Source organism: Ovis canadensis, chromosome 10, assembly GCF_042477335.2.
Source record: "Ovis canadensis isolate MfBH-ARS-UI-01 breed Bighorn chromosome 10, ARS-UI_OviCan_v2, whole genome shotgun sequence".
Taxonomy (NCBI): Eukaryota; Metazoa; Chordata; class Mammalia; order Artiodactyla; family Bovidae; genus Ovis; species Ovis canadensis.
Window position 1 is genome coordinate 68110977 of NC_091254.1, and position 72089 is coordinate 68183065.

Here is a 72089-nt window from a genome sequence, read left to right on the forward strand (position 1 = left end):
CCATGAACTGTGGCCCGCCAGGCTCCTCTGTCCGTGGGATTCTCCAGACAAGAATACTGGAGTGGGTTGCCACTTACTGTTCCAGGGGATCTTCCCAACCCAGGGATGGAATCTGCGTCTCAGACACCTCCTGCCTTGGCAGGTGGGTTCTTTACCACTGAGCCACCTGGCAAGTCCAGCTGCAACGTGCAGCATGATTTACCACCGCTATTGAATTGTGTCTTCAGATCCTCATAGTAACTGCCTGAGCAACGAAGGGAGGGGATTATGTTCTGTTTTTTTTAAGGCTTGCCAGAATCACAGACTCATACATTTCCTTTGTTTTCTGTGTCCTGGTTGAGTTGTTCTCTCACTGTCTTTCATATGGCTTCTCTAAACTAGACTTCATCACACCCTTAATTCTGTTTCTAAAATACATCCATCTCCTAGACTCAACCATTTGGTGTCCCATGCAAATAGCTGCCCTATTTTTTTTACTACAGTCTTAGAACCTCTCTGGGCCTACTTAGTGCTGAAATATCTTTTAGCCTTCCACTCGCCTGGTGTGACTATCCTCAGATTCCCACTTAGGTTCTGGCCCAAGGAGCCTTGAACCTGATTCATTCAGAGGGGCTTTAAAACAACCTGCTCTTCTGCAGGCTGAAGTATGTGTCTTACTACCTTGCCATGAAAGGCAGCTGGCTATTGCCTAGGTGGTATGCAAGGACTTATGGGAAATGATGGGCCTCCTGTAGTCAATGTCATCCTAGTCTTGAGATTTAAGTCATTTGGCAAAACACAAGGCTTCAGAGTACAAGATCTCCTGGAAGAGCCAGGTGACAGGACTCACAGAGATGTCCCAGGAGACACATTTTCCTAAAGAAAAAAACCATATTCTCCCTTTTTCTTTAGCAGCACCTTCCAGAATATTTCCTAAGCATCATTTTTTTTTTAAACCAAAGAATATGTTGGGAGAATTATTTCTCTGGAAGAACTAAAAGTTGTCCAGAGGATGGGAACAAATGAAAACATGAAAAGAGTAATTTGGTTAGTGATAACAGGCCTGATGACAAACTTTGTAAACTCTGACTTCCGGGTGTGAGAATTTACACTGTGTTTTCATTGGTCTTGTGATGCTCTGGCTGGGCCCTAGGCCCTGGAGTTGAAATGAAAGAAGGCAAATGCCTGCTCAGAAATCCCTCCTTGCATTACACCCAAGCAGGGAGTGCAAACAGTTTCTCCCTTCCCAACATGGTCTGTCCCATCTCTCTTCAGATACCACCTTGTACCGACTTGCCCAGGAGGAACCCTCTCAAGGGACCATGAATGTGCTAGCCCATATACTACACAGCATCATAATGACAGCAAAACTGTAAATTCAGGAATTTAATGAAGACTTGTAAAGATTTTCCTATAGCTTTGGAGAAATTGTAGGTGACTATGTCTAAATTGCTTCCCTGGTGGCTCAGAGAGTAAAGCGTTTGCCTGCAATGCAGGAGACCCAGGTTCAATTCCTGGGTCAGGAAGATCCCCTGGAGAAGGAAATGGCAACCCACTCCAGTACCCTTGCCTGGAAAATCCCACGGATGGAGAAGCCTGGTAAGCTACACTCCATGGGGTAGCAAAGAGTCGGACACAACTGAGCGACTTCACTTCACTTTCATATCTAAATTATGATAAATAATTATGGATTGAATTAACATACCTGTTTCTCCTATACTAAAACTAGTGGGGGAAAAAAGACACCTTGGAATGTTATATCCAGGGGCTCCCCATTGAACAGAATCCCAAGAACAGACACCATAGCAATATGACAAATTCTTCATGCAGGTTGAAGCAGAAAAATACTGGTAAACCAAGATAATTCAAGAAACAGTATGGCAACAGGAAGAAGAGGGGAAGTTGGTGGGTTGGGTTGACTATAGAACTGGAGATAAGAGAGTTAGTTCTATATGCTCTGAAGTTGCTTCCAAGATAGATACTGTATTCCCGAACATGAAGGTTGGCTGTAGCATTGGCTCCTGGCCTTTTTCTATATCAGGATAGAGTTGTAAATAAGCTTACTCTTTTCTCGACACCATCAATTCCAGTCAGAAAACTTTACTAATAAGATCATAGGATGCTCCGAAATCTCCATATTCCTCTAGGCACAGGGCTATGAGCAATCCACTGAGTAATCCAATATTCCTACTGTAAGTCAAATATCGCCTTTCTGTTTCTGATCTGTTCAGGGGGCAGAATAAAGCTGTCCAGAAAATTTTAAAACAGATCACAGCACATATACACTTTATAAGATGAGAAATGTTCTAGAACCTCCCTTGTTGACCTACTTGGGTCTCCCTGCCTTTGTTGATTTCACACAGGCATGATTTATTTCAACTACAACCAAAGGTGCAAAACATTGCTTTAATTTTTATCTTTTAATCAAATGCTAAAGGATTTTACATCCATCATGTAGAAAGCAACTGGCATATCATGATGGTTTAGATTTAGAGAAGAGAAAATTATGAATTTAGTTTTTTATATATTTTATTATAAAGAATTTAGTTTTTATAGAGTATATCTGTGTTCACTTTGCAAAGGCCTCAACTTATGAATGGATGGATAGGTGGATGGATGGATGAACAGAGAATATGTGAATACATTCAAACATAGTAACATTTAATTCCTCCAAAGCTATAGGGAATTTTTAATTGTAAAGCTTTACTAAGTTTTCTAGTTTTACTTTCTCACTGTCATTCTGGATACTGGAAAAATGTATATTTATTGGCATAGTATATTATAAAACCCATTATCACTGATGACCCATTTTGTTATAAACAATTATGTATAAGTATACTCAGTCCATAAAAATTACACTTACTTGGAGAGAAAAAGGGGAAGAAAAGTGTTATCTTTCTACTTGAAACCTAGTACATACCACAAGGATGATTCTAAATAAGCTAAACAATTTGTCCCTAAAAAATTACAGAGTATTTTTTTAGGAAGACATCGTTTTTTTCCCCAGAAATCAGAAGCAGCAGGATAATAATAGCAGCAAATTTCAAAATTTAGGTTGCAGTATTAATTCATTACCTAATTAACTAAGACCATAATCAAGAGTACATAGAGATAATAAAAAAGGAAGGAGGAGAAGGAAGAGGAAGAAACCCTGTTACAAGCTACAGCGTGGATGAACCTTGAGGACCTTATGTGAAACGAAGTCAGCCAGTAAACAAATGATAAACACTGCATAATTTCACTTATATTAACTATCTAGAGTCAAATCCATAGAAACTAAATGTGGAATGGTGCTTACCAGACACTAGAGAATAGAGAGAAAAGGAGAACTATGGTTTAATTGGTATAGAGTTTCTAGCAAATTGAAGTTTTTGGAGATCTATTTCATAATAGTGTGAAAATACATAATACCACTAAACTATTTAAAAGAGGTTAAAATGGTAAATTCTATGGTATCTTTTATATTGAAGTATAGTTAATTCACAATATTGTGTTTTTTGAGTATATAGCAAAGTGATTCATTATACAATAATACATATATATATGCATTTTTTTCAGATTCTTTTCCATTATCGGTTATGATAAGATATTAAGTGTAAAGCCCTGTGCTATACAGTAAGTCCTTGATGTTTACTTATTTTATTATTTTTTTAATATTTTGGCTATACCTCAGAGCATGTGGCATCTTAGTTCCCTGATCAGGGATCTAACCCATGCCCCCTGCAGTGGGAGCGTGGATTCCACTGACCACTAAACCGCCAGGGATGTCCCTTATTCACTTATTTTATATATAGTAGAGTGTATATGCTAATTCCTAACTCATAATTTGCTTTATATTTTCTTACCACAATAAAGATATGCCATCAAGCCCACACTCAAGGCCTACCTTCTAAAAGAAGTGTAAAGAGTTTGTCGACACATTTTTAAAACATGAAAACATGTTTTATTTTTTGTCTTCAAGAACATTTCAGATATATGCATATAAATTCAAGTACACCAATCTACCTTAAAACTGACTGTCAAAAAATTGAGTTCAAAATTAATTTTATAGCTTCTCTTTAAAACCAAGCTTGATTTCAAAGTAATTAAGTTAATTTAAAGAGCATCTTTCTCTGGGTAGCAAAAGTAATATTTAAGTGTTAATGATTTTTAAATGCTTCCATTGAAGTTAAAAAAGAAGAGAATTAACATGGAACTCTTTTTTAACCCAATAAATGCATTTTTAATTGATTTAATCTTATTTTAAGCCTTCAGGGAAAATATTTTATATATTTCAGGAAAGTGCATTCACTCAATTTAATTGGATTTGTCAAAAATAACATGAAAGAAGAATAGAAACAAAATCAGACTAAGTTGGAATGGGTGGGAAAATAGATTTAATGGTGGGAGAAGTCAGTTGTAATAATTTACCTGGCACTGGAGGTCGATGCACAATGTGTACATAAGACAAGGGGTCACGAAAGTCATGAAACCTGTATTTGGAACAGATCAAGGCAGTAGGTTAGGCAGAGTGACAGGAGCTCTGATCTGAAGGACGATCTTCAGGCTGACTGTGTGGTCCTCGATCCAGCTGACTGAATTCTCATCACATTCCTCCACATCCAACCACGCTCTCTTTTCTTTCATTCATTCAGTCAGCAGGGTTTTATTAAGAACTTAGTTTGTATCAGGCATTTTGTTAGACTCTGTGGATACAATGGTAAACCAAATAGACTCAACCCTTCAAGTAACTTACAGTTATATGGACAGGGCAAAAAAAAAGTAATCATGTATACAGTGCTGTGAAAAATGAGGTATAGGATAACTAGGTACACAGTAACAAAGAATTTATGCATAGAGAAGTGGGAAAGACTTTTCCAGAGAAACTGAGCAGTTCAGCCCTAGTGTTTGCAGAGGGAGATGTGAAGGTTGTTTAAGCTTCTTGTCTTTTCATCCCTAGTGCACAGTCCATGGGATTTTCCAGGCAAGAATAGTGGAGTGGGTAGCCATTCCCTTCTCCAGGGGATCTTCCCAACCCAGGACTTGAACCTGGGTCTCCCCCACTGTAGGCAGGTTCTTTACTATCTAAGCCATCAGGGAAACCCTAAGCATTATCTAAAAATCTGAGTTTCTCTATATCTTTAACTTCTAAACAATGGAGTGCTCTGAAGTTCAATTCTCAGACCTCTTTCCTTTTTCATCTACACTCACTTTCTTAGTGATCTCATTCATTCTTGAGATCCAGTTCACTTCAGTTCAGTCGCTCAGTTGTGTCAGAGTCTTTGCGACCCCATGAACCACAGCACACCATCACCATCTCCTGGAGTTCACTCGAGTAGGTGATGCCAACTAGCCATTTCATCCTGTGTCGTCCCCTTCTCTTCCTGCCCCCGATCCTTCCCAGCATCAGGGTCTTTTCCAATGAGTCAGCTCTTCGCATGAGGTGGCCAAAGTACTGGAGTTTCAGCTTCAGCATCAGTTGTTCCAATGAACGCCCAGGACTGATCTCCTTTAGAATGGACTGGTTGGATCTCCTTGCAGTCCAAGGGACTCTCAAGAATCTTCTCCAACACCACAGTTCAAAAGTATCAATTCTTCAGTGCTCAGCTTTCTTCACAGTCCAACTCTCACATCCATACATGACCACTGGAAAAACCATAGCCTTGACTAGACGGACCTTTGTTGGCAAAGTAATATTTCTGCTTTTTAATATGCTATCTAGGTTGGTCATAACTTTCCTGCCAAGGAGTAAGCGTCTTTTAATTTCATAGCTGCAATCACCATTTGCAGTGATTTTGGAGTCCCCAAAAATAAAGTCTGACACTGTTTCCACTCTTTCTCTGTCTATTTCCCATGAAGTGATGGGACCGGATGCCATGATCTTCGTTTTCTGAATGTTGAGCTTTAAGCCAACTTTTTCACTCTCCTCTTTCACTTTCATCAAGAGGCTTTTTAGTTCCTCTTCACTTTCTGCCATAAGGGTGGTGTCATCTGCATATCTGAGGTTATTGGTGTTTCTCCTGGCAATCTTGATTCCAGCTTGTGCTGCTTCCAGCCCAGCATTTCTCATGATGTTCTCTGCATATAAGTTAAATAAGCAGGGTGACAATGTACAGCCTTGACGTACTCCTTTTCCTATTTGGAAACAGTCTGTTGTTCCATGTCCAGTTCTAACTGTTGCTTCCTGACCTGCATATAGGTTTCTCAAGAGGCAGGTCAGGTGGTCTAGTATTCCCATCTCTTTCAGAATTTTCCACAGTTTCTTGAGATTAATATTATCCAAATGTTGGTATCTCCTAAATTATTCCTCTTTTCTGACTCCAGATTTGTATATCGAGTTGTGTTATCTTAATATATCCCAAATTGAGATACTTACATGTTATTCCTCCCTCAATCCATTCTCTTTTTCAATCTTATAGGTCTCAGTAAAAAATTCCATTCTTCAGGATGCTCTGGTCAAAGCTTTTGGAATTATCCTCTCTCACACACTCAGTACATTAGTAAATACTGTCAGATCTACCATCACTATTTATGCAGATCTGATCACTTCTCACCACTTCCACTGTTACCACCTGGGTTCTATCATATCTTACCTGGGTGACTCCCATTGCCTCTGAACTGGCCTTGTCCTCTAACACCCATCCAAAGATAGCGGCCAAAGGATCCTGCGAAAACATCATCCCCTCCTCTGTTCAGAACATCCAGGCTTCCATATCTCACTCAGAGGACAAGATCCTTACCATGACCTACAATTTCCTACAAAATCTCACCTACTTCTTCTCTGACTTCTCTCTTACAGACACCTGGTCATCTCCAACCCACTAGACAGTTCCTGCCTTAGAGCCTTTTCACTGTCTTTTCTACAGCCTTGAATTTTTTTGCCCAGATACTGACTTGGCTTATTTTCCTACCTCCTTCAAGTCTATGTTGAAGTCCAGTTCCTTGGTAAGGCCTTTCTTTTTGATCATTCGTAAATTAATTTTATCCCCACCGCTAATGACACTTGCCCACCCACTTCTCTGCTTCCCTCTATCCTGTAGGACTTAATTATCTAATATTATGTTCAGATCTGTGGGCTTTCCAGGTGGCACTAGTGGTAAAGGAACTGCCTGCCAATTCAGGAGATGTAAGAGACACAGATCCAATTCCTGGATCAGGAAGACCCCCTGTGGGAGGGTTTGGCAAACCTCCTCTAGTATTCTTGCCTAGAGAATCCCATGGATAGAAGATCCTGGCAGGCTATGGTCCTTAGGGTCACAAAGAGTCAGATACAACTGAAGACACAGCATGCACTCATGCACAGATGTATATCCATATCAATCCATATCAATTTCTCTTCTCTCTTCCTCACAAGAGTGTTTTACCAGAGCAGGGATTTTTGTCTTTTTGACTGTATCCCTAATGGAAAGGACAGTGCCTGGCACCTAAATGTATATATAATTAATGCTTGTGGGCGAGTGACCTTTTCTGCTTTCCTTCTCATGTCCTAGTCAATTTCCTTCTCTTCAAGTCTAGTCCTCTGTTCTGACCCTGCCTGTCTTGCCCAGAACCTTGCTCTCCCAAGAATCTCTCCTATCCTGTGATCCTGTGACCCTGACTCTGCTCAAGTTTTCCCTGTCTTAGTATAAACAAGCAAGGACATAAAAATCTCTTTCTCCCCATTACCCTTTTAAGCAATCATTCTCTTTCCTTTCTGTTCAGTCACTGTGAAACCACCCAACAGATATTTTTAAGGAAGAAAGAAATCTATAGTCCGTGCCCCTACTTCCTGCTCAATTATTGTTCTCTTACCGTCTGGCTCCTGACATCATCATAGTACCAAAATTGCTCTCTAAGGGTCACCATGACGTGCCAAACCCAGTAGCCTTTTGCATGGTTCCTAATTTTGTTTCACCCTGGAGAACTGGATGTTCAGTTATCCTGAGTGTTCTGAACATCTGAAAAAATAAATTTTGAAAATAATTCATTCTAGTTCGCTTTCATTTGTAAGCCGAAGTATGCCACTGAAATCCTTGAAGAGATCATCCTTCCTTGGCTTCCGTGAAGCATCTTTGTTCTCCTCTCAGCTCTCTGACCTTCTCTTCTTGTATCTTCTGGATCCCTCCTGTTTTCTTTCTCCTAAATACAGGTGTTGCCCAAGCATCTGTTCTTGGCCTTTGTCATTTCTTTGTATCCTCTTTCTTGATAATCAGATATTCAAAGATTCTATTTCAAATCCTCCTAAATCAGTTTAATGAGAATAACTGACCCGTGATGTCTGATTATCCTTGATTTCTAATAAAATTGCTCATCTTCAACCTCCACACCTAATCACCCTGGTGTACCTTCAGTAAGTACTCCCGTGGCGGATTCATGTCAATGTATGGCAAAACCAATACAGTACTGTAAAGCAAAATAAAGTAAAAATTAAAATTAAAAAATAAAAACAAGTAAATAAACAAACAAACAAACAAAAAGAATTCTATTAAATGAGTTTAGCAACAACTCTCTACCGGTGATGTTGTTTTTAGTAATTTTCCAGCCACTGAACCCCCTCCTTCTGCTTCTTGGCTATAAAGCCTCACTTATTCTTGCTAGAAATTGAACCCAGTTCTATGCTGAGGTTTCTTTTCCTGTATTGTCAGTCAGTTCAGTTGCTCAGTTGTGTCCGACTCTTTGCGACCCCATGGACTGCAGCACTCCTGGCCTCTCTGTCCATCGCCAACTCCCGGAGTTTACTCAAACTCATGTCCATTGAGTCGGTGAAGCCATCAAATCATCTCATCCTCTGTCATCCCCTTCTGCTCCCACCTTCAATCTTTCCCAGCATCAGGGTCTTTCCAAATGAGTCAGTTCTTTATACCAGGTGGCCAGCTTCAACGTCAGTCCTTCCAATGAATATTCAGGACTGATTTCCTTCAGGATTGACCAGTTGGATCTCCTTGCAGTCCAAGGGACTCTCAAGAGTCTTCTCCAACACCACAGTTCAAAAGCATCAATTCTTTGGCTCTAAGCTTTCTTTATATTCCAACTCTCATATCCATACATGACTACTGGAAAAACCGTAGCTTTGACTAGACAGACCTTTGTTGGCAAAGTAATGTCTGCTTTTTAATACGCTGTCTAGGTTGGTCATAACTTTTCTTCCAAGGAGCAAGTGTGTTTTAATTTCATGGCTGCAGTCACCATCTGCAGTGATTTTGGAGCCCCCCAAAATAAAGTCTGACACTGTTTCCATTGCTTCTCCATCTATTTGCCATGAAAGGATGGGACTAGATACCATGATCTTAGTTTTCTGAATGTTGAGTTTTAAGCCAATTTTTTCACTCTCCTGCTTCACTTTCATCAAGAGACTCTTTAGTTCTTCTTTGCCTTCTGCCCTAAGGGTGATGTCATCTGCATATCTGAATATTGTATATCCTGTTGTAACAGTTCCCTAATAAAATCTGCTCTTACTGCTTTAAACTACTGTCAGACATTGGTTCTCCTTAACAGTTTACACCTTTTGGGATGAGCATCCATGCTGCTTATAATCATCCAAGTTTATTGTTCAGTCACTAAGTCATGCCTGACTTTTTTCAACCTCTTGGACTGCAGCACACCAGGCTTCCCTGTCCTTCACTGTCTCCTGGAATTAGCCCAAACTCTTGTTCATTGAGTCAGTTATGCTATCTAATCATCTCATCTTCTATTGCCTCTTTCTCCTCTTGCCCTCAATCTTTCCAAGAATCAGGGTCATTTCCAATACTAGTGTATGAAGTTCTAAATGATAAATCTCTAAGTGGAATGAACTGTAATTCACTTTCCTTTTGGAAACAAAAATATGCCTCACAAGTCCATTGGGAGACTGTCACAAAATGATTTGAATACTTTAAGTCTGGGGGCCAGTGGTTTGTGTGATAAGAATACAAAGCCTCTGAACTGAGCATGAATTCATCAAAACTTCTGAGCTATTCAATGCCATCCCCTATTAAAAAGAATATCTGAGGATTCTGAGTAGAGTTTGGCTATTACTGAATTTGACTTCATGAGGTGAAAGAACAAGAAGGAAAGGCTAGAAGTTGAGTGAAGAAATGCACTAAATTTATCCATGGGACTTGCATGATGAACTTTACAGCAGGAAGAAAATGAATGGTCTCAATATAGAGGCTCTGTAGCTCCTTTTACGTCTGGTGCCAGAAAAGCTGCTGTCTTCACATTTTCTACTTCTTTTCTTCAGCATAATGTGAGGGAAAGGGTCAGGGGACACACTTGTGGCCTCTAATGGCCAGATAATGGACCACAATAAAAGTTATGTGTCCCCAGCTGAAGGTGAAGACATATAATGGTTGACAAGATCCATTATCTAACTATTAGAACCTAGAGCAAAAGGAGACAATTATTAAATCAAAGGAAAAAATCCATTTCACTTATTCAAGAAAAAAATATTTTTTCTTACATGTTGTACATTTTTCTGCAAATACCATTCTTATCTCCAAATAATAACACCAATAGTAACCGCAGCTAACGTTTATTGAGCATTTACAGTATGCTTATTGACATGGTAAAGAGCATAATACGTGGAATCAGACTCCCCAGTTTCAAACTCTTGCTTTCAGAATTACTTGTAAGAAGTTAACCCTTCCATGTCTCAGTTTCCTGATATGTAAAATGATGATAACATTAGAACATGTGCCATATGATCACCAAATGTGACTTTTATTATATGTCCAATAAATGCTAAGTATTATATTATTAATGTTGCTGACATGACATTATCATTGTTGACATGAATATATAGGAGTTATGTTGTTTAGATCTCTTAATTAGTTATATTTTATAAATAAATATCAAGGATAAAGTGAGATATTTCATCTAAAAATTTGTAAATAGGTTTTAAAAGTTTCATTGGCCTTGTAAAAGAAACTGAAAAATATTTTGTTTACGTGCATTTTGATGGGTGAGGGGATTCACGGCTTCACCATGTTTTCAGAAAATCTCTTGACCCTCAAAATTTTAAGAATCTGTAGTAAACTAAATTTCATTTATTATTTCACCTACCAATTGACATAGGGTGATTATAAAACAAATGTATTTTTAAAGTTATATCTTCTCTTTTGAATTATCTTTTTAAAAATTATAGGAAATCAAATAATAAAAAGCAACAACTAATATATATTCTGTGTGCTGAGGGTCAAAATAGGCACATATAGGCCACAAAACAATTATCTATTTTCTGTCTTGTTTTTGAGACACCATTCAGTTACAAAGGTGGAAAACTAAGGTTTAAGTGTCTTGGTAATTGTTCCTAGCAATCAATAAATACATCTTTAGCTATTTTATTTGGCCTTTGGGGACCCCTGAAATTTGAGTTGAGATTTCCATGAACATAACAGGATCATGATATCAATATTCCCTTTTTAATGCACTGGGAAAAGGATCTACTCCCACCTGCTTTGTCCCCGCTTTGGATATAGCTGTGCAAGTCAGTTCCTGTTCAACTCATATGGGAATGTTGGAGACACTAAACCACTTACAGTAGATTTGTGACCCAGGAAAATTTTTAAATTATTGTCATTAACATTTTAAAATGTATATTTCATTTTCATTGAGAAAAATTAAATATATATATATATATATATATATATATATATATATATATAGCAATGGCTAAGAGCACATACTTTAAGATGGACTCTAAGGGTTCAAATTCCTCTTACAAGCTATGCCGTGCAAATCACTAACTGTGCAACCATGGACAAATTAATTTACCTATCTCTGTATCAGTTTTCTTATCTGTAAAATGGGAAAGCACACAGTTTTCACCTCATAAGATTGTTGTATGAGGACTAAACTTGTGTGGAGCACTGGTAACGGTCCCTAGACTGTAAGGGCTGTTGTGCTTGTGCTCAGTTGCCAAGTCATGTCTGACTCTTTGCCACCCCATGGACTCTAGTGTGTTGGGTTACCCTGTAACCTGTACCCTGTACAGGAATCCCAGGCAAGAATCGTGGAGTGGGTGGCCATTTCCTTCTCCAGGAGATCATCTTGATCTAGGGAAGATCAAGATTTTTGTCTCCTGCACTGGCAGGCAGATTCCTTACCACTGAGCCACCAGGGAGGCCCATAAGGACTATAAATTATTATTTATTATTATAAATCATTATTGCGTAATCTACTTCTTAAGGATCAGGAAGAAAATAGGGGGGCTAATCCAATTTTAACCTATTGAATCACCTTTAAATTTAGACACTCCATTAACTGTCTGAGATTCCCCCTCCCCCTTTTTTTTAAACATATAGGAGGAGATAATGGAGTCCACAATGGTGTGTGAAATCAAGAATATAATAGTGCTTTGCAAGTCATTGGGCCTTGGACATATGTCAAGTTCAAATGTATTGATTCAAATTCATCTGCAAAATTTGTTGTCTTTTGAAAGCATTTTATATCAATTAAAGGTAAACTAGAGAAGCAAAATGCTTAACACAGAACCTAGAAGAATTTTTAAACCTTATTTACACATACTTATGTATGGCATAAGGAGAATGCAGCAAAGTTTTCTGAGAGATCTTGTAGTTAATCCTAGTTAAGACTTTCTCATAATTCAAGTTTTCTTAGGTTTGTGGGTGTGTGGGTTTTTTTGTTTGTTTGTTTTGTTTTGTTTTGTTTTTTGGCATTTCAGTGATCCGGAATTCTGGTTCAAGGAAAGAACTGACCCCATTACTGACTCCCTCACATTTAGACAAGCTGAGGGGAGGTTATAGAATATTCATGGACTTTTTTTGCTTCACAGCAATTTTTTTCAAAGTTCTGGGCTCTTTTTGCTGGTTTTAAACATTTTTGGGCTGAATTTTTACTGTTTTAATTTTGAAGCAACTTTTTAATAGTTAAGATAATTCTGACATTGGTTTGATATACCTTATATTTTATTCTTGCTTGCCAGGAATTGAAGATTTACAAAATTAATGTGTATGAGCACGTGTTTACTTAAGCCTTTTTTGTCATTTGTCATAATGAGCTGGAAATGCTTTCATAATTTCACTACATGCATGCATGGTAAGTCGTTTCGGTCAGGTCTGACTCTGCGAACCTCTGGACCATGGCCCACCAGACTCTCCTGTTCATGGGATTCTCCAGGAAAAAATACTGGAGTGGGTTGCTGTGCCCTCCTCCAGGGGAACTTCTCAACTCAGGGATAAAACCCACTTCTCTCACATCTCATTCATTGGCCAGTGTATTCTTTACCTCTAGTGCCACCTGGGAAGTCCCAACCTCACCTCATAACCTTACTCTATTCAGGATCTCTAGGGTCACTAAAAACAAACAAAAAAAATCCTTGTTTACACCCCCACTTTGGTTGTTAGGTAAAGGAATCTAGAAGCTGCCTTTTGTTTTCATACCTCTACCTATTATCACTTACTAGTGTAACAAACCACCATAATACTTAGTAGCTTAAAATAAGTCTATTACTTTTCACTCTTCTATGGCTTGACTGGGTGAGTCCTCTGTGGATGTCACCTGGGCGTATGCACATGGTTACCATCAGCTGACCCGTCAATGGGGGCTGATCTCAGGTGAGATGCTGGCTAGTTGGGCCTCTCTCTCCATGGGACCTCTCACCCTTGGACTCTCCACAAGGTAGTCCCTGGGAAAGGTCCCAAGAAAGCGAAATGGAAACTACAAAAGCCTTGATTCCTGGACTTACATGATGTCATTTCCACTTCATTCTACTGGTCCAAGGGTGTCCCAAAGAAAGTCTGCCCTGATGTAAGAGTTGGTAAAATAAATTCTACCTCTTTATGGGAGAAACTTCAAGGAATTTATGGCCATTTTTCATCTACCAGAATGTCTAGGGGTTTTGCTTTTGTTTTTAGCCAAGTGTTTCTATGTTAGAGTGTTGACAGAAACTTTTGTCAGTGAACTTTGATCAGTGGCACTAGAGAAAGCCAGTAAGAGAGCTAAAGAAGGTCCAAATCACAGACAATACCCCATTCATTCTTATATAGGGTTATTCCATGTTGTTTAATAACAACATAGATCAATTAGGCAGCTATTCTAATATGTACTGGTACTGTGCTAAGATAGAGAATCACAAGATTCTTGATCCTCATCCTGAATTGAATCAGACCTTTTGAGAAAATAAGCCTGTCATGTCTTCTGGAGCTTATAGAAAATCAACATCAACAGTGATGAATAATATTAAATACCCACTGTGTGCAAAAATAATGCTATGTCTGAGGATTCTCAAATAGTATAAGGCATGATTTCTGCTTTCAAGCTTACAATTTAGCTCAACAAAATAGCCATAGCCTCAGAAAAGTAACAAGTTTCAATTAACACATATTTATTGACTGTCTCCTAAATACCTAGGTTCTATATTAGGCACTACAAATACAAAAATGTGTTTGACTGGAACTCTGGCCACAAGATTTAGAGTGTAGATAAAGGGGAAGTAGAATGTAAACAAGTAAAAAATTAAATAAGCAAGTAAAACACTAATAAGTGCTCTGATAGAACACTTAGAAAAATTAATACGTGCTCTGATAAGGCTCTAAACAAGACATACAGAATGTGTATATTTTCCTGGAGATAGAAGATCAGGACTTCTGAAGGAGAGAAGAGATTAAAGCTTTTGAGAAATAGACCAATGGTCCTTAGGCTGACCAGTAAGGGCCATAAGGTCTAGGAGAATGAAGTAGGAAAAAGAAAGGATGGTGATCATGGTAAACCCTAGACCTTCAGTCCCTTCAGTGTGATTGAAAATCAGGATTGTGGATGAGAAAGAGGAAGGCAGCAAGGACAAAAGGAAAAAAAGATGTGATAAGCAATGGCCAAGGACTCAATCGTGGAAGAACTTTAATGTTGTCCCACAAAGTCTGGATTCTCTCCTGTGGGTAACTGGAATCTGCTGAAGAATTTTAATCCTGAACAGAATTCTTAAGAAATCCTGTTAAGGATGACAAGATCAATTCAGTATTTTACAAGGACTACTCTGGCCTCCAAAAGATAAACTAGCTAAGGTAGGGTAGAGACAGAAAAGGTAGCTAGATTATTGCACTGATCTAAACATGCTATAAGGATGTTATAAGGATGAAAGTTATAAACATGTTATAAGGATGAAAGTAGTGGCAGAAAGAATAGTGAAAAAGAGGCTGTCCATACCTTCAGCAGACATGTATTCTACGGGCATCTACTAGGTACTGAAGGGTATGCCAAGTGCCGGGAATATTGTGACAGAGAACTGACCTTGAAACTATACCAAAAGGCCACTCAGAGACAGATGTGAAAAATCTTCAAGAGATTCGAATAAAAAGACCTAATTCATAACTGGATGTAGGAGTGACCAGAAGGGAAGATCCCAGAAATCCTAGGATGTGGTACTTTGACAAATAACTATTGAACAAATAGTAAGTAACAAATTAAATAGTAAGTACTAGCAAATCAAGAAAGAAGCACATTCTTTTATAGGTAAGCAAAAACTAAAGTTGAAAAATGAAGATCCAAAGGAGAGTTTCAGAAGCATCAGCTTCAGTTGTATTTGCGTATTGTCCTCAGTTTTCAAAGATGCCACTTTGAACAAGACTGTAGATCTGCATGGTACACGTGTGGCATTAGGTCTGAGAATTATTCCACCATTTTTCATCTTGTCTGTCCTTTGCAAAGTCAGCCTTATCTTCCTATGTGTGGTTTAATTGAACTTGACCCTGAGATTTGATGATTCTAATTCCCTGTGGCTCAATAATTGGGCCCCATGTGTGGTATGGGCAGGTTGCACTGGGCCTCCCACAGCTGCTGCTTATGTGAATGGATTAAATTAGAATGTCCAAGCACACTGCTTGCTCCTGATTTGATCCTGACTGTAAAGATACACTTTCAGCTAACTTCTATGTTTGAAGCCAACAATAGGAAAGCAATCAATAATGGTAGCTCTTTCCCTCTCTGTTTACATGTTTATATCATCAACTAAAAACTATTATACCCTTAGGAGGACCCATTATTATAGTCTGGATATCTATTTCATCTATTTTTAGCCTAAATAACTAATTCCTGGAACAGTGATAAACCCATTACATATGATTAATACTCAATGTTTGACATTAATCTGACTCCTAGCTTTTCATTAAGTCAATCAAGGAACCTTTATAGAGTTCATATCCTGTACTCAGCAGTATAGGACTTGAGTAAACAGCTTTGAGCAGGATAAGACATCATCATACCCCACCACTAAAAGAAGAAATAGAGGGAAATAAATACTCGATACTAATCATTCATTCCCTCATTCATTCATTGAGTACCTGTTCTATTTCAACTTTAGGAATACAAAAATAAGTAATATGACCCTCTGCATGTTTACAGTTGGGCAGTCATCAAAGCAATTATGAGTGCTATGTTTGTTATTTCACCTAGATTAGCTTCTTTAAATCTCCCAGGACCTCTTCATATAGGTGTTATCACCCCTACCACAGAGGAGGAGCTAGAGGCTTACAAGATTTGTGAAAGGCCACAGAGAATCTAGGACCGAGTTAGTATTAGGTATGTATAAGCCCAAAGCTTTCAGGCTTTCCTTAAAACATAGGATCTTAGCATAATGGGTTAACTTGTAAGAAAATCACACCTCCACCAATATGAATGATAATTAAAACATGATGACTTTCTCTTAATATTGCCCCTCCTTTCTTGACCACCTCTCACACTTCCTTTACAGCTAAACTCCTTGAGAAGACAGCTCATATCATCAAGTTATTTACCTCTCGTGTGTTTCAGCCATACTAGTGTCCTGATGTTTGAAGTACCCCCACAGCAGACATATACACAACCATATCAGCCCTGAGCCGATACAAAAACTCTCTTACTTAAAAAGTGATTTAGCAGTTGTCAGTGAAATACACTCTAGTTCTTATTTGATATAACAGTAAGTATGGTAAAGAGATTGTGTTTCAGCGTTGGACTTCTCTGAGTTTAAATCTCAGGAGAGCTTGGGTCTGTTGCTATCTCTAACCTATGCCAGTTACTTAGGGTTTAGTTTATTCATGTATAAGGCAGGAATGATATTATTTAACCTGAGGGTTATTGTAAGCTAAAAATCTGTTTTTATTATGACAGCAAAATATACTTTTGAAGCACACAATAAACTTAATTATTTATCATCATCTACTGATTTGGTAAAGGTGGTAATCTCTTTCCTCTTTAAATTTTTCCTCCCTAGGGTTGATCCAGGAGATTTCTTTGTACACATTTGCCCCTTTGCTGTTCCCCTCCTTCTTTTGCTTGTACTTGAAGTTCTAAAGTATCCCAGGGTTCTGTTCCAGGCTCAGTTCTCCTCTTATTCTAAATATTTACCAGGAGACAGCTCTATTCTTCCTGTGGTGAATGTTACCTCCAGTTTGTGAATCTGTCTTTTCCTCCAGGACCCATATATCTAAATGCCTCCTGGCATCTCCAAGACAACATACTCTGAGCAACTCAAACTCAGAAGGCCCTAAAGTGAATTTAAAATCACTTCTCTCCCAAAGTAGAGTTACCATATGATCCAGCAATCCCACTCCTGGGCATATATCTGGAGAAAACTGTAATTCAAAAAGATATATGCTCCCCCAGCGTTCACAGCAGCACTATTTACAACAGCCACAACGGAAGCAACCTAAATTTCCCTTGACAAATGAATGAATAAAAAAGATGTGGTAAATACACACACACACACACACAACACAACACAGAAGGGAATATTACTCAACTATTAAAAAAGAATGAAATAACACAATTTGCAGCAACATTGATGGACCTAGAGACTACCATATTAAGTGAAGTGTCAAATTATCACATGATATCACTTATATGTAGAATCTAAAATATGATGCAAATGAATTCATTTAAAAATCAGAAACAGACTCACAGACACAGAAAACAAATTTGTGGTTACCCAAGTGGAAAAGGGCAGGAGGGATAAATTAGGAGTTTGGGATTAGCAGATACAAACTATGATATATAAAATAAATAAGGACTTACTGTATAGCACAGGGAAGTATACTCAATATCTCTTAATAACTTATAATAGAAAAGGATTTTTTAAAAAAGAAGTAATTCCTCTCTTTCCTCCTCAGAATTATTCTCTCCTGTATTCCTTACCATCACTAAGAGGCTTCATCCCTTATCTGGTTACTGAAACCAGAAATCTGGGTATCATCTTAGATTACCAGCCCCAAGTCCAGCTGATAATCAAGTACTATTGTAATTTCTCCTAACATCTGTCTTCTGTTCCTCACTGTTCATACTGGTATTGCCCTGACTCAGATCCACATTGCTTTTCCCATCTCCTAAACTTTCAACTGGTTTTCCCATTTCCAGGGAAACAATTCCTCATACAATTCATTCTACTTTATAATGCCAGAAAAACCTTTCTGAATTGTCCATGGTACACTTTTTTTGTTTGAAATATATATGTTATGATACTACAACCAAGTGAGGGACACGTGGCAAAGCAAAACAGGGATATGAAAGAAGAGCCATATAAATTCAGACAGAATTAGCCAATATAATGCCCAAATGTGCACCAAGAGTTACAATTTCCTGCCTCCCACCCATGTTCATGCCTTTCATAATCCCTGGGACTGTGAAGTTGATGGATTTGAGTTTGAGCAGGCTCCAGGAGTTAGTAATGGACAGGGAGGCCTGGCGTGCTCCAGTCTACAGGGTCACAAAGAGTCAGACATATTGAGCAAGTGAACTGAAGTGAACTCCTATAATTTAGCCACGTTATATGATACAATTGATTTTAAGAAAAAGATATTTAGATCTGACCTAATCACAAGAGCCCTTAAAAAGTAGAGAGTTTTCATAAACACAGAGAAAACTCTATCTTCCACAACTATAACAACAACAAAACAATAAAATCGTGTTTCATTTACTGAAAAGAAAAGTAGAGAGCTTTCTCTGACTGACTGCAGAAGACGAAGTGAAAGATTCAAAGCATAGGAGTGAGTTCATGTGTTATTGCTGGCTTAAAGATGGAGGAAGCCATGTCAAGGAATGCAGGCAACCCCTAGGATCTCAGAACAGCTGCAAACTGATAGCCAGGAAGGATGCTGGGACCTTAGTCCTGCAAAGAAACTGAATTCTGCCAACAACAGGAATGAACTTGTAAGTAGATTTTTTCCCCAGAGGCTCCACAAAGGGACTTAGCTCTGCCAACATGTTGAGTTTTGCCTTGTGAGCCTGAGCAGAGAATCCAGTCAAGCCATGCCCAGAATTCCAACCTACAGAAATATGAGCCAATAAATGGTTGTTTTTAAGCCGAGAAGTCTATGGAAATTTGTTATGAACAATAGAAAATGAACATACCAACTCATAATTGACACTAGTCAATGGATATGGAGTAACTGAAAGAACGCAGGGATGGTTGGATAGATAGATGGATGTCGAGTAAGGGAATGGATCATTCAGTCTCAAAACCTTGGTTTGGGAACCTCATCCAGTATTGAATATACAACTGGCTCTTGATGAATCTTTGCTGGCTTATCATTATTTTTCATTTTTTGGCCACACAGCGCCACTTGGGGCATCTTAGTCCTTGAGAAGCGATGGAGCTCTGCCCTCGGCAGTGAAAGCATGGAGTTCTAACCACTGAACAGTCATGGAATTCCAATCTTTGTTGATTTAATGGGGAAGTGAAAAAGTATGATAGACACAGAGAGCAGAGTGAAATTCTATGCCTTGAATGCTAGCATTCCATAAATGAAATGGGAGTGTGGCATGAGAGGGGCAGAGAGTGATGGGAGATGAAGTTGGAAAAATGGATAGGGCCTGGAACTCTGAGGGCCTTCTATCTGATTCTAAGAAACATTAATGCTTTACTTATATAGGCGCAAATCTTCTTTTTTCCAGCTTTACTGGGGTATAACAGACCAAGAAAATTGTAAGATATCTAAAGTGTACAACGTGATGATTTGATATACATATACATTGGGAAATGATTCCCTCATCAAGTTAATTAACACATCCATCCCCTGTTTATTTACTTTTTCTTCTCTTTTGTTTTTGTGATGATTAAGTAAACAATATATGGAAAATGTTTAAAAATATATATGACACATAAAAAAATTAATTAATTAATTAATTAAAAAGAAATAAAATAAAAATATATATGACACATAATAAGCATTCAAAATTTAAAAGGAGTAAAAATAAAACATAAATTCTGTCATTTATAAAAGGGTTTCCTAGATGACACAGTGATAAAGAATGCAGGAGATACATGTTTGATTCCTGGGTCAGGAAGATCCCCTGGAGAAGGAAATTACAGCACACTCCAGTACGCATGCCTGGAAAATCCCATGGAGAAGCCTCACGGGTTACAGTCTATGAGGCTGCAAAGAGCTGGACACAACTGAGCACACATACACACATCTTTCATAAAAGTCTGCAATAATCTTGTGTCACAATGTACTATTATTATCATTGTTGTTGTTACTGCTGTTGCTGCTCCCACTATTACGTAACTGGAGCTAACATTTAATGAACATTTACTATATGCCTGGTCTGATGAGAAGTGCTTTATGCCTTATTTTACTTCATAACTTAACCAAGATCATCCAGCCAAGACAGAAATCCAATCACTTTAATTCCAAAAAAAATTTTTTTTTTAGTTTTTTATGTTTTAAATTTTAAAATCTTTAATTCTTACATGCATTCCCAAACATGAACCCCCCTCCCACCACCCTCCCCATAACATCTTTCTGGGTCATCCCCATGCACCAGCCCCAATCATGCTGCATCCTGCGTCAGACATAGACTGGCGATTCAATTCACATGATAGTATACATGTTAGAATGTCATTCTCCCAAATCATCCCACCCTCTCCCTCTCCCTCTGAGTCCAAAAGTCCGTTATACACATCTGTGTCTCTTTCCCTGTCTTGCATACAGGGTCGTCATTGCCATCTTCCTAAATTCCATATATATGTGTTAGTATACTGTATTGGTTATGCTATGTATGAGTTAGACTGTAGCAAAACAGGAATACATGGAATACAGTAAGGTTATATACATTAGAAACAAATGTATGCCACAATAAGAACAACTGTTTTTTAATACTTTTAAATATATGTGATATATATTTATATTTGTTTAATATGTATGACGCTTAATGACAGTTCCCCAATCTAGTGGCCATTAAAGTGAATTTCTGCTTTATAATTAGAAAGCATAATATTTCTCATTACATAAAAATGTTCAAAATTCACAAGTATTAGATTTTTTAAAAATCAAGAGACCAAATATACTACTCACTCTCATATATTATAAGCTATGATGAAGGAAAAAGATTCTATTAATATAATTTATAAAATGAGGAATAAGCTAAAATCTAAACTCTAGTTTACCAGTGTGCTTACTTGTCCTACCATAGAGGTTAATCAGAGGAAGTCCTTTAGCTATGACTCTTGTATCATTTGTCTGACCCTTTATCCAGTGATGACTCTGATGACTCTATGTTTTATGCCTTCCTGTAGATACCACCAGGTTGGGCACTAAATCAATACAGAAATTAAACTGGCAATCCAGAACACATTGATTTATGAGGTTGCATTTCTCCTTTACATTTCATAACATTTTTGAACATTCATAAATTAAACATAAAATCAATTTAAATTAAGAGTTAAGGGGCAGTAACCCTCAGGTAGATGTTCAGTGGTTTATTAGTTTTATGAAATTTATAAGAAATACTAAACTTTATACTGGTGTTATTATTTAATGTTTCTTACACACTAACAAGGTACCATCAATTCCTGTTAACCCAAGACCCAATTATCCAGTTTTTGAATTATATAGACCTCCCAATTCTACAATTAAACCTTTGACCGTTTATTTCATTCTAAAGGTTGGCTCTTCAAGTGAAAAAATATTAAACACAAAATCACTTTGTTGTATGTTGGAAGCTCTATTAAAACTTAGGAGCAACCTCCTTATTGGGCAATTATTCATTTGCAATTATCCAGGCTTTAAAAATCATACACTTAGACAATGACACTGAAAAATGAGAGAATGTTATGGTACAGTCATGAGAAATACTCTGCACAGCAGGTCTATTATCAACTTATTTTCATTGTTATTTATTCAATACTCATTTATTATATTTCTATTATGCACATGGCATTATGAACAAAGTAGAGAAGGAAGAGAAAAATTTAGACATGGGTGGACCTGTCTTCACAGAGCCCACATTCTAGCAAGGGAAACAGAGATTTAACTCTAACATTGAACAGGAATATTCCATGGTGCTTATTGCATGGGAACCACTATTCTAAGTATTCTCTGTATCTTGCTTCATGTCATGTCTTACCAACTTTAAGAGGTGAATACAATCATTATTCCCATTTTACAGATGCTGGTACTGAGGCCAAAGAAGTTAAATAACTTGTCTAAATCCAACACCCAGGATGTGATGTGCCAGGATGTGGACCCAGGCAGTTTGGTGTCAACATGCAGGTGCCAAGTTTCTAGGTTATCCTGGCTCTCCAGTGGGAAGCATGTAATGAATGAGATGAACTTGCTGTATATGACTCGGTCATGACAGGGCACACATGGTGTCCAGGAGATGAAGCGAGATTTTCTCAAGGAAATTACAACTGGGATAAGATCTAAAAGTTGAATGGACACGAACTAGGCATTGATGTGAGCAGAGAGGGATCTGCTGATTCAAGGACCCAACTGTGCAAAGGGGTTGAAAATGGGAAGAGCAAGGGAAAAGAGAGGAGCAGAGGGAAGTTCAAAATGGCCAAAGTGTGGGCAGTCAGGGGTGTGGATCAGGATTGCAGGAGGAAAGCCCTAGAAAATCTCGCTGGGTCTGGTACCTCTGGATTTATTATCTAAATATTTAGATTCTCTTTATATCAGTGGATTTCAACCTTGAGTACAATTAGAATCACCTGCTGCTTAGTCACTAAGTCATCTCCGATTCTTTGTGACCCCACAGACTGTAGCTCGCCAGGCTCCTCTGTCCTGTCCTCTGTCCTTGCCTGGGATTTCCCAGGCAAGAATACTGGGGTGGGTTGCCATTTCCTTCTCCAAGGGATCTTCCTGACCCAGGGATCAAACCTGTGTGTCTTGAGTCTTCTGCACTACCAGGCAGATTCTTTACCACTAGTGCCACCTTTGAAGCCCACTAGACTCACCTGGGGAGCTTTTATCACACATCATCACAGATCAATTACATGAGAACCTCTAGAGGAGTGACCCAGGTATCAAGAGCTCCTCCCAAGGTGCTTCCATTGTACAACAAAGGTCGAGAAGCACTGTTAGATGATTATCAGACTATTGCCTGAATCAATAGAAGCCTCTAGAACCAAACAGACAAACAATATTGTCAGGATGATCAAGTTTGGGTTTGAATTTTGAGTGTTTTATTTGCTAAGGTGAACTAGAGAAATATCTGATGGGGACCAATATGAGCTGCAAAAACCTCAAGCAAAGAAAGTGTTTGCAGTTTAACTCTGGGGTACTTGGCTGCAGAGTACACATTCTCTAGCTGTGCTGATCTCATGCAAAAGTGTTCTCACACCCAGATAAGAGGAATAAAGACAAGCCAGGGTCTTGAGACCGAGCATCGTCCCCATTTTCCCCCTCCTCACTCTCCCTACCTCCTCCTCTGCCTCCTCCTTCTCCCCATTCTTTTCTTTCTTCTTTTTATCCTTCTTCCTGGTTTTTCTCCCACTGTCTCTCTCTCTCTGCCACCTGATAAATCAATAGTAGAATATTCTTAAGATAAGGGAGGATTGCCTCTGTTTTGTGTGGCTTTTTAAAAAAAATTAAGTAGAGAAGGGAAAAATGGATGTTGGAATATCAGTATGGAGACTTTGTATAGACAAATGAGAGATGACAGTAGCTTGGTAGCTTGGAGGAGAGCCTAGTTGCAGTGAAAGAGGCAGAAGCTGAAAGAGAGTGAAGTTTGGCAACAAGCATTAAAGATGCTAAAACAAAAGAAAGGAAAACAGATGAATGGTAGAAGAGATGAACACAGAGACGTAAGAAATATACACTCTTACCAACTATACCCATTATTTCTATTTTGCCTCCAAAAGTTATTATTACCTTACATTTGTACGATCAGTGACTCATGAAATGACGGCATAAACCCAGAATGTACACCTAATTATGTATAGAAAATCGACCGGAAAAAAATACTTCCACATGTTGATAGTGATTAACTCTGGGTGAGTGGTAAGTTTCACTGGGTGACTCTATGAAGAAAAATGTCAAGAACATCTTGAGTTCCGTTGCATGTAAATCCTGATTCCTCTGCTTGCATTTTCCATTTAATCCTCAATTTTCAGTTATGGAAATGTTTCTCAGAGCTGGTAGGTTAAACATACTATTGACTACCTGATCTATTTTTTAAAAAATACTAAAATTAATATATTTTGAAATCCCCAAATCAAACACCAGCTTAATTGAGACATGAAAGTAGTAATAATGATGATAAGAGTTGCTAGACATTGACTGTGTGCTGAGTACTGTGTCAGGTGTTCTACACTATTAATTCATTAAATTCTTGCCACAAGTCATTGAGGTGAATACTCCAAATATCTCTATTTTACAAGTGAAAAAATATCTCTTAGGTTAACTGTGTTTTCCTTAGTCATATATCTATCTGACCCCAGAGACTGAAACTAAGGAGATCAACACAAGATTTAGTGGTCTAGAATTAGAGTTTCATTCTCCATCATGGAGACTCCAGGGAGTCCAGACTTAAAAAAAAAAAAAAGGAAATACACACAGCATTATCGTCTCTAAAATGGTCAATATCCAATTTTACAGAGGAGCTTAAAATCTAGTATTACCCTAGTGGGACTTCAACTCAGTTCAGTTGCTCAGTCATGTCTGACTCTCCACGACCCCATGGACTGCAGCACGCCAGACCTCCCTGTCCATCACCAACTCCCTCAGCTTGTTCAAACTCAGGTCCATCAAGTTGGTGATGCCATCCAACATCTCATCCTCTGTCATTCCCTTCTCTTCCTGCCTTCAATCTTTCTTGGCATCAGTATCTTTTCTAATAAGTTAGTTCTTCATATCAAGTGACCATAGTATTGGAGCTTCAGCTTCAACATCAGTCCTTCTAATGAATATTCAGGATTGATTTCCTTTAGGACTAACTGGTTGGTTTTCCCTGCAGTCCAAGGAACTCTCAAGAGTCTTCTCCAACACCACAGTTCAAAAGCATCAATTCTTCAACACTCAGCTTTCTTTATGGTCCAACTCTCACATCCATACATGACTACTGGAAGAACCATGGCTTTGACTAGACAGAACTTTATCAGCAAAGTAATGTCTCTGCTTTTTAATATGCTGTCTAGGTTGGTCATAGCTTTCTTCCAAGGAGCAAGCATCTTTTCATTTCATAGCTGCAGTCAGCATCTACAGTGATTTTGGATCTCAAAAAAATAAAGTCTGTCACTATTTCCATTGTTTCCCCAACTATTTGTCATGAGTGATGGGACCAGATGCCATGATCATAGTTTTTGAATGTTGAGTTTTAAGCCAGCTTTTTCACTCTCCTCTTTCACTTTCATCAAGAGGCTCTTTAGTTCCTCTTCACTTTCTGCCATAAGGGTGGTGTCATCTGCATATCTGAGGTTATTGATATTTTTTCCTGAAATCTTGATTCCACCTTGTGCTTCATCCATCCCGGCATTTTGCATGAAGTACTATACATATAAGTTAAATAAGCAGGGTGACAACATACAGCCTTGATGTACTCCTTTTCCAATTTTGAACCAGTTGGTTGTTCCACGTCCAGTTCTAACTGTTGCTTCTTGACCTACATACACATTTCTCAGGAGGAAGCAAAGGTGGTCTGGTATTCCCTCTCTAGAAGAATTTTCCAGAGTTTGTTGTGATCCACACAGTGAAAGACTTTAACTTAGTTAATGAAGCAGAAGGAGATGTTTTTCTGAAATTCTCTTGCTTTGTCTATGATCCATCCATCCATCTAACAGATGTTTGGTTCCTGATCTCTGGTTCCTCTGCCTTTTCTAAATCCAGCTTGAACATCTGCAAGTTCATGGTTTAGGTACTATTGAAACCTGGCTTGAAGAATTTTGAGTATTACTTTGCTAGTGTGTGAGATGAGTGCAATTTTGTGGTAGTTTGAACATTCTTTGGCATTGCCTTTCTTTGGGATTGGAATGAAAATTAACCTTTTCCAGTCCTCTGGCCACTGCTGAGTTTTCCAAATTTGCTGGCATATTGAGTACAGCACTTTCGCAGCATCATCTTTTAGGACTTGAAATAGTTCAGCTGGAATTCCATCACCTTCACTAGTTTTGTTTGTAGTGTTGCTTCTTAAGGCCCACTTGACTTAACACTCCAAGATGTCTGGCTCTAGGTGAGTGATCACACCATTGTGGTTATCTCAGTCATTAAGCTTTTTTTTGTATAGTTCTTCTGTGTATTATTCTTAATATCTTCTGCTTCTGTTCAGTCCATACCATTTTTATCCTTTATTGTGCCTGTCTTTGCATGAAATGTTCCCTTGGTATCTCTAATTTTCTTGACGAGGTCTCTAGTCTTTCCCATTCTATTGTTTTCCTCTATTTCTTTGCATTGATCCCTTAGGAAGGCTTTCTTATCTCTTCTTGCTATTCTTTGGAACTCTGCATTCAAATGGATATATTTTTCCTTTTCTCCTTTGCCTTTTCCTTCTCTTCTTTTCTCAGTTATTTGTAAGCCCTCCTCAGACAACCATTTTGCCTTTTTGCATTTCTTTTTCTTGGGAATGGTTTTAATCATTGCCTCCTATACAATGTTATAAACGTCTGTTCAGAGTTCTTCAGGCACTCTCTCTCTCAGATCTAACCCCTTAAATCTGTTTGTCACTTCCACTGTATAATCATAAAGAATTTGATTTAGGTCATATCTGAATGGTCTAGTAGTTTTGCCTGCTTTTTTCAATTTAAGTCTGAATTTTGCAATAAGGAGTTCATGATCTGAGCCACAGTCAGCTCCCTGTTTTTGCAGACTGTATAGAGCTTTTCCATCATTGGCTGCAAAGACTATAATCAATCTGATTTCGGTATTGACTATCTGGTGATGTCCATGTGCAGAGTCATCTCTTGTGTTGTTGGAAGAGAGTGCTTGCTATGACCAGCAGTGTTCTCTTGGCAAAACTCTGTTAGACTTTGCCCTGCTTCACTTTGTACTCCAAGGCCAAACTTGCCTGTTACTCCAGGTATCTCTTGACTTCCTACTTTTGCATTCCAGTCTTCTATGATGAAAAGGAAGGTCTATATAACTAGGTTCCAAACATTTTATCAACTGCAGTCAAAGAAGAAAAGGCCAATAGATAAATTTGATTGTGGACATATGTGGCATAATTTCACTGAAAGTTGATTATAGCCGTTTTAAGGCAAACGTTTTTATTACCCACCCTCTAACTCTACCAGACTCCCATGCATAACAATTGAATGTTAAGGGACTAAAACTAAATTTCAAGTGGAACAAAGAATCACATGTTGAAAGGGAGGAAAAGTGATCTATATATAGATAACTAACCTTAAATGGGGCTCCCCAAGTGGTGCTAGTGGTAAAGATTCTGCCTGCTAAAGCAGGATACCCGGGAGATGCGAGTTGGATCCCTAGGACAGGAAGATCCCCTGGAGGAGGGAATGGCTACCCACTCCAGTATTCTTGTCTGAAAAATCCCATGGACAGAGGAGCCTGGAGGGTTACAGTTCATGGGTCACAAACAGTTGGACACAACTGAGCACTAGTGCACAGAACCTTAAATATCCAAAGATTAAAGTAAAGGAACTCAAATGCACACTTGGGCTTTTGATATTTTTGAGACCAGTATATGTGATCATTGATAAATTCTCAGTACCTAAAAAGAAGAATGTGCCTTTCTGAAATGTAATTTAAATGTGCAAAGGAATGCATATATAGTTCTCAAGTTTTAAAGTTGGATGATGTGATATTTGGAAGTCATAATTGTTCCTTAGAATGTCAAATGTATTAAAATGTGTTTGCTTTACTTAGGATTAGGCAAATGTAGAGAAGAAAACATTCTTTCAACTGAGTTTTCGAACAGATGGATTTTAGTTCGGAAATTTAATACATTTTGAAATACATCAGAAACACTTTAGGAAGAGAACTTCATAAAACTCCATGGACATCACCTTGCTAGAATCTTGTGCTAACGACAGAGTAAGGTGAAAAATAAAAAAGTTCAGGCAATAGTTTTCTTTTCTTTTTTTAATGGAAAGCCATTTTATTTTAAATATAGCAGTGTGTAGCTATCAATCTCAAACTCCCAATCTGTCCTTACCCTTGCCTTCCCCCTTGGTAATCATAAGCTTGTCTCTAAGTCTGTGAGTCTCTGGTTTGTAAATAAGTTCATTTGTATCATTTTTTTCAGATTTCACGTATAAGCGATATGAGATGATATTTGTCTTTGTTGGACTTATTTCACTTAGTATGATAATCTCTAGCTCCCTCCATGTTGTTGCAAATGGCAGTATTTCAGTCTTTATAATGACCGAGTAATATTCCATTGTATATACGTACAACATCTTCTTTATCCATTCATCTGTTGAAGGACGTTTAGGTTGCTTCCACATCTTGGCTATTGTAAACAGTGTTGCAGTGAACATTGGGATGCATGTATCCTTTTGAATCATATTTTTCTCCAGATATATGCCCAAGAGTGAGATTGCTGGATCATATGGTAGCTCTATTTTTAGTTTTTTAAGGAACCTCTATACTGTTCTCCATAGTGTCTGTACCAGTTTCCCTCCAACAGCATAGGAGAGTTCCCTTCTCTCCACAATCTCTCCAGCATTGCATAGCTTTTGATGATGGCCATTCTGACCAGTGTTAGCTAATACCTCATTGTAGTTTTGATTTGCATTTCTTTAATAGCTAGTGACATTGAGCATTTTTTCATGTGACTCTTGGCCATCTGTACATCTTCTTTGGAAAAATGTCTCTTTCAGTCTTCTGTGCATTTTTTTTTTGATTGGATTGTTTTTTTGATACTGAATTGCATAAGCTGTTGGTAAATTTTGGATATTAATCCCTTGTTGGTCACAACATTTACAAATATTTTCTCCCATCTGTGGGTTGTCTTTTCTTTTGTTTATGGTTTCCTTTGCTATACAAAAGCTTTTGAGTTTAATTAGGTCTCATTTGTTTATTTTTATTTCCATTATTCTGGGAGACAGATTGGAAAAGATATTGCTGCTCTTTTTGTCAAAGTGTGTTCTGCCTATGTTTTCCTCTAAAACCTTTATAGGATCCAGTCTTACATCCAGTCTTTAATCCATTTTGAGTTTATTTTTGTGTATGATGTTAAAGAATGTTCCATTTTATGTTATTACATGTAGCTGTCCAAGACAACATTTTCTTTTCCACAAGCCAATACAAACAAGCCAATGTCTGAATAAGCACATCATTCATCTCATAATTGCCCTTTGTATATAAAAGCTTCTTGTCTCCAAGACTATTTTGTTGTTCACTTGAAATGGAGACCATGTGCATCATTCTCTTTTATTTTACCTAGAAATCCTAGTCAGGGGAGTTATTCTATCATCATTTAAGCAAAATCAACTGACCAATCAAATAAAAAATTCCAATCGAACTTATAGCAACTAACTGGTGGTTTATGTCTGAATAATGTGTTGGCAATTATTTGGCCCTAGAAATTTGGAGAGATGGGGAAAAAGAGCTAGAGACTACCTAATCTAGTCTCCTCGTCTCCACTAGGAAAGTGAGGCCAAAAGAAACTAATTGGCCTGGATTGGCAGATAGAATTGCGAGATTTCTCACCACCCATCTTACTTAATCTCTGGGCCTGTGAACAGGATGGGCTTTATTTTCATAATTAGGCTAGATGATGTAACTTAATTGGCCTTAAAATAAAGAAATTATTTGGGTGAATGTCACCCGATCACATAAACCCTTTAAATGCAGAGTTTTCTTTCATTGATTACAAAGGAAAAAAGTCAAGATTTGAAGGAGAAGAAGGTCCAGTGAGCTACTGCTGGAGTAAGAGGGAGGGACCCATGTGACAAAGGATGTGGGCAGACTCTAGTAGCTGAGAGCAGCCCTGACTATCAGCCAGCAAGGGAACAGGAGCCTCAGTGTTACAGCTAATACAGGAAATGTATGCTGCCTACAACCAGGGAGCTTGGGAGAGAACTCCAGGCCCCAGAGAACTGTCACCCTGACTGACACCTGGTTTTCAGCCCAGGGAGATCTTGAGCAGAATCCAGTTACTCCATGCCCAAACTTCTGCCCTACAACATTGAGTGCTAATATATGGATGCTGTTTTAAATTTGGGGTTTTATAGTACTTTGCTGACAAGCTACAGCTAATTAATACATTTGTCCAAGACCTTTTGTTAATGAGCAACATCCCAAGGCTTCCTGTCAGGACAAAGTCTTTTACTGCCTGTTAGAGGCAGAGATGATCACTAAAGACAGTGATTTAAGAATGAATTTGACCTACCAGCACCAAGGTATCTAATAAAGAAATTAATTAATGCCCTTTGGATTAGAAATAGTCAATCAGTCAAATTACTATTTCTCAATCAATGAGACAATGTGAAAATTAAGACTTATAGCTGGCCAAATATTCTGAATAAAATAAGATTTCAGGGTAAATGGAGCCTCTCCTTCATCAAATTAGAGACTAGAAGTGAAAAAGGAAGCTATTCCAACATCCCAGCTTCTCAAGTCTGGTGGTATTAGCTAGAATCTAAGAAAGGACATTTGGTGACAAAAATATAAACTTTGAACATCATCTTTTAAAAGTATCCTCACCTTATTAAGACTTAGGTAAGATTTCTGTCGAGTGCAAAATTTCCCACTCCATTCTATGAAATTAGTCTGAGGAAAAATGTTCTTATCGCAAATTCAAAATAAATCCAAGGCCATTAGCCATTCATCCAGTTAGAGATCTCTCACTTTCTCTTCTTCCTAAAACCAAATTAGAAATTACTTGCCTAAAGGAGAAAGGGACTCACCAAGTATTTGCATCTCTCTCAGTGTATATGAGGCCTGGAGTCATGTATGTTTTGATTTCCAGCACTGGTCAGTAACAATTTCCATACATCTGACAGTGTGAAAAATCATGTAATTTCTACCACGCACACTCTCACCATTGTGACTTGCTGATGAGGGAAATAGTAGTGGCTTTGACTTTCCTGTGGCATGCCATCTCTATTGGACTTTGTAAACTGCAGCAGTTGAAATCTTTAACCAGCCATTACTAATAAGCATATGTTAATTGTAGCAGAGATCATAAGCAGGTCAATTAGAAGGCAAAGACTGGAACCGAAGGAGACATTCAGCTGGAGGGAAAAATCCAGGGCAGGTGTCGGCCAGCGTGGTCTGCCCTGGCGGGAGCTCTAAGCATCTTGGGTAGGAGCTCATTTAACGTTTTGATTTGCTGAATTTGCATTTCAAATTTTCATTGCTAATAGACAATATAGTCAGTCTTTGTTAATGAGGATTCTGATTACATGTGCCATTATAATTGGGAATTAGCAGACCAGCCTTGTTTTGGAGATTAAACCCAAAGCAAATTGGATTAAATACGGTGTGACTAAAACCTCTCTCTCTCCCTTTTTTGTTTTTATGTCTTGAGTCAAAGGTGAGAAAAAAATCCATTTGTTCCAGGCATATGGCTCATAACTTTATTATCATTTTTAGAACTTGGATTTTTATTAACTTTAAAAGACTGTCTTTGGCAGAGCTGATCTATAGTTTTTAAAACATATGCTTATGAAATTTCCCTCCATAAATGGAACAGACATGTGAGTAGATTACTAGATATTAAGAATTGATTATAAAATGAATTATAGAACACATACACATATAGTAGTCGGTTTTATTTTTATGCCATAAGTTATATCTAAAAGCAATGAAGGAGTAATTTAACAAAGAGAGCTTGAGATAAAATTACACAGCTAATCTCTTCACATTAGTATTATTTAGAATCATTGCATTGTAATCCAACAAGCCTGTGAAATTTGCTCCATTAGATTTTGGCATCTTATGTTCAGTGAAAAGATGAAATAAGAAATTTTACATTAATGTTATTAATTCACTAGAAGACATTTATTATGACAATTACAATGCAATTTTTATATTTTATATTTCAGCTACCATAACCCTTAAGTGGTGTATAGGTTAGGGTTATGTGGTCTTTCTTTAGTCTCTGGGGTCATTTAATATTGTAATCCAGTTACACTCCAACATTTTCATTGTTAAGCTTAAGATCAATTCTTCAAAAACTGCCACTAATCCCAAATCATTGGGAAATCATGCTTATTAATTCCCACGAGATTCAGTTAGATGTTTGTTTGGCTATAGGCCACCTTAATTACACAACAAAAGAAGATCTTTACAAGATGAAGAGAAAATCAAATATTTTCTGAGTGAATATTGGCCTTTGAAGCCACACAAATGAGGGTAGACTCAGATATAACAACGAGGTATACTTTTTCAGCCACAAAATGTTTATCTGTGGGAAAATGAAGGAAAGGGAATATTTTATATTGGAATATGACTTTTCATCAATTGTACTGTGTTCACAAAGGGAAGTAATCTTGGTGGCAAGTAGCTGTGCAAATAAAAGTTAAAGAACCATTAGCATGCCCTTATCCATCCAAAGTCCTCTTACAATGGAAATAAGAGGAAGTGGTAGTCTTTTAGGATTGTGAATCCAGTTACAAGAGGATCAGTACCATTTCTTTAGTGAGGCCTGATAATTGGAGTAAAAATGAAGCTTGGGGACCACAGCAGATAGAGGTGGGCCAGTAAACTTTTACATACCAAGTACTTACACATCCAATGATGCTAAGATGATTTCTGCAGACCCACCTCTATCGTCCTCCCTCTCTCCCAACCACATACACAGCCCCCTCCATAATAATTATTGTCAGTTTCTACCATAGTCAATCACTGTTAATGATGAGAGTGTTGCATCCTTGGGGTTTACATTGGCAGACCAAAAAAGAAATAAAGAATGTACAATAAAGGATTAAATCTGGAGGCTTTGGGGTTACCTCATTTGGAACATCTTTAGGATCGGCCTTTGATTGGCTCCCAGCACGTAAGCTCTAAGCCCATAGAATTTCCTCCCTGATAGAGTGTCTTTGTATACCTGAGAGCTTGGGCTGTGCCAGATGGTTTATTTTAACACCCATCACATTTATACTGGCTTATGATGAATGCCTGTTTGTGTATGCCTGAAACTTTGGGCCATGCTATATTAGTTTGACCTCTCGGGGTGCTGGAGATGGAACAGTTAAAGTTAGTTAAGTGGGTACTCCATGTAATTGATTCCCAATAAAACCCCTGAACACCAAAACTTGGATAAGTTTCTTTGTTAGTCTCTCAGTCACGTCCGAATCTTTGCAACCCCATGGACTGTAGCCCACCAGGCTTCCTGTCCATGGAATTCTCCAGGCAAGAATACTAGAGTAGATAGACATTCCATTCTCCAGGGGATCTTCCCAACCCAGGGATCGATCCCAGGTCTCTTGCTTTGACAGATGGATTCTTTACCATCTGAGCCACCCGGGAAGCCCTTAGTTTGGCAAAGACCTAGAATGTGCTGTCACACATCAATGCCGGGAACTTAAATACTGTCCATGTGACTCCACAAGGAGAGGAAAACTGGAAACTTGTGCCTGGTTTCCCCCAGACATTTATGTACCTTTTTCCCTTCACTGCTTTTAGTCTGTACTATTTGCTGTAATTAACAATAGATATGAGTAGAGGAGCTTTTTGAGTTCAGTTGAGTCCCAATAAGTTGTTGGGTCCTAAGGTAGTATTGAAGATTTCCAGTACAACAAAGGAATGACCAATCTTCCCATTTTTGATGGTCACAAAGTGTCCCATTGTATAGATATACAGTAATTTACTTTACCAATCCATTATTGGTATTTATTTTCCAGTTTTGTTTTTCGATAATATAAATAACTCCATATGCACAACTTTTTCCAACTTATTGAAGTTATTATTTTTACCATATGTGACTGGTGATAGAAGCAAGGCCCAATGATGTAAAGAGCAATATTGCATAGGAACCTAGAGTGTTAGGTCCATGAATCAAGGCAAATTGGAGGTGGTCAAACAGGAGATGGAAAGAGTGAACGTTGACATTCTAGGAATCAGCGAACTAAAATGGACAGGAATGGGGGAATTTAACTCAGATGACCATTATATCTACTACTGTGGGCAGGAATCTCTCAGAAGAAATGGAGTAGCCATCATGGTCAACAAAAGAGTCCGAAATGCAGTACTTAGATGCAATCTCAAAAACGAAAGAATGATCTCTGTTTGTTTCCAAGGCAAACCATTTGATATCACAGTAATCCAAGTCTATGCCCCAACCAGTAATGCTGAAGAAGCTGAAGTTGAATGGTTCTATGGAAGACCTACAAGACCTTTTAGAACTAACACCCAAAAAAGATGTCCTTTTCATTATAAGGGACTGGAATGCAAAAGTAGGATGTCAAGAAACACCTGGAGTAACTGGCAAATTTGGCCCTGGAATGTGGAATGAAGCAGGGCAAAGACTAATAGAGTTTTGCCAAGAGAATGCACTGGTCATAGCAAACACCCTCTTCCAACAACGCAAGAGAAGACTCTACACATGGACATCACCAGATGGTCAACACCAAAATCAGATTGATTATATTCTTTGCAGCCGAAGATGGAGAAGCTCTATACCGTTAGCAAAACAAGACCAGAAGCTGACTGTGGCTCTGATCATGAGCTCCTTATTGCCAAATTCGGACTTAATTGAAGAAAGTAGGGAAAACCACTAGACCATTCAGGTACGACCTAAATCAAATCCCTTATGATTATACAGTGGAAGTGAGAAATAGATTTAAGGAACTAGATCTGATAGATAGAGTGCCGGATGAACTATGGAATGAGGTTCGTGGCATTGTACAGGAGACAGGGATCAAGACCATCCCCATGGAAAAGAAATGCTAAAAAGCAAAATGGCTGTCTGGGGAAGGCTTACAAATAGCTGTGAAAAGAAGAGAAGTGAAAAGCAAAGGAGAAAAGGAAAGATATAAGCATCTAAATGCAGAGTTCCAAAGAATAGCAAGAAGAGATAAGAAAGCCTTCTTCGGCGATCAATGCAAAGAAAAAGAGGAAAACAACAGAATGGGAAAGACTAGAGATCTCTTCAAGAAAATTAGAGATACCAAGGGAACATTTCATGCAAAGATGGGCTTTATAAAGGACAGAAATGGTATGGACCTAACAGAAGCAGAAGATATTAAGAAGAGGTGGCAAGAATACACAGAAGAACTGGACAAAAAAGATCTTCAACACCAAGATAATCACGATGCTGTGATCACTCATCTAGAGCCTGACATCCTGGAATGTGAAGTCAAGTGATGCTTAGAAAGCATCACTATGGACAAAGCTAGTGGGGGTGATGGAATTCCAGTGGAGCTATTTCAAATCCTGAAAGACGATGCTGTGAAAATGTTGCACTCAATATGCCAGCAAATTTGGAAAACTCAGCAGTGGCCACAGGACTGGAAAAGGTCAGTTTTCATTCCAATTCCAAAGAAAGGCAATGCAAAAGAACGCTCAAACTACTGCACAATTGCACTGAGCTCACACACTAGTAAAGCAATGCTCAAAATTCTCCAAGTCAGGCTTCAGCAATACGTGAACCGTGAACTTCTAGATGTTCAAGCTGGTTTTAGAAAAGGTAGAGGAACCATAGATAAAATTGCCAACATCTGTTGGATCATTGAAAAGCAAGAGAGTGCCAGAAAAATATCTATTTCTGCTTTATTGACTATGCAAAGCCTTTGACTGTGTGGATCACAATCAACTGTGGAAAATTCTGAAAGAGATGGGAATACTAGACCACCTGATCTGCCTCTTAAGAAACCTATACACAGGTCAGGAAGCAATAGTTAGAACTGGACATGGAACAACAGACTGGTTCCAAATAGGAAAAGGAGTACGCCAAGGCTGTATACTGTCACCCTGATTATTTAACTTCTATGCAGAGTATATCATGAGAAATGCTGGGCTGGAAGAAGCACAACCTGGAATCAAGATTGCCAGGAGAAATATCAATCACCTCAGATATGCAGATGACACCACCCTTATGGCAGAAAGTGAAGAGGAGCTAAAAAGCCTCTTGATGAAAGTGAAAGAGGAGAGTGAAAAAGTTGGCTCAACATTCAGTAAATGAAGATCGTGGCATCCGGTCCCATCACTTCATGGGAAATAGATGGGGAAACAGTGGAAACAGTGTCAGACTTTATTTTTCTGGGCTCCAGAATCACTGCAAATGGTGACTGCAGCCATGAAATTAAAAGATGCTTACTCCTTGGAAGAAAAGTTATGACCAACCTAGATAGCATATTGAAAAGCAGAGACATTATTTTGCCAACAAAGGTCCATCTAGTCAAGGCTATGGTTTTTCCTGTGGTCATGTATGGATGTGAGAGATGGACTGTGAAGAAAGCTGAGCGCCAAAGAATTTATGCCTTTGAACTGTGGTGTTGGAGAAGACTCTTGAGAGTCCCTTGGACTTCAAGGAGATCCAACCAGTCCATTCTAAAAGAAGTCAGCCCTGAGTGTTCTTTGGAAGGAATGATGCTAAAACTGAAACTCCAGTACTTTGGCCACATCATGTGAAGAGTTGACTCATTGGAAAAGACTCTGATGCTGGGAGGGATTGGGGGCAGGAGGAAAAGGGACGACAGAGAATGAGATGGCTGGATCTCATCACCGACTCGATGGACATGAGTCTGAGTGAACTCCGGGAGTTGGTGATGGACAGGGAGGCCTGGAGTGCTGCGATTCATGGGGTCACAAAGAGTTGGACCTGACTGAGCGACTGAACCGAACTTCAAATGTGAAGGGCAAAAATATGTCTCATTTTCACTTGCATCCCCTTGATTATAATGGGGCTGAATATCTAGTCATGTTTAACGAGTCTTGTGTTTCTTCTTTGGAGAATTACCTATTCTACATGAGTTGCCCAATTTTCTATTAGAGTGCACAGTTTGTTTTTTTTTTTTTTTATTGATCAGTGCTACCCATTTGAATGACTGAAGCAGATTAGTGAATAAGTTGGAAATGAAAACTCTTTTCAAACAAATGCAGTTACATAGCTCCTGGTGCTTGACAAAACTTGACCTAAATACTACAGAATATTGCCAGTAGGGCTCTTGTCAAGATGATATTAGAGAACAGAAGATTCAGACTCTTATTTGTATATAGTTGTTTCCTTTGGAAGTGACTGAAACTGTGCATGGTTATTTTCAGCTTTTCACTTTGCTGAGCAAAAGTTTTCTTCTTATTCTAAAGAACTGCCAAATAAAATTCAGCCCAGATTTGGTCATTGCAGCTTTAAGAATAGTTAAGTTTAACTGTCAAGTGGCAAATAAAGGAAAAGGTTATACAACTGTCATATACAACTTGGTCAAAACAAAATGACAAGGTGCTTACACCAGTGTCTTACACTCAACCATGAAACACCAGTTCTTCCTCATCTCCAATTATAAAGCAGTTTCAACTTACTCAAACATATCACTGTCAAGTTTACTGGGAGAAACCTACTTAATGCTAGACACACATACCACACGTGCATAGCATGCTGTCCATTCAATTTAATTTTTATAGTATTTTTCCATAGCAATTGGCTAGTCATCAGAAACAACGCAGAAAAGAAACAAAGAAAGAGAAGTCTTCTAGTAGTTAGTTGAATACATGAGGAGGCACAAAAATCTTTAAGAACCCTGTTCTCAGTCACTCAGTTGCTTTGCAACCCCAAGGGCTTTAGCCCTCCAGGCTCCTCTGTCCCTGGGATTATCCTGGAAAGAGTACTGGAATGGGTTGCCATTTCCCCCTCATGGGGATCTTCCCGACCCAGGGATCGAACCTATGTCTCATGTGTCTCCTGCATTGGCAGGTGGATTTTTTACCACTAAGCCACCTGGGAAGCCCTTAAGAACCCTAGGTTACCATTAATGCCAGAGAAACAGAATAATACATGAAATGTTTTTCACCATTCTTTGAAATTAGTAATATAGCACTCTTGGAATCAACTTAGCCTCATACTACTCCTGAAATTGGAAGATTATTTTATACGGTAGAACATACTACTGCTAATACTATTATTGTTATTATGGCTATTATTGAGCTTCCTAGGTAGCTCAGTGGTAAAGAATCTGCCTGCTAATGCAGGAGATGCAGGTTTGATCCCCCGGTCGGGAAGATCCCCTGGAGAAGGAAATGGCAACCCACTCCAGTATTCTTGCCTGGGAAATCCCATGGACAGAGGAGCCTGGTGGTCCACAGTCCATGGGGTCACAAAAGAGTTGGATATGACTTAGTGACTAAACAACAACAACCTTGTTATTACTATTATGATTATTGGTAGGAGGTTATTTTCGTATTTAAAGTACCTTTACATATATTTTCTCATTGCCAGATGGTCAATGAAACTAAGCTATTATGTCCCTTCTGGAAGTATTTAGAGGCACTTGGGAGGAATATCTACAAGAAAATTTATATTACAAGAAAATAATCAGTAAATATGTTGACATATTATTGTGGTAATTCACAGTTTATAAAGAGCCTTCACCCAAATGATTGCTTCATTCTTATGAAACCTTTCTGATAGGCTCTATACACTCCATTTTTAGGGAGAAGTAGATGGTGCCTTGGAGAAGTTTGTTGTCCTACACAGAGTTGTGGCTGATACAATAAGTAACAGAGTTGGTGCTCTTGAAACATTCATTCATTCACTCAGGAGTACTTTTGAGGTCCGCTGCTAAGTAGTGATAACCATATGAAATATTTAAAAAAAAGTGACTAGTTGTTTTTAAGGAATTTATAGCTCAGCAGATACATTGAGCATGAAATCATGTAACTATAATGTATTATCTTTGTTGGTAGCAAAGAGATGAAACTGCTGTGGTAGCCCAGAAGGAGGTATCATTCTAAGGGAGCACAGAATGGTGGCGTGTAGGGGTCGGATGGAGTCCAGGAGTAGGATTACAATGCTCAGTGTGTTTCTGATGACCCCCAAAGGGGTCACAGGTATCTCAGAACAAGTTCAGTTAGGAAACCATTATCTTCTGGCACCATCTTGAAATCTAGGGAAAAAGGTGTTATTACTCAAAGAAAAAAGTATTGCCTAAATACTGAACTTAAAATATATTCTCATACTGCGAGATAAACATGTTTAAACTTTTTAATCATTGTTTTAAATGTGTTTTTCTCTTTCCTGATCACATAACAAGACACACTAAACAAAATTTAAGATTTACGTAAAGTTTTAAAAGGAAATTAAAAGCACATAATCCAACCTTTTATTTTCCATGTGCATTATCTCACAAATAAGACTATTCTATACATATAATTTGTATCTTGTTTTTGATATTGACATTGTAAGTCAGAAGTTTTTGTAATATTTACTCCATAATTTGACTATTGCCATATTACTGAACATTTTTTTGTTTATGGATTTTACATTTACAAGTGATGCTATTTCTAATTTCTATCAATTTTCTCATTATTTTGTCTTACTAATTTAGAGTATTATTTTCATAAAATAGGTAACAACAAACAGAATTATGTCAAACGGTAACCAATTGGTAAAATTTTGACAGATGTTATCAACTTTGTCCTTCTGAAAGATTTTACCAGTTCATACTCCCACCAGCAGAGGACGTTATCGTTCAGTTCAGTTCAGTCGCTCAGTCGTGTCGACTCTTTGTGACCCCGTGAATCGCAGCACGCAAGGCCTCCCTGTCCATCACCAACTCCCGGAATTCACTCAGACTCACGTCCATCGAGTCAGTGATGCCAATAATAGGATAGGTAAAAACTGAAACCATGAGATATTTTATTTTCCTTTACTAATTTGTATTCTTATTTTGTGAATTTTGTCTTTTTCCATTGACTCGTTAGAATCTAAGCATTTTTAATCAATGTGAATATTATTACATATTAGGAATATTAACTCCTTATAGTATTTGCTATCAGTATGTTTCTCAGTTTATTTTCTTTGATTATAGTATATAATGTTTTTAAAGTAGAGACTTTAAATAAGAGTTGAGCCCATATATCCTTTTCATTGTTTTTTTTCCCACTTGTTTTTTAAATTTAAGCTAGAAAGTCATAAAAGATCTACAAGTTAATAGACCTAAATAGCTCTAAATGTCTCCCAGTATCAATACAACATGGGCTATGGTGGGGGCTGCTATGGAAATATATTGCTTCTAAACATGAGAAAACAGTAGTTAGCAGTTGAAATTATATGCTGTGGATTGGAGCACATATGTCTTCAAAAGGGAATAGATATTTTAAATATTTTTAGGTTTCCTCCATTTCTTTTAGAAGAGACAAGAAATATTCTGGAGCTTTTTTGATCCCCCAAATGACTCATTGGGTAAAGAATCTGCCTGCAATGCAGGAGATACAGGCTATGCAAGTTTGATCCCTGGATTGGAAAGATACCCTGGAGAAGCAAATGGCAACCCAGTCCAGTATTCCTGTGTGAAAAATCCCATGGACAGAGAAGCCTGATGGTCTGCAGTCCATAGAGTTGCAAAGAGTTGGGTACCACTGAGCGTGCACAAACACACACACACACACACACACACACACACACAAATAATGTTAGCGTCTCTACAAACTCATTATAATAAATACTACTTTTAGATTGACTAGGGTCATCTTATGAATTAAAATCATTGAGCATACATACTGTGAGTTTAATGGTCTCTGCTAATAACATGGAATGAGTCCGCTTAAACAGTATCGAAGGACCCCACTTAATAAAAGCTTGTTTTTCCTGACTAGGGACAACCTGAGTCACCTGTGTTACAAATGATCCACCCACTTCATCTCACCCCTTTGGTTTGTGGAGAAAAGTTATGACAGAAAATACCTTGTTGGCTTGTCAGTGTCTCTCCTTTCTCTGGATGCCACTTGGAGTGACATGTTGGCAGTTTTTCAGTGATCAATCCTAAGTATGCCAAAGCAGGAATGAAGCCAGACTTTCAACTGACTTCAATTGACCTGTGTGATACTACATGCCATGAGAGGCTTTCCTAAGCCAAACAACAAATGTAGGACACTAATTCATAGAACTGTGGTGAGTAGGATCTAAACTTCAAAGTTTGACAATTTTCCTGTTGTATCCTGCTCCATAGCAAAATGGAGCACAATTGACTGAGTACACAGAACACTTTCTGCGAGTTGGGTTAGTCATAATTCAGACAATGAAAGGGTATTTCTGCTTAAATAATTGATATCAATCTAGAGAGAGCTCAATTTTGTTGAACATTTTTCTGTCTGACTTGGGAAAGATATAGGAGGCTTACTCAACAAATTCATAGTGGCTCATGACAGCTTCAGAATCTAAAAAGACCTCAATAGGCTGCAGCAGTGGTCTAAACTCGAGCATGGTAAACTTTCACAGGAATGAATATGAGTCTGCAGTGGGGATTACTAACACCGCAACTATTGACTTGGGATACAGGAAAAAGCGCGGCAGCTGCAGATGCAACAGGGTCTTGGCCATCACCCCCTTACCTTATTTAAGGACACCATCTCAATTTGAGATAACAACGCCATCTAACTCCTTTGGCATTTTATCAAAGCTGGTCTCCACTTATCAGAGTGAAACATTACTACAAAGACGACAGTTTCACTTTTGTCTTTTAAGATTACATTTAGACTAATGCTTTCAAATCTAGACACTCCTTAGATTAATGCTTTAAATTTTACACACTTCCTTCACTGGAGATTTGACAAACTGGAACTCCTTAGGAAGAACTCTTCAGGTCAAGGAGCTTACACCCTCTTTCCTTCTAGGAGCTTTATGGTGTCAGACCTTACATGTCTTTTATGTATGGTGTGTAAGACGGGTGTCCAGTTCCATTCTTTTGCATAAATGGTTGCCCAGTTTTCTCAGCACCATTTATTAAAAAGACTGCCCTTTCCATATTGTATATTAGAGAGAATTTAAATATTCTTATAAAAATTAAAAAGTAAATATGTGAGATAATGGATGTGCTAACTAATTCAATGAAGGGAATACTTCACATAATATGTGTGTGAGTGCTAAGTCACTTCAGTCGTGTCCAACCCTTTGGGACCCTATGGACCACGGGCCACCAGGTTCCTCTGTCCATGGGATTATCCAGGCATGAATACTGGAGTGGGTTGCCATGCCCTCCTTCAGGGGATTTTCCCGATCCAGGGATCAAAGCCACATCCCCTGCATCTCCTGCTTTGTCAGGTGGATTCTTTACCACTAGAGCACCTATTTTGTACTTTAAATATCTTGTCATTTTATTTGCCAATTACACTTCAGTAAAGCTGATAAAAGAGCAGCTATTTAATTGACATATAGTTAATTTATAATATTGTTTCAAGTGTACAAGATAATGACTCAAAATTTTATATTCCATTAGTGATCATATTCCATTTAATGTTATTATAAAATATTGGCTATTCTCCCTGTTCTGTATATCATAGTAGATTATTTTATTACATAGCAATTTGTACCTTTAACCCCTTATCCTTATGTTGCCCCTCTCTCCACCCCTCTCTCCACTGGTAACCACTGATTTGATCTCTATATCTGTGAATCTGTTTCTGTTTTGTTATAGTCATTTGTGTGTTTTTTTAGATTTCACATATAAGTGATAAAAAAAACAGTATTTGTCTTTCTCTTATTTATTTCACTAAGCATAATACCCTCTAGGTTCATCCATTTTATTGCAAATGGCAGTATTCCATTCTTTATAGATATAGTACAACTTCTTTATCTACTCTTCTGTTGATGGACACTTAAGTTGCTTTCATATCTTCTTGGCTATTGAAATAATGATGCTATGAACAATAGGGCACATGTATCGTTTTTAATCTTTTTTCTTTTTCTTCAGATATATATACCCAGAACTGAAATTGCTGGATCATATGGTAGCTCTATTTTTAGCTTTCTTAGGGACCTCTATGCTGTTTTTAATAGTGGCTGCACTGAGTATGTGGATTTATTTTACTAAATATGTACTACAGTAGTATGCTGTGCTGTGCTTAAGTCATTCAGTCGTGCCTGACTCTCTGTGACCCCATGGACTGTAACCCACCACGCTCTCCGGTCCATGGAATTCTCCAGGTGAGAATACTGGAGTGGGTTGCCATGCCCTTCTCCAGGGGATCTTCCCAACCCAGGGATTGAACCCAGGCCTCCTGCACTGCAGGCAGATTCTTTTACCATCTGAGCCACCAGGGAAGCCCAAGAATACTGGAGTGGGTAGTATATCCCTTCTCCAGGGGATCTTCCCAACCCAGGAATGGAGCTACAGTACCATGAGATCCAAATTGGTGGAATCTGTGGATGCAAACCGAGGATACAGAAGGCTGACTGTAACGTTATATGTGAATTTTTGACTGCACAGAGAGTGGGTTCCCTAACCCTCATGTTGGTCAAGGGTCAACTGTACAGCCAATGATGTAGTAAATAACCTTATGCCATGAGCCTTTGTATTGCTGGAGGTGTAACTATAAGACAAATTCCTATAAATGTTATTCCTAGGCCCAAAAGTAGGTGCATACGTAGACTTATTTAATATCATCAGATTCCCTTTCAGATATGTTATATCAGTTTGCATTCTTACCAACAATGAAGGCAAGAACCTGTTTTCTCACAGCAGAAGTAAGACAACAGAATGTACTGTCTTACTTTAATTATTTTTTAATCTAATGGGTGAGAAATAGCTCAGTGTTAGTTTGCACTTATCTAATTAGGCATGAGTTTGAATATCTTTCACATTTTAAAAGCCAGTTTATAACCTTTTTGTGAATTGTCTGCGTATGTCTTTCCATTTTTCTGTTGAGCTTTTGGTGCTTTTTCCCTTAATTTTTAAGAGTTCTTCATATATTAGGGATATCAACCTTTCATGACATATGCTGCAAATATTTCCTTCCAGTGTTAGTTGCCTTTGCCTTTGGTGTTTTTGCCATGGGAAAAGCACAGTCAGCAAAGTTATCAATCTCTTCTTTTTTGGCTTCTAGATTTAGATTCACAGTTGAAAAACACCTTCCTGCATCTAGATTAAAGAGGAATTCAGCTATGAATGCACGTGGTATTTACATGGCTTCACTTTTGATAGATTTGGATTTTATTCTTCTGTATTGTATAAAAAGTAGATCTGAAAGTGGAAGTCACTGAGTCATATCTGACTTTTTGTGACCCCATAGACTATACAGTCCATGGAATTCTCCAGGCCAGAATACTGAAATGGGTAGCCTTTCCCTTATCTGGGGGATCTTCCCAACCGAGGGATCGAACCCAGGTCTCCCACATTGCAGGCAGATTCTTTACCAACTGAGCCATCAGGAAAGCCCCAAAATAGATCTAGTTTCATTTATTTCTAAATAACTACTCTGTGTCATTATTTAAAAATTTATCTTTTCCCAAGTCATTTGAGCTACTACCTTTATTTTATAGTAAATTTACCTACATATTTGGGTCTGCTTCTAGGCTTTCTTTTCTATCCCCTTGGTCTATTTGTCTTCTCATGCACTGGTACAGTAATGCTTTAATTGCAGAGACCTTATGGTATGCTTTAATGTCTGACAGTTTTTCTTTTAGTACTTTTATGAGCATACTTCCATGTCTACTATTCCATATAAACTTCAGCATCAATTTGTATAACTTCAGTTTATAAAACTCCATTATAGAATGTTAATCAATGAAAACTATTGGGAGACAAAGTTTAGCTCAAACTCTTTAAACAGTCAGATCTGTCCAAAGGCAGAATGTTTGGCATTCCTATCAATTGAGACATCCAAGCATTGATAGACTTGGAATACTGCTTCTCAAATTTTAATGTGCATGAGAATCACCTGAGGATCTTGTTTAATTTAATCACCATGGCAGAAGTGGGAGAATTTACTAATCACTAGAACTCATGGGCACAGTCTATCCAAAGCCTCACAATTAATACTGGGAGTGAAGTCAATATCACAAGAACCTTAAGAAATATAAATATGCATATTGTTAAGCCTTGCTTTGTGGAATTGTTGTTTTTAATTCAATGAGATAATAGGGTTACATGAATTTTTTTGTGAATAACTTCTCCCTTTATTTGAAGCTGATCAGACCTAAAATCCCATAGAGAAAGCAAAGGACTTGAAGAACACCATTTGACCTCATGGATGGTAATAAAGCACTTGAACATGAGAATCAGAGAATTGGTTTTAGATCCGATTTTGCCACTTGCTGGGCAAACCTGAAAAATTTTCTTAACCTACCCCAACTCCAGTGTTCTCATCTATCAAATGAAGATAAGTATAGAATCTGCCTTCTAAGGCTATTGTGAGGGTTAAATGAGATAATGTCTGGAAAGTACTTAGCAGAGTCTTGCATAAGTGGTTGCTATTATTACAAAAAGTTCATGCTCATTAGGGGATAGACCAGTTGAACAGAGTGTTCCTCTTTGAGTTGCTCCTCATGCCTACTTGACAAGGCTCTATTATCTATGAAGGATTAAGTTCTATTACCCTCCCAGGAAGTCCTGATTGACCAGGCTTGGGCTTTATCAAAATCACGGGAGCTGGAGATTACTCTAGAGATTCCCAGACACAGATATCTGATACAGCAGACCTTTGAAAGGCAAAAACTTTGAGTTTAGTGCATTCAGATCTTTATCATTCATAGTTTAACACATGGCATGTGGAGTAGGTGACTTTTCTCTAGAATTTTATTAACCAGATTATTGATAAGGAAGAAAATCTTTTCATTTTAGAAATTTCAGCCACTAGTTAATCCAAAATATCGATGAGTTAGTTAAGAATATGAACTAGTAGTCCTTACTTTTAAAGGGTTTGCATATTATAGTTTTATATTATGTCATTAAATCGTTCTAGTTCCTACTCTCTGTTCTAATAAGTAGTTTTAGATGATGCATAATGACCTCAGAGAAAATACATAAAATACACCTTTCTAATAAAACATCTAGCTTCTTATGAAAGGAACATGGAGTTTAACACACACACACAAACCAAAAGAGACAATTGAGCTCCACATGATAATCATTTAGGTTTATATGCACAGCAACAAATAATAGGAATATAGTGAAGGCTCAATGATGATTTATTAAAAGAATGAATAGGAGAATTACTTACTTATGTGGATATATACAAGAAAACTTGCACAGATGTGAGTATATAGCCATATGCAATACATTTTCTATGATCTCTTTAATTATCAGAGCTACATATTATTTTGAAATCACTCAATAAAGTTCCCCCTTTTTACATAAATACCATTGCTGTTTTAAGCAGATAGGGGCTAACAAATGATTCTATGAGATATTTTGTCATCCTGAAGGGGTAGCAGATGTACACAGGGAATCAGTTACTTAATTCCCCTAATCACCCATTTCTCCCCTCCCTCTTCATTCTGAGCTTGGAAACTTCAACGTTCCCCAGTGTGCTAATAGCTGACCCTGGAAACTGGCAGAAACCAAAACCTTCTCTTGAAAGCAGCAGGCTCCATATGGTTGTTTCAAGCATGTGGGGTGACCCTGCCAAGTCCCCTGCAAAGGGATTTCACAGAGCAGAGAGACAAACGTGTCTCTTTAAATGCTAGTCATTGAGCCAGACAGAAGAAACCGCCTTCCTCATGAAAGGCAGTTAAAGTACTTCCCAGCCTCTGATCTGCAACCTATAGGAAATTTTGTACAATGGCGGCTCAATGCCAAGCATTAAAAATAAATGTAATTGTCAGATGATTAGCTGTTAAAGTCTTCCCTCACAAAACGATAGAGCTGTCAGTTATGATCGAACATACATATGCATATTTGAAAACAGGGAGACCAAGAGTAACTTCCAGTGGATGAAACCAGCCCTATTCTCCATGTGTGTGAGGGTAACAGAGGCTATGACATAGCATAGGAAGTCAATGGCGGAGTTGTTATTATTTATACATGAGTAAAGATTACAAATGCAAGCCCCAGCTCAGATCTCTCACCCCCTGGATCTGTGAAACCTGTCACTCAGTCTCCCGTGGTGTGTCTTCCTGTCTTGGAGCCATTGGACCACCTGCTGCCAAGACTCTCATCTACCGCATCGCCCGAAGGCCTCGATGATAACAGCATTGATTCCAATGTACATCTAATTACTTCTCATAATCTATTCATTTCACAATAGTGTAGTGAAACATCTGTCACACCATAAACTCTTTAGTAGCCTTATCAAACCACCAAAACACACTCGGCTGCCAGTTGGCAGCTTCCTCGGTTTCCCGTTTATTAATATGATGCAAACATTTTTAGTCCTTTTTGCAGCTTTAGATGAATTTCCCCAATGACCAGTGAAGCAGAACTGGGCAAACTGCAGTTTAAATGTCTGTATATTGCCTACTGAGGGACACATCCGGATGTCACACAAAAATCAGTTAAAATAGCATTGTTTCCTTGGAGGGATCATCTCTAAATAAAGTTCTCTCATTCATAACACTGAAAGATATGGCTCCTTCCTTGGCTTCAATGTCTCTGATTAGTTTACCAAAATAACCTGCAGAGGTATTAATGCCTTTGAATAGGATATTGGACAGGAAAGCCTTTTTTTTCTAACCTTTGTATGTTTAATTTACCGTTGGGGAAATTATGCTTTTTCCTTTTCTTTTAAATTTTCTCTCTTCGTCCTTTCTCTTCCTACTCATTCCCTTTTCTTTCTACCTTTTTTTGTAGAAAATCTAGTAGAGACCTCTCGCGTCATGGCTGATTAGTGAATGCTTCCACTACTTGGTGAGAAAATCCATAAAATGTTCTAGGCACTCTAGAGCTACAGCATATTGCACAAAAGACCAGGTACTGGTTGTTGGTGAACTTGCTTGTGCTCAGTCTTCGAGCCCCAGGTGAACACCTGCTTAAGCAGCTCTCCCAGGGAAAATTACTCAGTCCTCTCTTCACACGCTCATAACAGCTTGACATCTCTACTCATGCCCTTAACATAATGATTGAGAATCACTGGTGTGCATATCTGCCTTTTTCTAGATGATAAATCCCTCGAGGGTAAAGACTATGCCTTTTTCATGTTTGTATCCCTGGCAACTCCCCAGGTGTCTGACACCCCAGACAATGTCAAATAGGCAGATGTAGAACATTTTCTACTTCCCTTAAGAGAACTGAAAAACAGCAGAGGTTCAAGAGCCACTTTCCATTTATTATGAACAGTATCAGTATAATTCTTTATATTCAACTCTAATAATAGCTGATGCCTCCAGGTGCCAGGCGCAGTTCTAAGTACTCCATATATATCAGCGCATTTAATCCTTATGACAACTCTGTGAGGGAGAAACAATTTTGACCCACATTTTGGTGGCTCAGAGGTTAAAGCATCTGCCTACAATGTGGGAGACCCGGGTTCGATCCCTGGGTTGGGAAGATCCCCTGGAGAAGGAAATGGTAACCCACTCCAGTATTCTTGCCTGGAGAATCTCATGGACAGAGAAGCCTGGTAGGCTACAGTCCAGGGGGTCTCAAAGAGTTGGACATGACTGAGCGACTTCACTTTCACTTTAGAGCCAAGGAATTGAGATACAGAGAGGCTGAATGCTTTGCCCAAGGTCACACAGCTATCGATAGTGGGGTTCCGCTGTCTGGCTCCAGTAAAAGGCTATCTGCTTTTAACTCATACACTCTATCCCCTCTTCAGGAGCTAAAACTGTTCTCTTGTTAATATGGTTGGTTCTCAGTTTAAACTACTTGATCAGTTATTCTTTCTTGAGTAATTCTAGAAGATCCATAGAGAGAGAGAGCTTATTCCCAAGCTGTCTGTGTGGGTGTCTGTGTGGCGCTCTTTATTCATATGATGTACGCAAGTAAATTCAGCACTGCTTTTTTTTTTTCTTTTTTGGCTACACATTGTGGCACGTGGAGTCTTAGTTCCTTGACCAGGAATGGAACCCATGCTCCCTTCATTGGAAACTCAGAGTCTTAACCACTGGACCACCAGGGAAGTCCCAGCACTGACTTTTGATAATATAATAAGAGGGTCTATTTTTCATATCTATAGAGTAAATGCAAGCTTTCTTCCATATCGCCAATACAAATTTGGGGAAATCATTTCTGATATAACTGTCAACTCGTATTAACATACTTTTAAAGAAAAAAAATTCCTTCTAAGAAGTCATAAATGTTAGAATGTTTTGTAGATACAATTCCTGGAATCTACCAGAATATAAATTCATTTCCTATAAGGCATTAGGTAATCACAGAATAGCTACTTCTGGCCATTATTATCCCGGGTTGGCTTTAGTGCTATTAACACAGAGATGTAAAGCTCTTTATCATATTACAGATTCCCTAAGAAAAAAATGTCCCTGAGTCTCCAAGGGTCAAGCCTACAGGGAAATCAGCTGTTTCTCTCTCTTTATTGTCACTCCATATAATGTATAGCTAATAGCAGCATTATTGTTTAGTTGCTAAGTCATGTCCAACTCTTCGCAACCCCATGGACTGTAGCCCACCAGCTGCTCTGTCCATGAGATTTTCCAGGCAAAAATACTGGAGCGGGTTGCCATTTCTTTCTCCAGGGGATCTTCCTGACCTAGGGATCAAACCTATGTCTCTTGCATTGGCAGGTGGGTTCTTTACCTCTCAGCCACCAAGGCTTCCCTTACAGCTGCATGTATCAACATAAAAAAAAATCATATACCGAACAGGCCAAGTTTCCATTTTAGCTGATCCTATCATAATGAACTATAACCTGGTATATTCCAAAAATCATAAATCCTGAAGGACCAGGTTTTGGTATGGTAGCAAAACTGAATGAAAACTTGACCATCGTAGTATATTGGAAGAGTACAAAGCCATAGTAAATACCACCAAACTGGACTTAGTATCCAGTTATAGAGCACGACAGAGTTCAGCTTATATTTCAAGGGGAATAGATGAAAGAATTCACCTAACCACAGAAGAAAGGCTGTAAAGGTCAATGATTAAGAGTTGGAAGCTGGCCTCAGATAGACTTTGGTTCAAAACTTGGCTCTTCCTTGTACTAGTGAATGGGGACTTTTGGTGAGTCATCTCCATAAATCCCAGTTTCTTTGTCTCTCTAATGAGCATGATAATAGTACCCATCCCGAAGGACTAATAGGAAGAAAACACACATAAAGCACTGCGCATAGCAGTACTTTCTGTAGATGAAGGTCAGCTAGTGCTGTGACTATCACCACAGATGCAGAGCCGATTCACTCCCATGGCAAAAAAGAAAATGCAACAGAGGGTCAATGTGCTCAAAGTCAACACTACAATTTATCCTGTTTCTTCATGGTAAAACTAAATCTTGTGATTTTTTTTTGTTTGTTTTTAGTATTTTACTGTGCTCTTTAAAGTATCTTTAACCAAAAGGCTCTACTTTTTAAAATGTTGACTTAAAAAGAAAGATATCTCTGTGAAATGTCTACAACATTATAGGATTTGGTTCAACTGGTTACATGTTGACTAATTTTTAACAATAAGTTTCTGAAAATTGAGGACATAAAATAATGAGTCACAGATGTTGCCCTAAAGGAACAATTGGTCCAGTTAAGGACAAGGAATTTCTCCTCATGAAATATCTAGAAAGCAACACAATGTGGCTGCCTAATAAGGTGTATATAGGCAGGATGCCAAAGATTATTGATGAGGAGAGTGCGGGCAGTGTAGGCCCAGGAAAGGGAGGGGCAGCCATGAGGGGCATCGTCAGAGAAGGCCCCTTGGAGCAAGGAAGAGGGAACCCAGCTTTAGAGGAAGGGCAAGATGCAGATAAAGAGCCCTGCAGTAGGAAGTCATCTGGAGAGAACAAGAGAACTTCTGACTCCTGCCACTCACCAATTGGTGTGGTTGGTTATTTAAATTAGAGGTTTCCAGGACACATGCTGCTGTCCATTCTTCCCTATCAATTCTTGCCAATTTTTCATGTACAAATTCAAGGTGGATTTGTGTTGAGGAAAGGGAGAAAGTCACACATAGAGAATCTACTAAAGCCAGTTCTCCTCAATCTGTAGTTATCCTGTGGCCCATACATTTGGTTGCTTATGTGTGTGTGTGCTAAGTCATTTCAGTCATGTAGAACTCTGCGTGACCCTACGGACTGTAGCCTGCCAGGCTCCTCTGTCCATGGGATTCTCCAGGCAAGAATACTGGAATGGGTTGTCATGCCCACCTCCAAGGGGTCTTCCCGACCCAGGGATTAAACCCGGGTCTCCTGCATTGCAGGCAGATTCTTTACCATCTGAGCCACCAGGAAAGCCTTTGGTTGCTTAAGTCTCCAAATACAATCCAGAGGAAAACCCCCTCCTGAAGGCTCAGCCTTACCATGATGCCTCGCTAAAGCATAGAACCTGGGGAAGACGTTTGTCTCCTCTCAAATAGCCCTTGAGAGAATGGATACAGGTACATGTAAGGCTGAGTCACTTCACTGTTCACCTGAAACTATCACAACATTGGTAATCAGCTATAGTGTGAAAGTGAAGTCGCTCAGTCACGTCTGACTCTTTGCCACTCCATGCTCAATACAAAATAAAAAGCTAAAAAAAAATTTAAATGGTCCTTGATTTGTAGACATTTAGAGAAGAATAGATAGAATAATACCATTCTCCTAGTTTTTCAAAATAAGCTTTTATTTGGAAAGATGGAATATTTTAAGGTCCAGGCTCTCATACACTTTTGGTATCTGCAAGCATATCTGTATACTTGACATGACTCACTCCAGTCTTAAGCAGCCTCCATTTCTATACCTTAGCATGGTCCTGTTTTTGAGGTACATGCTAACTGTACAAAGACACAGAAATTGATTAACTGATTTGCATGTTAAACAGATGAAAAATTAAGGGACTCATTTTAACAGTTTTCTGAAACAGTTAACTGGGACTGCTTATCTACCTGTCTGCTGAAGAAACATCCTTTTGCTAGCTCAGTTTGTGGGAAGGTTACTGAGTCAGAAAGACCAGCATCATGGCCCTTCAATGTGGCATCAATTTTTTTTTTTTTTTTGACATTTTGGGCTCCTGGCTGATCATAAGGCTGCATCTCCATTGCATGCCTCAGCATTAAAACCATAAGCAGGCACTTCTCTTCACTCTTTTCTGTTCCTATTCCTCCTTCTGTCTCCATGCTGCCACCTCACCCCTGCAGATAGTTTCTGAGAGGCACCCTCCAGTCATTAGCCTGCTTGTCTGGTAGGGGAGACCAAACACTGAGAAGTGCCATTCCTGGGGGTAGTCTTCCTTAAGATAGAATTAGAAGGTGGAGGAAGATTCCAGGGGTCCCTCCAGTCACAAGCCTTTCCCATCTCCCTCCTGGAATAGAAGCAGCTGAGGATATAAACCTACATCAGACAGAGTTATGACTCGGATGGGCTTAGACCAAAAAGCCACAAAGTTGAGAAACGGCAGAAAAACATCCAGAAGGGTAACCAAGGTAATGCAAAAAAGAGGAAGGAAAGAGTTTCAGGAAAGGAAACTATTGAGACAGTGAGAAGAAAGGGAAGTTGAACTGGCCAGGATGGGAAGATATGGATCTAGATGAGCTTTGATCATCTTTACTGTGTCTTCTCTGGAGCCTCACCACAGATGAGCAGGGAGCATCCCAGTCCCGCTTTCCCCTGCGCTTGGTACCCGTCTGCGTGGACTACACCTTGACTCTGCCCCACTCTCCAAGCCATTCCTTGCATCATTCCTGCCATAGCCACTTCTTGGCTGTCTAACCTACTACTTCTTCCCATTTTACCACCTGGAGATTCTCAGACACTCTGAGGCAGAACTGGTGACAGAGAAGGCTTGTGAGGTCCTCCTCAAGGGAAAAGTTGACCTCAGCAATGTGGGCAGAAGCCAAGTAGAGACTAGTGCTCCTTGGAGAGATACAATCTTCCTCCATAACCCATAAGCCATTTATTCTCAATCCAAGGGCCAAAGTGCTACCATCTCTGTATCTTTCCTGTGTCATCAAAAACAGCCACTGTTACTGCTCAAGTACTTATCCATAATAGGGGAAATTGCAGAGAATTTGCAGCCCAAAACGACAGAGGAGGGTCTGAGTTGAAGCTTCTAGGAATGGTTAAGTGGAGGCAAGAGAGACACGTGGGATTCAAGTAGAGGGTTACCACTTAAAACAGGACAGTGAGGTGTGAACTGAGGAAAATGAAGAACTGAAGTGAGAAGTTGAGGGCATACAGAACGTGAGTGCAGGAAGAGGGGATACTGGCTAACACAAAATTTACTTAGACTCGTTCATGCTCAAAGTATTATGATGATGCAAAGTTTAGTAATATAGTTCTCCTGTCTCCAAGGATTCACAGTCTATGAGGTTGAAAGAGATGTGCACAGAAGCTGTAATCTAGGGCAGAGTGCAGAAGTACCATAAGAGCAACACCTACAAAGAGGACTCAGAAAACAGAGACGGATGATGAATTCCAACATCCAGGCAAATCTCCCTGGGAGCATTTGGCCTGGACCATGAACAGATAGGGCTATAATAAATGAAAATAAAACTGGAATTGCGAGGGAAAGACTTTCCAGGTAGAGAATGGAGTGCGCACAATGCCGTGGCAGGACTGGGGAAAGACATGCCCCTTGTCTCTCATTCATCCATTCATGCAGGGAACATGCAGTAGCTGCCTGCTTTGTGTCAGAGTCTGCATCAGGCATAGGAGAAATAACATGAATCCAGCTTGGTGTCTGTGCCACTTCTTTCTATCATCATGAAAATCAAAGTGTGTGGTGGGGATTAGAGCCCAATTCCAAAGGGGTACAAATGCCAAGCAAGACACCTGAGTTCTGTTCTGTTTTCTGTAACTGTGTCCCATTCCCTGATGTGAGGAGAGTGTAATCAGATGTGTTTTGAGACAGCAACTCTGGCAAAAATACGATGTGAAAGAGCTCTTGGAAATCTTTGGTGAGTGTGGTAGTTTAGGGAGCAAGAAAAAGTCTAGCTCTATTAAAGTTCCAGAATCCAAATGGCCAGCAGCTAGTGTGGACAGATGAATTTTTATTGAAAGTCAGGATATTTCAGCCCAAGTCTTCATCTTATCAGGCACACAGGCAATTGACTTGTCCCTCCCCATATCACACCATTGTACTTGTGATCTCAGTGTCCAATGTTAAGCCCCTTGGAGATGAAGCAATATCTAGGTTGGTATACCATCAAATCTCTGATAAGTTTGGTTTTCATGATGGCTAAGCCGTGAGTGGTGAGCTAGAGGAACTCTAACCAGCCAGTGATTCTTCTAGGTCTTGACCATGAGAAGGATTGATTAAGGGGCTTTCAGGGATCTCAGGGGGACCCAGCACTACAGCATTCAGGAGCACATCAGCTCCTAAACTGGTCTTCTGAGCATCCCTCGGGTACATTCTTCTCCTCTCTAAAGCTCTGGCTAGAACTGCTGATTAAATATGTGTAGCCTTCAACTCCTGCTATTTCATTCTAATTCTGTACCCAGCAAAGATGGGAACATCTTCATTTTTCTTTACGATCTATCATACTGTTATAATAATCACACATCGTCTTTTAATACCGTCATTAAGGAGTTGCCTCAGTCTTCACTTCTCCAGAGATAATAATTCCAGAATTTATTGCTGTTCTTCATCAGGACTATTTAAAAATCTTAGCACTAGCTTTTTTAAAATTTTCTTCCAAAAATCTTGACTTTCGCTGCCTATTTATACTCTCTTTGAAGCACATACATTACCCTTAGGTGGCTCACTTGATTAGAGTTGGGAAATGACTTTAATATTGAGTGAGCTACAAATCGGTGAAAGGAGAAGGCAAGTTATTTAAACTCATTGTGTTGCAATTTTTCTAGCAATAAAGTAAGAAGAAAAATTCCTGCCTCACAAGGGGGCTGTGAGATTACATACAGTGAGTGTTAAACTATTTCTGTTATCAAACTGAATTTGAGTCTGCATGCCCACCCACAGTAAAGTTTATCTACTGATACCAGGTATGGTGAACAAAAGTGTAGTATTTATTGCATGGTGCCCAGGAAGCCAGCTCAAAAGGCCCAAACTCCACCGTAGCTTTCAGAGCAAGGCTTTTAAAGACAGAGTGAGTGAGAGGGTTAAAGGGTAAGTGATCAGCTTATGGATATTATTCTGACTAGTTGGTGGTAAGGTAATAGGGAGTCACCATCAACATTCTGGTTCCAACTGGTCTGGGGTCTATGTGCTTGGGGGCAGCATACACTAACTTCTTTCACCTGATGGGGGTGTCAGTATCTGCAAAACAGCTCAAAGGACATGGCTCAGAATATTATTGTTTAATGGCTAAAGTATTATTGTTTTGTCTTCTTTGACTGTTTCCCTTTCTTTCTGCACTTTTTCACTTCTCTGACTAAATTTATTCTTTGGAACCTAGAGAAGGTCTAAAAGGCTAAAGTTTTTCTACCAACAGAAGCAGGCGGAGAACTTGGGAAAGAGAGTCTATCCAGGAAGGCACCATAGGGTCCCACTTGCTTACAATTCCAAAAGCAGACTATGCTAATTAAATGCATTGCATTTAAAGAAATAACAATAGTAGTAGTCATATTAATAAATGATAGTAATTCACTATACTACAGGAAAAGGATTTCAGGCATTCTTTATTCTTCCTTCTAGGAGCAATCACTCCAACTTTCTCCCCATCAGCCAGATTCTGCCAAGAATAAAGAGGAAGTCCTTCAGCCCTTTATACCTTCAGCAAAATATTTACCTTGCACATACTATGTACCAAGCATTGTTTGAAATACTGGAGAGGGACTTCCCTGGTGGTCAAGTGGAAAAGAATCCAATGCAGGGAACATGGGTTTGATCCCTGGTCAGGGAACTAAGATCCCACATACTTCAGGGCAACTAAGCCTGCGTGAGACAATTAGAAGCCCACATGATTCAACTAAGACCCAATGCAGCCAAATAAATAAATAACTGAAAATAAATATTGGAGATATTGCAGCTTTTATAGTTATTAGGGAAAGATTAGATAATGATGTTATTTATTATAATCATGATTATTTTTATCATAAGATTATTTTATGTTACAAAGTAAATAGATATTAACTTTGAACTTGATCAAATATATCTCCTTTGTTTGAAAACTATTGCAAAGGAAGTCTTTATTTTGCCCTTGCATATTTTAGAAGCAATAATTTTCATTTTATCCACAAACGAATAAATACACTTCATTGAATTCTTATCTTTGCTACACTTCTTTTGAATTTAATGGAAAAGAAAGGAGGAGGCAAGAGGGGGAAAAGAACACAAACATTTATTGAACAGCAAAATAATTCTTATGGCTTTTACACCAGATCCTTATACATACCTTTCATATCTTGTTTTAGAATGTGCTGGATCTTCCAACTCTCTTGTCCACCATGAAGGTCTACCATAGATCAATGACAGTGTGTGGTCCTTTCTTGTTCTGTAACTTTAAAAACTCTTTGATGTGATTTTCTCATTGAATCCAGTAGAGGGAGGATTCTGCCAAATAAGACTGACACCAGATATGCATTCCCCAGTGGACTTGAGGGCCATAGTTTCCCAGAGAGGCTGGGTCACAAGTAAAGTACAAGTATTGACATTTTCCATCTTTCCCTCCTGAGATGTTCTACTGATCTCCACCCCCCCCCCCAATTCCCTCTAAGTTCTTTCGACTCCTGTGTTTAACAGGTCTTCCACTCCATTCTACTAGAGTTTCATTCTCTTATTGTTGATTCTAGAATAGAATGGGTTCCAAATTTTGATTATGTTGAACCATACCAAAAGAGTTTCATTTCTGCAGTACCCAAAGGACTTAATTAGAAGCTACTTTCACCTCTAATGGGCTTCCCTGTTGGCTCAGTGGTAAAGAATCCACCTGCCAATGCAAGAGATGCAGGTTCAATCCCTGATTTGGGAACATCCCCTGGAGTAGGAAATGGCAACTCACTCCTGTATTCCTGCCTTGGAAATCTCATGGACAGAGGAGCCTGGCAGGCTACAGTCCATGGAATCACAAAAGAATTAGACATGACTTAGCAACTAAACTTTCACTTCTAATGCTATCTCATGGTATGAAATCTACTGACAGTTCTGTGGGAAGCCCTTCAATAAAGTTTTTTCCTGTGAAATAAAGGAAAAATTGTTATTTATTGAGCAGAGTGTAGATTATTGCTTTAATATTTTACAAGTCCTAAAGTAAGGGAAATTCAGATAGTGGATTTCGGACACTTTTTGTCCCTTATTCTAGGAGCAGTCACCACTGCTATTTACCACTGACTAGAGTCTGCCAAGAATCTTGAAGATGTTCTTTATTCTTTCATTCTTTCAAAAATTATTAATTACTATATGATAGATACTGTTTTAAGAACTGGGGATAATGCATTTAATAAATTAGACAGTAAGATTCCCGCCCTTGTGGAACATGCCTACTAGTTTAGGAAAATATAAAAGAAATAGGAATTAAAGAAAAAATTTCAGATACTGATAAGTATTGTGAGATATATATATATTTTTTTAGGTAATGGATTCCAGACATTTTTTTGCCCCTTATTCTAAGAGTGATATATAATACATAGATATAAAATGTTATAACTATATATTATATAATATTATAATACATAATATAGATATATTATGATATACAATATATAGATATAACATTATATATAATATAATATATATCAATGGGAAGTAAAAGGAAGTAACTAGAAAATCCTAATTTCACCAAGGCCTATCTATAGAGGGAATGTTTGATAAGGAACCATCAAGGCAAAGAACCTGGGAAAGAAATTATATGGGAAAGTATTAAATATATACACACACACATACACACACGTATAAATATACATATATATAATTGTTGTTGTTTAGTCGCTTTAGTCATGTCTGACTCTTTGCAACCTCATGGATGTAGCCCACCAGGCTCCTGTGTCCATGGGATTTCCCAGACAAGAATACTGGAATGGGTTGCCATTTCCTTCTCCAGGGGACCTTCCTGACCCAAGGATCAAACCTGCATCTCCTATATCTCCTGCACTGGCAGGCAGGTTCTCTACCAATGAGTTTAATATGCTTAAAAAGGTAAGCCCGGTGAGGTGGCCTGAGAGCACGGCACCAAAGGACTGGTGACTCATCGTGCCACCATTCCCTGGCACTCACCATGTGTCAGACATTCCACTTGTGCCAAAGGTACAAGGTGAATGTGACACACATCTTGCCGTCGAGAGTTTCCCAGTCTAGAAAGAGAAATAAAACACAACCAAATAAGTACGATACAAAAGGACAGTAATTGCATGCACCAGAATGCAACCCAGAAAAGAGTATGACCCATTATGTCTTATGATGGGCAGTGAGGGTTGGGTGGGAGGAGAAAGAATCAGGAAAGTCTGCACAAGAAGTTGAAACTTGAGAAAGATTTTGAAATATGACCAAGAGGACAAATATGGCAGGACAGTCTGGCTAGAGGGAGACAGCATATGTCATCAATTCATTTGAGAAACACTGAGGCCAGTGTTCCCATGGACTAAAAATAATAATGTTGATACTTTATTATAACAGAATTTCTCAAATCTATCATTCATTATTTTTTTATTATAGTTGATATACATTATTGTGCTGGTATCAAGTGTACAACCAAATGGCTCAGTTATATATTGTATATATTCTTTTTATATGTTTTCTTTCTTTTTTAAAACAGAAATACAATTGACATATAACATTGTATTAGTTTTAGATATATAATATAAAGATTTTATATATGTATATTTTGAAACAATTATTAAGATAAGTTTAATTAGCATAGATGTCAATTAAGTACAGTTATAATTCTTTTTCTTGTGATGTGAACTTTAAGATCCAGTCTCTTGGCAACTTCCAAATATATCATACAGTGTTATTAACTATAGTCATCATGCTGTTTACTACATCCTCAGGACTAATTTATGTTATAACTGGTAGTTTGTACCTTTCACCTTGGAATTTTGATTTCCATTAAGAAATCATTTGATTTCGATGCATATTGGTATATGGACACTAATTGATAGTGTTTATTGAAATATTGTCAAATGTTGTCAACAGAATACTCATTGTACTAGATTTTCTGAGATGTCTCTCATAGGAAAATAAATTCTCGGTCAAAAACTTTGGTAAATACTAGATTTAACAAAATTAATACAGTATCATTTAGAGTCCCTAATATGCTAACAAATTGTGTGGCTAGCTAAGAGTAAGGAATTTTTGCAGTGTTTCCAAACATATTTGATCTTAGAATTCTCTTTTCCACTTATCTTCTAGAAATGATGTTCTGAAAAATAAACTTTTAAAAAACAATAATAAATGAGTTGCTCATTCATGTTTGAAATTAGTTTAACTTCTAGCCATTTTGAGCTGTAATGTGGTTATCTAAAAAAAAAGATCTAGTAGTATCTTCCTTTAACCATCATTTACTCTGTGACTGAACAGATATGTCAAAGAAAGAGAACAGAATAGAACTTCCCTCCCAGAAGGGAAGACTGGCCTTGTGTATCAGTTTAGTGGCACTGTCTTAACAAAGTACCACAGACAGTATGATTCAGACATCAGAAGGCCAAGATCAGGTGTTGACAAGTTAGTTTCTTCTGAGGCCTCCCTTCTTGACTTGTAGATGGCCACCTTCCCTGTATCCTCACACGGCCTTCCCTCTGTGCCTGTGTGTGTCCTAATCTCTTTTGCTTATAAAGATGTCAGTCACATAGGACACATCCCAGAAACTTCATTTTATCTAAACTACCTCTTTAAATATCTTATCTTTAAATGCAGTCACATTCTGAAGTATAGAGGGTTAGGACTTCAAATTTGAATTTGTGGAAGAGGGGTGTATGTGTTAGCCGCTCAGTCATGTCCAACTCTTTGCGACCCCATGGACTATAGCCTGCCAGGCTCCTCTGTCCATGGAATTTTCCAGGCAAGGATACTGGAGTGGGTTGCCATTTCCTTCTCCAGGGGATCTTTCCAATCCAGGGATCGAACCCAGGTATCCTGCATTGCATGCGAATAATTTATTGACTGAGCTACTAGAGAAGCCCAGGATGGGGATGGGGATGGGGGGCAGAATACAATTCAGTCCACAACAGTCTGGTTCACAGAACTCCAAACTCAAGATCTTCAATAACTCAAAGCTAATCAATGCTAATCAAACATGAGAGGGATCAGAAAATAAAAAGAAAGCTATATCCATTACACGCAACCAATAATAACCATGGTCCATTTTGCACCATCTCCTATCCTAGACACATAGAGACAAAATTAGATAAGACAGACACATTTTCTGCCCTCACAAAGCTTACAGTCTAGTATAATGGCTGTCCATTACCCATGGAAACTGTTCATGGAAAGTCAAACATCTATGTGAAATCAGAAAAAGTTAAGTTGGTAGTTGGTGAATGTGTACTGGCTGTTACATTATTGTCACTAAGAACACAAATTAGCCGAACTATGCACTTTCTCCATTGAGGATTCCAGAAATATGACATATTAATCTCATCTTTCTGGATCTCATTCCCACACTTCACTTAATCTATTATTCTACAGCAAGCCTACACATCAGACTTGAATATACTTTCTAATCACCTTGATACGGCTTGGATTTCTCAAATCTCACAGGTTAGTATGCATCTTTTAGGGCAAGATTCTCACAGATATCCATTCGACACTTTTTTGTTGGCTTTTTACAACTTCAGTTTTTAGAAGGCAGCCATTTTCTAGAATCTCAAATTATGGATGTGTTTTATTGGAGTCTCCTGAATACTATCTATAATATTTATTTACCAAAAAAGATACCTCATGTATTAAATGGTGCTAGAAAATAGTGATAACTGTCAAGTGTGCCTAGTGCCATTGATCAATTGGGTGTTTCTTTTACTTTATTTCTTGTATTATCAACTGAGTATTCAGAAATCACCTAGCATTTAGTTCTTATGAAAATAGAGGGAAGAAATGTACCAAACTGATTAGTTTAGCAATAACAAATGTACTTCAGCCATGCTTTATGCTTCTTCTATCAAAGTCCGCCTCTGTTTGGAACCCTTCGCATGATTTTCACCTTTACTGCATGGGTCCAGCATTAACCTAAATTAGGATGACAAACATTCTGGCTTTCCTAGGATTGACAGGTTCCATAAAATAGTGAACTTTCATTGTTAAAACCAAGAAAGGCCTGGGCAAACTCAGAAGAGCCTACAAAGGTCACCCTACAAAGGCACAAATAAATTCACTGAATTCAAATCCCAAGGACCTTTAAGGAATTCTGTCCAAAGTGTCCTCCAGTTCCCACCTGGTCTTCGTTCCATTTTCTCTTTTCAGTCTTCCTGACATAGCCTGGCTATAGTTTCTCTCTTAGCTTTTCCTATAGTGTATCTCTTCCATCACATAACATCCTAATGAACCCCTGGCTCCCCTTCACAAGACAAGACTGTCAGTGGAACTGATCATACCTTATTCATATTACAAGCATCAGTACCTTCCCAGTTTTTGACACTTGGTAATTTAATAAGAGCTTGCCTAAATAAATGGATGAATAACAAGAGCATTTTCCAAAACCTCTAAGGTTATTGAAATCATAAAAACTGAAGATTAAAAGGAATCTAATAGACAATCTGGCCCAGCTACTCGTTATGATTTGGAATCAGTAAACTTGGAGTCCCAAGACTTTTCTTTATTATCTCTACCCTTCTCAGCAGGGAATTTTGTTACTTTGAGTCCATTTGCTCATTTGTATAGCAGAGGTTATAATAATTTCTCCTCAAGGTGTTGAATTACTAAATCAAATTTTATTTGTAAGAAGTTTGTAAGCTTGAAAACAGTATAATTATTTCTATTATTACTGCAATTACTATGACTCAGTGAGGAAGAAAATACGCTACTGTAAAGCCTCTACAAAACCTCCAAGTGACCTGCAAGCATCTTCTGCTAGAACTTAAACTCTCTGTTTAAGCTCTCTTGTTAAATTTTACATTTAACACCCTTAGTGTCTGGACTCTCTTCAAAGCCCCTAACCTAATGGCCCATCAGAAAAAAGGCAGTACAGTGAAATCATTTTTTTTACAACAGTTACTCACAGGACTCCAGTCTTCGAAGCAATCCCTATCAGCTCCTACGAATTTTTCCTGTTCCCTAAACTCCGTCTCACGTAACAATTTCATATTTTACTACCACTTCTTTCACTCTTCTTTAAATAGTAACTAGTTTGTTTGGGTCTCTCAGGCCCAGGTTTGAGCACATTAGTCTAGATGTGATCTGAGGAGTAATATCACCTCCTAGATACTAGACTCCATATATCTGTTAATTGAACCTGGATACCTTCACACTAGGTATGATAGTCTTATCACATCACTGGCTACATTGAGCCTCAATCAAAGAAAATAACATCATTGTTTCTATTTAATTTTTTTTCTTTGTTGCTGCGGCTGCTGCTATTTTGACATTCTCTGGCAACCAAAGGTTGAATTCTCTTGAATTGCCTGCTTCCCTTTTGAGCAATTATGGAACCAATGAATGAAAAAAGGTACAACAAATAAAACAGTAATTCTTTGTCTTCTCCCAGGCCAAGAGTAGAGACTGAATACATACGTGTTCTCTGCATTTTCCACTTATTATCGACAACACGAAGACCCACTTCCTCACATCTTTGTTTTGAATGTACAAGTTTCTCTGGCTTTGAGTTCAGAGCACTCACTAATGCTTTGATGCACTGAAATGCGGTTCTCACTGAAAGGGCTTTTAGTAAGTGGACAGCTAGGGTGTCACAGGCAAGATATTTGCACAGTACATTAATTTAGAGAGAAAAAGGTTTCTGTGTAACTTAACCAGGCTGAACAGCTATTTCCACTTTACCTGAATAAAGTATTTTCATGTTTTATCACACTAGTTTGCAACTGCAAAAGCTTCCCACAGTTTTTAAGAGTAGCTATGAACTGTCAGTATACATTATTTGGAATGAAGCCTGACGGCTCGAGGCTTGAAAGCAAAATACATTTTATTGTTTAAAAGCATTTCTCTGCCACCTCACCTCCACACCCCCACCCCAAACCCCACCCACCCTGTTGCCCCTTACTAGCATCTCTCTCCTGACTTGGAATGAGATTCACTAGAAACATTCTAAACTGGTTTCATCCTCATTAAATAACACTGCATGAAGGAAAATTCTAAAGGGGGGATGGTTCTCTTGTTCTGAAAATAATGAGAACGAGGACAGAATACTACTGTGTCACACAGGAGACCATGTATACACTTTTGTGTTAGAAGCCAAAAAAAAAAAAAAAAAAAAACCCTGTTCAGTTAATATCCTGAGGAAGATTCTCGTCTGTAAAACTTCATGCACCCTTAGTGTTTGGACTCTCTTTAAAGCCCCTAACCTGATGGCTCATCAGAAAAAAAGGCAGTACAGTGAAATCTTTTTTTACAACACTTACTCACAGGACTCCAGTCTTGGAAGCAATTGCTATCAGCTCTCAAATTCTGGTGTTTCTGGCATTTGACAGAATTTTGTTTGCAGGAGAAAAATTTTTCTAGGATCTCTAAAATCACCTTGAAGTTCATACACATTCATCAAGTATCCTTTATTTTTTTTCTTTAAAGGCTAATTTTTTAATAATTAATTTTATTTTTGGCTGTGCTGGGTCTTTGTTGCTGGGCGGGCTTCTCATGATGATGGCTTCTCTTGTTGTGGAGCACCGACTCTAGGGCACACAGGCTTCAGCAGTTGGCAGTGTGTAGTCTCAGGGGTCGCGGTTCCCAGGCTCAGTGGTTGCGGTTCCCAGGCTCTAGAGCACAGACTCAATAGTTATGACATGTGGGCTTACTCACTCCACAGCATGTGGAATCCTCCCATACCAGGGACTGAACCCGTATCTCCTGCATCGGCAGGCAGATTCTTTACTACTGAACCACTGGGGAAGCCCTTTATATGTTCTGAAGGCTGGTATTCTAGGGACTAGCAGAAGAGAAGTCTTATTTTGGCCAGCAGGCACTCTTCTCCAGAATTTTCCAAGCACCCTCTTCTTTCCACAGTGCCACCATGATTGAAAAGAGGCAGGCTTCTATTCAGAGCATACAGTGCTGAAAAGAATGAACTGGGAAAAAAATTAACTCACAAATGAAAATCTTTTGTTGTTAATGACCTTCTATAATAGAAGCCTAATCTCCTACGTATATTATCATCTGGCAAACTAGTTACACATTTAATAAGATTTTGTTGTATAAATTATAAATGAAATAAACAATTCTGTCACCATGGTGTGCAATGAATACACCACATGTTATATGTAAATATATTAGTCATTTGCCTTTTGTTTATGTGTCACTGAAATCCATTTTCTTTATGGTGTATTTTCTATTCCCTATGGGGTCCAACCAAAGTCGTTTCCACCATACACATATCGGCCTTTAAAGTGGAATTATGTTGTTATTGTCCTTTTCCTGCCCAGTTTTAATAACACCTGCTTTTGTGCCAGTTTCATTTACTGCTGCAAATTGTAATTCAACAGAGAACAACAACAACAAAAACAGCAAAACACCCAACCGCCCTCACAGCAAATGTGACTCCAGAAAGGAGCTGCGTGATATATTGACACAATACAGAAAACATATTGAAACAATTTTTATTCTCATTATTTTTCTCCCCAAATTAAATACACCCCATAAAGCAAGTTTACATATTCTGCATGTCTGCCCCCACCATTTCCAACTAAACCCATACCCTTGGCTTTTAATGAGATAATTTTTTAAAAACCAGAATCAACGGTTCAGCCTCCCTTTCAAGTGGTGGCATTTTTATTTTAAACAGAGAAGCATAAATGCATAGGGGATGCAAATGTGGCTCTTTCAATGGCTCACCACAGTGTGACAGCTGTGGATGGATGAAGACAAAAGCGGTGACTGCTCCAAGAAAATGATGGCTCGGGCATCTCCAGCCCAATCAATAATCTGGCGTGTTGAGGTCAATCACTGCATGGCCATATTCAGTTCAAGCCAGTCAAAGATTATTAGTTTGACACCCAGAGGCGATTTCTTTCTGCTGGGGATGGAGGACAGAAAGCCTGTGTGTGTGTGTTCAGAACACAAATGGAGAAAGCCTAACTACAAACAACGGAAGCACTGGCACAGGAGTTTCAGGGAAATTCTGTCTTGGTCAGGAGTGGTACCCAGCAATATTTTCTAAGCTGAGTCATTCTTCTTCCAAAACTGTCCCTATGCTAATGCTGTGTTTCAGCCATTAAAATATATATATATATAAGCTATTAATATATATAAGCTATTAAGCCCCTACTATGTTCCAGGCCCTGTCTTAGGATCTGTGGATACAAAAGAAATAAGGTTCACTTATGATCCTCCTAGAAGGGTAAATCTAGAAGATTCTCCAAAGGTATTAATGCTCTAAAAGTCTCCCTAATGTCTGCACTCCCATCTTTCTCAATCTCCCTCTCCCTAAATTTCCCTCATCCAACCTAGACAGACAAGGACTGGGACAAAGATAAGAGAGGAAGTGTAGCATTCTGATTTGGCCAAAGAGGATGGTTACAAGATGGTACCAGAAAGCATCTTTACACATAATAAACTACTAAGAGCACATCAGAATTAACCTGGGGGAAGCCTTTTCTAACTGACCTACCCGTTCCATCTCTGCCATCCACTGCCTGTCCCTGGCAGTCACACATGCTTGCCAGCAGGAAGCAGTTTGTGGTGAAGGGACCTGTGCAGAGTACAGAGAATAGGGCTCTTGCCGGCTGATATTTCACCAGTCATGTTTTACTGTTTCTCCTGGATGGCATGCCACGAAGTGTAATAAATCTCAGTTTGTTTATATTCTGGGTCTGTATTTGCACTTTGGTGATTATGTTTGAATTCATGTAAGATCCTTTTTCTTCCTAAGAACTCGAGCATCATCTCCTCATTAATCCTGTCCTGTTTGTCTGTTATTAATAGGCCATGGTACAATGTATTCGGCTGCAAAACTCCACCAGGCATGACTAATTCAGATAATTAATTTGCTAGACCATTAACACCATCAAATGAGGCTGCTAAACCGGTAAATTTAAAGTAAATTAAACTTAATTTGCAGGTTATTGCAATTAAGTCTGCCTTGTCTTTCTGAGGGATTTCAACATCCTCAGTATTTAAGAGGCAATCATAATGCATGCAAGTGGGCGGGCTTTTGGGCTAATTAACACAAGAGTCTAATCTGCTTTTCAATTAGGGTGGATGTTTATAATGTACGGGTGACAGTGTTGCGATTCCATGCAGCATAACAGGAGTGCATGGCATAATTATAGCTGAAAAGAAAAGCTCATGCCGGGCCTTTTTAGGGGTTAATGAGACATTGGCAGCTTCCAGCTGAGGAGATTGAGCCAGTTTAGTGTGGCTTCAAGAGGAAGCCACCCATAGGGGTTTCCTTTGAAGTGTCAAAAGGTCCCCTTGTTCTGGGTGGCTTATGTTTCATTTGTCTGAGTGGCATATCAAAAATAGATGAGCTGCCAGCAGCAGTCCCTATGACATTAATTCACCAATTGTGTTTCTAATAGTTTCATCCTTAAATAAATTTGGATGATGAGAATGGTGAGGAGAGTCAAGGTTCTGAACACAATGAGGGCCAGGCCAGCGCAAGGAGTTAATCCAGCACAGACAAATGTAACAGCCGCAAATGTTAAAGACACACCTGACCTACTACACCCTGGGCTATTAGCTGGGGGAAGACAAAGATAGATAATGCCTGTGTCTTCTGCTGAACAACAGTCACTCTAAACAGTGATAAAGATGTGGCATTCCCTGTGCTGGGCCGAAATTCCAGCTGTACTAGAGAGGAAACAGTCTGGAACCTCAGAAGACGAAGCTTCTCTGAAGAGCAGACAGGCCACCCCTAGGAAAGACTCTTAATGAAGCCACTTGGACACGAAGGCAGAGGGCTCAGGGGACATAACCCAATAGAGATGTAGTAAGAGAGCGCCTACTCTGGGGGAAAGGACACAAATGCTATCTCTTTCATGGCGACCGGTAAACATAAGACCAAGGTGGTTTGAGGCTCAATTTGAAATTGAGCAGTTGCAGTACACTGAGGAGAAGCCCTCTTCTACTAACTGTATAGGTATTGAAAGACAGGTGACATCATTATACTTTGTGGTTTATATATTCGGTATTTACATAACGAGAAAAAGAGAATTTGTAAATAGATAGCTGTTTAGGGATGAAGATCATATATGACACGCCCACACGTCATTTGGATTGAAATGACTAACATCACACTTATAAAATGTTTAGGTCAGCAAATGAAAAATGAAGACATCAAAACTCATGCAAAAATAAAGATTCTCATAATAGGGCTCCAAGTTTTTCTTTTTCTTTTTTTTTACAGAATACCAAGTTATGTATTAGTTAGTGCTGGTTACTCAGTCATGTCTGACTCTTTGGGACCCCATGGACTGTAGCCCACTGGTCTCCTCTGTCCGTGGAATTCTCTAGACCAGAATACTGGAGTGGGTTGCCATTTCCTTCTCCAGGGAATCTTCCGGACCCAGGGATCAAACTCAGGTCTCTTGCATTGCAGGCAGATATTTTACCATCTGAGCTATCAGGGAAGCCTAAAGTTATGTATGATGATTATAAAAAAGCTTTACAAAGATGGTGCTTCTTTTGGCCTCCAGGTGACACGCATAAAGTAATATCCTGGTGAAACACCATCATATCATAAATGTGAGTGAAGCCGTTAAATGAATCACTCCAGCTACTTTGAGTAAAGACTAAACTGATTTTCCAAACAAATTGAAAAATCTTCTAAACAAGTTGTCATATAGACATATCCCCCCCAAATTCACCACCTATTACAAGAGACGTTGCTGAATAAATTCATTCAATCACTTGTTCAGTTACTCTTTTCGCATATACTATGTTCCAAACACTGCAGTGTGGCAAAGACAGTGAAAACAGACAACGTCCCTATATTCATGGTGATTACATGTAAGGAAACAGGTCACTAGGCTTCCCGGGTGGTGCAGTGCAGGGGATGCAAGAGATGTTCAATCCCTGGGTCAGGAAGATCCCCTGGAGGAGGGCGTGGCAACCCATCCCAGTATTCTTACCTGGAGAATTCTATGGACAGAGGAGCCTGGCAGGCTACAATCCATAGAATCACACACTGAAGTGACTTAGCATGCATGTATGCAAACAGGTAGCCGTCAGTTATTGGTAAATGCAATGATGACAATAAAACAGGATAATGTGACAGACAGACTCAGGTGCTACTTTAAACTGTGTGTCAGGGAAAGCCTTTGTGAAGAGGTGACATTTAAGCTGAGACCAAAATGATACACAAAAGTTTTAATTAGGAGATGACCTAATTTTCATTTTCAAAAGATTACTTTGCCTGCTGCCTGGAAAATAGAAGTGGAAGTGTGTGACTGTAAGAATGGAAGCAGTGAGACCATTTAGAAGATTATTGGTGTCTTCCAGAAGCTACTACATAGTCCAAACTTCTAGATTCAAAGTATGATTTAGAGGTAGATTCCACAAGTCTTGCTGTATAGGTCACTGAAGTTGTGAATCAACTATTAGATATTCAAATGGCAATGTCAAGTTGGAAGTCAGCTATAGGAAGATTAAGAGAGACAGCAGAGCTAAAGATACATGATAGGGACATATAAACTTACAGGTGGTATTCACAAACATGCAGTGGGTGATTACCCCTGGTAGAAAATATGCTTAGAGTTGCAAAGGAGTCCTAGAATCCAATTTCACCGAGAGGGAGACACCAGGAAAGAAGACAGAAGCTGAATAGCCACTAAGGTAGGAAACAAACAAACAAACATGAATATAAAGGAATGTGATACTGGAAATGAAAATGTTTCAAGAAAAAGAGATTTGTCATCTGTGTTGAATTCTACTGAGCATAGGAACAAGCTGAAAAGAGACAAATGTCCTTCAGATTTAACATCACAGAGGTCAACTGTGACCTTGATTGGAGTCACTTCAGTGATGTATGAGGCCAGAAGAATGCTGTGGAAGACAGAAAGGACACCGAGGAAGTAAAGACAGTGCCTAAGGCCAAGTTTGAGGTTTAGCAGTTAAGGTAAAATAAATGGAACGGTGGACCAAGAGGAAATGGGAGATCCAAAAAGACGGTTTTAGATATGGGAGAGAGAATGTGTGCATGTTGAGAGAAATGATGCAGGAAAGATAAAAACATGAATTACAGAAGAGGAGTAAAGAGGGCATGAGAACCAGTGTACACAATGAAGCCTTGGTTTTTGGTGAGAGGAAAAGCTCACTGACCTTGACAACAGACGGAGAATCTGTGTCTGACCTATTTTACTTAGATAATGTCTTCAAGGTTTATTCATGTTGTTGTAAATGATAGAATTTTCTTCTTGTTTAAGGCTGAATAATATTCCATTGAATGCATATACCACATTTCCCATTAATCTATTGATGGGCATTTAAGTTGCTTCAACATCTTGGCTATTATAAATAATGCTACAATGAGAGTGCTAATTCCTCTTCAGGCTTTCCTGGTGGCCCAGCTGGTAAAGAATCTGCCTGCAATGTGAGAGACCTGGGTTCGATCCTTGAGTTGGGAAGATCCCCTGGAGAAGGGAATGGCTACCTACTCCAGTATTCTGGCCTGGAGAATTCCATGGACTCTGTAGTCCATGGGGTCACAAAGAGTCAGACATGACTGCGAGAATTTCACTTCACTTCAGTTCAATTCCTCTTCAAGATCCTGGATAAATACCCAAAAGTGGGATTGCTGGGTCAATTAGTAGCTCTATTTTTTCTTTTTATTTTTTTGAGAAACTTCTATATTCTGCTGCTGCTGCTGCTGCTAATTTGCTTCAGTCATGTCTGACTCTGTGCGACCCCAGAGGGTAGATTTCATGGCAAGTATTCTAATGACAAAAATAAAATAAAATATGCTGAATGAGAACCCAAGAGGGGGAAAAGAGGCAGGCAGAGGAACTTGTGTGAAATATTCATTCGAGGCCAAAAGCAACCAACAACAATTTATGTCCAATTCACTGTTTAATTGTAAATGTTTATTGCAAGGTAATATACAATTATTAATGGAGAAGGCAATGGCACCCCACTCCAGTACACTTGCCTGGAAAATCCCATGGGTGAAGGAGCCTGGTAGGCTGCAGTCCATGGGGTCGCTAAGAGTCGGACACGACTGAGGCACTTCACTTTCACTTTTCACTTTCATGCATCGGAGAAGGAAATGGCAACCCACTCCAGTGTTCTTGCCTCGAGAATCCCAGGAATGGTGGAGCCTGATGGCCTGCCATCTATGGGGTCGCACAGAGTCGGACACGACTGAAGCGACTTAGCAGCAGCAGCAGTAGCAGCAGCATACAATTATTAAAGAAAAAAAGGAAAATATGGAAAAGTGAAAGAAAACAATTGTCTGTAACCTACAGGATAATATGGTCTCTAACAGTGAAGAGTTGGACCATGGAGAAGGACTGAGCACTGAGGATCTAATGCTTTCGAGTTGTGGTACTGGAGACAGCTCTTGGACAGCAAGAAGATCAAACCAGTCAATCCTAAAGGAAATCAACCCTGAATGTTCATTGAAAGGACTGCTGCTGAAGTTGAAACTCCAATATTTTGGCCACCTGATGGAAACAGCTGACTCATTGGAAAAGACCTAATGCTGGAAAAGATTGGGGGTAGGAGGAGGAGGTGGGGGCGACAGAAAATGAGATGGTTGGATGGCATCACCGACTCAATGGACATAAGTTTGAGCAAACTCAGGGAGATAGTGAAGGACAGGGAAGTCTGGCATTCTGCAGTCCTTGGGGTCACAAAGAGTCGGACACAACTCAGAGACTTAACAATGGCAACAGTGAAGGGAACTGGAAACAGAGATGGTGGCTTACTTCTCGAAGGAAATCCCATGACTTAAAAGAAGGAATCCATCTGGCCTGTAGGGCCTATACTCAGAACACATTCAGAGAAATTTCACTTGTGCTGAGTCTTTGATCAAGTTTATCTGTGGGCTTGTGATTTCTGCTCTCTGCTCTGTGCTGTGCTCAGTCATATTTGACTCTTTACAACCCCAGGAACTGTAGCCCATCAGGCTCCTGAACCCTTGGGATTTTCCAGGCAAGGAGACTGGAAGCCATTTCCTCCTCCAGGGGATACTCCTGACCCAGGGATCAAACCCCCATCTCTTGCTCCTCCTGCATTGGCAGGTGGATTCTTTACCACTGAGCCACCTGGTTTCTGTCATCTCAATATTTCTTAGTGGGCCCTGACCTACTGGTCTATCAGAGAGTGTGCACTGTTCTTAATCTTAAGTTCCAAATCTTACAATGGTACCAAGTATTATGTAAAACTGATAAAGACTTTAAACTTTCAAAAAGAAATATGTACATATTAGGACGTTTTAGGGGATTTTTTTTGGTTAATTTTTTGGCAAGGCTGTAACGGGGTGGGGTGGCAAACATGGCTGGGACCAAAGTAACACACGATGGGTGTCTAGCAGACAATATTTAAGGAGGCACTCATTCTCGAGGATGTGAAGTGAGAGTAGTGCTTCCTTAAATGTTGCTCCCTAGGCAGGGCACCCACCTCATCTCACCCTAGCCCTGTCCACTGAACAGTCTTGTCTCCCATAAGGTATGATGGGCTGCATACACCAGGAATGAGTGCTAAGACATTCCTTTTTAAAATCATTTTAAAGATATAGTCACTGGGGGTATATAGATTTGTGGGGAAAGTAAAAAAATTAAATTAAAAAATACATAAAGAAGCAAAGCATGCACAGTTAGAATCAACTTATCTTTACTTCCATAAATTAAAGATCTGTTCTGTTCTTATTTAAAAGTAAGTGACAGAGGTCAATATTATACCGAAATCAAGGTATGCAAAGTGTGTATCACAGGCCTGGTCCACAGTAGGGGCTCAGTAAATGAGAGCCATTATTTTCAAAAAATCACTAGCTCTGATTTGTGGTCAATACTGCATCATCCTGATGTCAATAATTTTTTAAATATGTATTAATTCTTAAAACAGAATAATTTAAAGTAAATATTTACAATGCCAGTTACTCTTCATTTTGTCTTTTGTTCACTTACACTAATAATAACTATGTCCACACAGAATATTGAAACTTATAAGCCACTTTGATCCAGAGA